Source organism: Sarcophilus harrisii, chromosome 3 (genome assembly GCF_902635505.1).
Source record: "Sarcophilus harrisii chromosome 3, mSarHar1.11, whole genome shotgun sequence".
Lineage (NCBI taxonomy): Eukaryota > Metazoa > Chordata > Mammalia > Dasyuromorphia > Dasyuridae > Sarcophilus > Sarcophilus harrisii.
Genome location: NC_045428.1, coordinates 595,055,144 through 595,122,214, shown reverse-complemented (window position 1 = coordinate 595,122,214; position 67,071 = coordinate 595,055,144). Strand labels below are relative to the sequence as shown.

The window sequence follows — 67,071 nt, the reverse complement described above, 5'->3', positions numbered from 1 at the left end:
ATAATTTAATCTAGGTTTTATGATATCTTTATTTATTTTGCTAAATATTTCTTAATTATATTTTAATCTGGTTTGGGGAGAACCAGGAGTGCTGCTTCTGCGCTGGGGGGTGGGGAGAAAGCGGGTAAGAGTGGAGAGCAGCCCCCAGATGTTAGGAGATGTTAGATCCAATGAATGGGCCCAAAGAGTAATCATTGATAAGTCAGTATAGAAGGGGATTTCCAGGAGAGCTTCCCAATGAAAGCTATGAAGGCTTTCATTCAATCCAATTCAATCCAAACAAGCAACATGTGTTTCGCACTCTACTAAGTACCAAAGAACTGGAGACAAAAAGGGAAAAGTACTTGTCCTGAGGAGTTTACTTGCTATTGTTCTGGAAAAGTTGTAGAACCTCCTTTATTAGGTGGTTTTGAAATAAATGTTTTGTAAATCATGATAGAGAATATCAGTCAGCCCCTCCCTCTTTCTGAACTATACAATTTTGTGCAGGAAAACAGTTTAAGTCCAGCTCTTTCTCAGTTTTTGTCCTGCCAAATTCACAGATGACAAAAAGTTGGGCGGGTTAGCTAACCCAAGGGACCACAGAGTCCAGAGTCATAAATATCCTAGAAGTTAAAACCTTGGGCTAAATCAAAGAGAATTCAATGAAAAGTTCTGCTTTGGGGTTCTAAAAATCAATGTCCTTCCGGCAAAGTGGGGAGAGAGGCAGACAGGCTGAAGTTCCACTGAAACAGACCTGGGGGGTTTGGTGAACCTCCAAGCTCGCTCGTGGGCAGCGGAGTCCCCAGGGCTCCATCGATGGAGGCAAAGGCACCCTGCTCTCTCTCTCAGGCACCTGGGGTGGTGAGATCACCGTGTTTAAAAAGAGCGTCATCCCTGAAGACCCATGATGTGATGGATCGTTTGTAAAGGGCAAGGCAATGCTGCACAAGGTCCTCAGCCACACTCCCTCTTCCGCCACTGCGGTACTGCGGCAGGACAAAAGCCAAGGCCACCCGCAGTGGCCGGGACGCCGTGGGCGCCCTTAAATGTCCAACCGCGTGCTCCATGGTGCCGCTTCACTTGCCTTTGTGACGGCAGGAACCCCTGTCCTCACCCATTGCCATGGGAAGTCTTCACTTGCTTCCCCTACCTCTGAGGGCCCTTGGTTGGCCCCCCCTGCCAGGAGGCTCTTTGTGCCCGCTCCCCGGCCTATGGCTTCTTGGAGCTCGGGGAGAGTTGGTGAATCCACCAAAGGGAGAAGAGCGTTCCTGAACTGGGGGGTGTGCAGGATGGTGAAGGTCACAGAGGATTGGGGGAAAGACTGGGGAGTTTTTCATCCCAAGAGTGGAGGGAGGGAGGGGGTGTAGGGATGTCGGTGGGAGATTAGAACTGACTGAGTAAGGGAGGTGCTGCTTCATGTGGGGACATGACATCTGTGGGCCTCGACTCCAAAGGGCAGAAACCTAGGGGGTAGACTCTCAGTTCGATGCAAGGGGGAAATCCCTTCTCGTGAGCTGTCCGAAAGCGGACTGGATTGTCCCAGGAGGTAGCAAGCTCCCTCCTCCCGGGGGCCCGCAGGCGCAGGGGGGCCATCATTGGTCAGGTAGGCTGGAGGGGTCTCCCAGTCAGGTGGGAGTTTGGTACCCTGAGGTCCTGCAGGCCTCCAGCCAGATCCCGGCCCCCCTTCCGTTCTTGGGCACCCAGGAAATGCTGGGAAGCACTGCCGGCCACTGTTCTGTCCCCTTGCGGGTGGGGGTGGGGTGGGGCGAACAATATGAAAGGGGAAACAGGAAGGGATGTCGGACTGAGGGAGCTAGGGAGTGATGAGAGAGATGGAGAGGGAGGGAAAGATGGAGGGTTAGGGGAAAAGGGAGAAGAATAAAGTGAGAGACAGAGAGACAGAGACAGAGAGACAGAAAAAGAGAAAAACAGAGACATAGAGAGACAGAGAGAGAGACAGAGACACAGAGAGAGATTAAAAAGGAGCTGGAGAACTGAGAGGAGTGGAACCGGGTTTAAGATGAAAAGAGATGGGCAAATTCAATCAACCCACTGATCTCTCAATCCTCCATCTGTTCCTTTCTTTTATTTGTCTCCCTTATTACTTCACCCTTCCTCCCTCAATGGTCCATCTTGTTCCCTCCCCCCCCCCCCCCCAGTTCTGTCCACTCACAGAAGCACCATCTGAATTTAAACCCGGCTCACCTCTCCCCTGGACTTGTGCACAAGACCTTTAATGCGCTTCTTTGTTTCTAGTCTCTGTCTGTCTGTCTCGGTCTCTTTCCCTTGCTCTCCACCCCCCCCCCAGAGGCCAGGCCCTGCCTTCTGCCTCTTTTTGGGTCCCCAGCCCTCAGCCCTGTTATGTATTTATTGTGTTAATTGACCGACTGACTGACCTGCCGGTTTCCCATTGCCTCAGTCTCCTGCTCACAAACTTTCCGGAGTCCCTTGCCTTGAGGAGAAAATACAGCCTCCCCAGCTGGTATTCTGAGCCATCCTCACCTGGCTCCCACCTGCCTTTCCAAAGGGACCCCTCCCCCCTTCTCTGGATGTTCTGTGTTCCAGGCAAACCTAGCGCCCAGCCCCCGTTCCCTATTCCCTTCCCCCTCTGGCATTCGTGCCAGCTTTTCCCCACTGCCGGGGTGCTCTCACTCCCCTAGCCAGCGCAGGCCGACAGGCCCTGCCCCAGGCCCTGCCCCAGGAAGTTGCCCTTGGTGGGGAGCCCCAATCTAGAGCGATATTTGCATAGCCAACCATGCAAAGTGCTGTCAAGAGGGGCAGTGTTGAAGGGGGAGGGGGGTGCAAAAAGGCCTCCCAGGGAAGCTGGGCTTGGGGGGAACTCAGGCTTCTAGGGGCTGGGGGAGGAGGGAGGGCATTCCAGGCAGGGGATCCCACCTGTGCAAAGGCCGAGGGGTGAGAGATGTCGGGTTCCGGGTGCGGCTAGCCGCTCAGCGGGACTGGATCCCGAGGTGAACCCTGAAGTCAGATGGGGAAGGAGGAGGAACCATAATGTGGAAGGCTCGGAGTGCCTGCCCAAGGGCTTCCACTTTACCCCAGAGGCCTGAGACAGGGGCTACTACTTCTGAGAGGGTGGGGAGCAGGCTGTCTTCCTCTTTGCAATGTGACTTTGGGGAGGAAGGAAGGAAGGAAGGAAGGAAGGAAGGAAGGAAGGAAGGAAGGAAGGAAGGAAGGAAGGAAGGAAGGAAGGAAGAAAGGAAGGAAGGAAGGGATGGAGGAAGGAAGGAAGGAAGGAAGGAGGGAGGGAGTTAGGAAAGGAAGAAGGGAGAGAGACAGAGAGATAGAGATGGGGAGGGGAGAAAGAAGGAAGGCAGGAGGAAGGAAAGAAAAAACCCTCTATATGTTAGGCTTGGTTTATTATTTTGTTGAGTTTCTAGACTTGAGAAAGTAATGGAAGAAAATGTTAATAATGCATATTAGACTTAAAAGGGTGTCTTATGGAGAGCCCCAGAGCTGGTGGTTAAATATTCACCAGCCCGCTTCTGTGGCCGTTGGAGGGGAGAGAAGGGTTGGGTAGAAGACTTGTGGTGGGGCAGCAGCTCCAAGGCCTGGCGGCCGAAAAGAGAGGGACTAGGCTGGAAACTGCGGCGCTGCTGACTCCCAACTGGGCGCCCCCATCTGGTTTCTTCCATAGCAAGAGGCGGGCTTGGGGCTGTGAGTTTGAGGCCCTGCAAAGGCTCGGGCTGAGACCATGGGAGACGCTGGGCCCCGCAGGACTGGAGCTCGGGAGAGGCTCGGGTAACGGCTGAATGTCCAAAGCCGAAACCACATGCAGAGAAGCTGCTCTCCGTGTGACTGAGGAGATCCTTGGACAAGGACAGAAGAGAAGAGAGCCCCGCAGGGAGCCCAGGAGGACGCTCGCATTTAGTGAATGAGCCACTGAAGAAGGGGACGCCGGGCCAGGGGGAGGAGAACCAGGGGAGAGCCCAGAATGGTGAGAGGACCCAGGAGAGCAGCAGCAAGTCTCAGGAGGCAAGCCCAAGCAGGGCTAACCAAAGGCAATAAAGAGCATTGGTGAGCGGGAGGCAACTTTTCCCACTGAATGGGGGGAGAGAAATTGCTTTGCTTGGGACTGAGAAGTGGGAAGTGAGGGAGTGGAGGAAGTGAGTGGAGACGAGCCTTTCTAGAGCTGAGGTGGAATGAGAAAAGATAGAGGATGATAACTTGAAGGGCAAAGCTGGCTTAAAGAAAGGGGGGTTATTTATTTTTATTTTGAATTTAAAGGGTGAATAAAAACCTAATTAACAAATTTTCTAGTCAATACATTTATTAACATTTATTAAGTACCTACTAGATGCCACACACTCCTTCCTGGTAAGTCCTGGGGATACAATAAAAGGCAGTCTGCCCTCAAAGAATCATAATCTAGTGGGGAGAGACAACATTTTTGCTAAGTTAGCTGCTTGTTCTCTCTCTCTCTGTCTCTCTATCTCTTTCTCTCTTCTCTCTCTCTCTGCCTCTCTCTCTCCCCCCCCTCTTTCTGTATATATATAAATAATATGTATATAATATATAAATGCTAACAAACTACAGAATAAATAGCAAAGAATTAATAGAGAGAAGGCACAAGAATGAAAAGTTTGAGGAAATCTTCCTATGGAATACAGGATTTTTTAAAATTTAAGCTTTTTGTTTTCAAAACACGTGCACAGATAATTTTCAACATTCACCCTTGCAAAAACTGTTCCAAATTTTCTCCCTCCCTTCCCCCAACTCCCTTTTCTAGATGGCAAATAATCTAATAGACGTTAAACATGTGCAATTCTTCTATCCATATTTCCACAACTATGTTGCTGCACAGGAAAAATGAGATCAAAAAGGGAATAAAAATGAGAAAGAAAACAAAAGTGCAAGAAAACAACCACCAAAAAAGTGAAAATGCTATACTGTGATCCACATTTAGGCCCCACAGCCCTCTGTCTGGGTGCAGACGGCTCTCTCCATGCCACACTGAAATTAGCTGATATCATCTCATTGTTGAGAAGAGCCACGTCCATCGGAATTGATCATCATATAATTTTGTTGTGTACAGTGATCTGGCCCTGCTCACTTCCCTCAGCATCAGTTCCTGTCAGTCCCTCCAGGACTCTCTGAAATCATCCTGCTGATCGTTTCTTACAGAACAATAATATTCCATAACATTTATATACCACAATTTACCCAACCATCCCCCAGCTGATGGGCATCCCTCAGTTTCCAGTTCCTCACCACTGCATAAAGGGCTTCCACTGGCACTTGTGCACACCTGGATCCTTTCCCCTTTTTATGGTCTCTTTGGGCTCCGGGCCCAGCAGAGCCACTGCGGGGTCAGAGGGTGTGCACAGTGTCACCGCCAGCCCAGTGGAAGGCAGGCTTTTAGCCGGAACTTAAAGGAAGCCAGGGAGGTCAGCGGTCAGAGCAGAGGAGGGAGGGCATTCCCAGCACGGGAGAATGCAGAGAGAATGAGTGTGGAAGGGTTGCCGTGCAGTGGGGAGGACCCAGCTGATGTAAGAGAAGCACATAACCATGTGAGAGGTAACAATGTATCCTAGGGGACTGGAAGTGCAATCTTGTCGCAAGCTATGTAACCTCAAGCGAGTCTCTGAGTCTCAGTTTCCTCATCTTTAAAATGGGAATGATCACAGCCCTTACCTCCCAGGGTTGTTTCCAGGCTCAAAAAAGGTCATTTCATAAAACATTTTGCAAAGCTTAACGTGATAAAGGAACATAGGCCATTACTCTTCAATGACTCTAAGTCAGGGTGGAGAGAGAAATCAAGCAAATAAGGGCCCTGGGAGCTCCAAAGACGAAAGTAAGACAGCTCCTTCCCTCAAGGAAGCGGTTTGCCTCAATTTCCTCATCTGTCCAATGAGCTGGGCCATTCCAGTATCTCTATCAAGAAAACTCAAGTGATGTCACAGGGAGTCATATAACTAAACATTATAGTGCCTACTATGTGACACTGTGCTAAGCACTTTAGAATCGCATCAGCTTGTTATTATTATTATTATCACAATACACAAGGCACTTTTGGTGGGATGGAAACGCTAGCACCCGGGGAGGAGGGAAACCAGAAAAAGCTTCCTTTGGAGGTGGTATTTGGTCTGTTTTAAAGGTAAATGGATGCTCATGGGAAGGGGCCTTTCAGCCCGGGCGGGGCATTGCCCATGGGAAGGGGCAATGGATCCGTGAAGAACCAATAAGGGATTAATGAAACGGTGAAGATGGGGAAGGGAAGGAAGATGCCTGGTGAGAAACAGACAGACACAGAGACAGGGAAGATGTGCTCTGAGAAACTTGGATTCTAGATCACAGAGACTTGTTCAGCTTGGCCATAAAGAGCAAGACTAACAGCAATGAGTAAAAGTGGCAGGGAAGAGTTCTTTATAACTTACACACTCCTAAATCCCTATTGATCAGAGAAATGCAAATTAAGACAACTCTGAGACACCATTACACACCTGTCCGATTGGCTAAGACGACAGGAAAAAATAATGATGAATGTTGGAGGGGATGTGGGAAAACTGGGACATTGATGCATTGTTGGTGGAGTTGTGAAATCATTCTAGAGAGCAATTTGGAATTATGTCCCCAAAGTTATCAAACTGTGCATACCCTTTGACCCTGCAGTGCTACTACAGGGCTTATACACCAAAGAGATACTAAAGAAGGGAAAGGGACCTGTATGTGCAAGAATGTTTGTGGCAGCCCTGTTTGTAGTGGCCAGAAACTGGAAACTGAGTGGATGTCCATCAGTTGGAGAATGGCTGAATAAATTATGGTATATGAATATTATGGAATATTATTGTTCTGTAAGAAATGACCAGCATCATCATATACTTCAACAACGATACTGTATGATGATCAATTCTGATGGAAGGGGCCCTTTTGAACAGTGAGGTGATTGAGGCCAGTTCCAATGACCTTGTGGTGGAGAGAGCCATCTGCACCCAGGGAGAGGATGGTGGGAACTGAGGGTGGATCACAGCACAGCACTCTCACGCTCTCTGTTGTTTGCTTGCATTTTGTTTTCTTTCTCATTTTTTCCCTTTTCACCCGATTTTTCTTGTCAACGCGATAACTACAAGTCTGTACAAATATATTGTATTTAACATGTACTTTAACACATTTAACATGGATGGGACTACCTGCCATCCGGGGGAGGGGGTGGGGGAAGGAGGGGAAAAGTTGGAACACAAGGTTATACAAGGGTGAACGTTGAAGAATTCTCCACGCACGTGCTTTGAAAATAAAAAGCTTAAAAAAATAAGCAACTAAAGCACTCCCCTCACCTGGCTGCCCACTTGGAGTCAGGCCTGGTCAACAAAGTCTTCATGAAGCACAAAGAGGGCGAGACCCCCCAGCTAGTCCAGTCTCCCGGTCTTGTAGCAAAGGGGGTGAACATGCAGGGAGGGGACTGATGCCCCGGGCCCGCAGTGGGTGACCTGGGAGAGATTCTGGGACAACGGACAGGGCCTTCTACGTGAACCCGGCACAGAGGGCCCGAAACTGGCTCTTCTCAAACCTGAGCCCAGAGAAGGGGAGCGTGTGCCCCTGCCTTCCCAGAGTCCTTTTCCTTTGGTAGTCAATTCCTGTGGGAAGGGGAAAGTCCTTTTTGCCGGGCAGCTGTGGGCCTGGAATGGTAATGCCCCCCTGCCGCTCCCATCTGAACTTCCTTCAAGGCCTGAGAGCCTCTGGAACCTCTCTCCTCCCCATCCTGTTCCCCCTTTGGGGAGCCCTGCCCGACGGCCTCCACTTTGGGGGCGGGCCTCTTAGCTCCATTTCTTTTCTTTTTTTTTTTTTTTATTTAATAGCCTTTTATACAGGATATATACATGGGTAACTTTACAGCATTAACAATTGCCAAACCTCTTGTTCCAATTTTTCACCTCTTACCCCCCCCACCCCCTCCCCTAAATGGCAGGATGACCAGTAGATGTTAAATATATTAAAATATAAATTAGATACACAATAAGTATACATGACCAAAACATTATTTTGCTGTACAAAAAGAATCAGACTCTGAATTATTGTACAATTATCTTAGCTCCATTTCTAATCCTTCATCTGCTGCTCCTTTCGGACCCTTTTCCAGTTGTGTTTCCCCTCAGTGTCACCCCCTGCAGGCCAGGGCAGTTTTCTGGCTAGTTGGGGCTCCCTGGGCCACAGGCCCCTCAGAGCTCCCTCTGCCCCCACGGCCCTGCCCGGGGCCCTTTGGAGCTCCCTCAGGCCCTGCCCGGGGCCCCTCAAAGCTCCCACAGGCCCTGCCCCAGGCCTCTGAGCTCCCTCTGCTCCCACAGGCCCTGCCCCGGGCCTCTGAGGTCCCTTTGCCCTCACAGGCCCTGCCCGGGGCCCCTCAGAGCTCCCACAGGTCCTGCCTGGGGCCCTTCACAGCCCCCTCTGTCCCCCAGGGCCTGCCCACCTGCGCTCTAGGCCGGGGTCTGAGGGCTGGCACTAGGGAGCAGCGAAGCTCATCTCCTGTGAAGGTGCGGCAGGAAGCAACGCCCCGGTGGGCAAGGGCAGAGCTCCCCTCCGGCAGCGCTGTCTCAGCCCGCCCGGGTCCTTCGGGGATGATGTCCGGCCTGACGCCGCCCTCCGCCCTTCTCCTCATCTCTGCCCTGAGCCTCGGTAGGTCTGAGTCGGGAGTGGGGGTCGGGGATCAGGGAGGGCCTGAAATCCAGGCAGGGCTCGGGGGTGAGGCTGGTACAGGGAAGGAGCCGGGGCAATGCACAGGTGAGGACCGCAAGCTCGGGTCTGGGCCGTGGGGGCTCTCCGAGGCTGGGCTCACCAAGACGGCTCCGTCCAGGGCGAAGGGCCCAGGCCAGATGCCGAGCCACGAAGCCGCAGATCCTCGGACCCCTGGAGGCTCAAGGATGTGGGGGCAGAGGCAGGAAGGGCCTGATTGCCGCCTGCCGCCCTCCAGCCCACAGCCCGTCCCTCCTTCCCGGGCAGCCATTAAACCACCCGCTCTCGGCTACGCTCTTCAGAGGCACAGAGGGAGCGGGCTAAGCTCTGGGGCCGGCAAGAAACTGGGGAAGAACTGCTCCAAAGGAGTCTGGGAAGGGGCCCGGGAGCAGGGACAAAGAGCCCTTTGATACCCAGGCCCCTCTGCCCCCATCCCTATTTACTTAGGTTCAAATGAAGAAATGAAAGTACCCCTGGTCCCCCCTCCAGATCCCTAGTGGGTTTGGGCGAGGAGAACTAAGTGGGGGCCCAGCTTTTAAAATTCCTTCTTTCACTGAGATAGAGAAGGAAGTACCATGCTAGGTGACTGGGGGCCGGGGAACCAGGTGACTCGGGGGCCAGGGGGCTAAGTGACCTGGGGGCCGGGGGACCAAGTGACCCGGGGGCCAGGGGGCTGGGTGACCAGGGGGCCAGGTAACAAGGGGACTGGGTGGTCTGGGGGCCGGGTCCCCCTGCATTGTGCACAGGAGCCACTTAATGCTCACCGAGATCTCCCTCTGTGCCCTGCCTCCTCCTTGTGGTGCTGGGTAAATCCTGGGCCTTCTGGGGCCTTGGTCTCCCCTCCCGTAAGTCAGAGCACCCCAGAGGGGGTTGGCTCTCCCTGCTCTGACATTGGCTGGGGCAGCAATGGGAAGTCTGGCAGCCCCTTCCCTGCCTGGCGCTGGTTCTCATCCCAAAGCTCGGATCCTGGCCCAAGGACCAAGAAAGTCAGAGCTGGGAGGGGGGCCCTAGGACAGGGGGTGTCAGGGCAGGGGGCCCTAGGACAGGGGGTGTCAGGGCAGGGGGCTCTAGGACAGGGGGTGTCAGGGTGGGGGGCCCTAGGACAGATAATAGATGAATTTGCGGAGCCAGAGTTCAGAAATCCGACTGCGACCCCCAAGGAGGAGGGTTTGGGGCCCAGAAGGACGGAGCCACGTCCGGGCCCGTCTCTCGTGGCCCCGGGTCTGGCAGTGCTGGGGCCCTGACCCACTCCCTCCTCCCCGTGCCAGGCTCCCAGACGCGGGGCCTGCAGCTGAGCCCCGTGCCGCCCTCCGTGACGGTGCCCGTGGGGGGCACGGCCAGGCTGCCCTGCCAGCACAACGGGGGCCGCAACGCCACCGTGACCTGGTGGCGCATCGGCCTGAGCAAGCTGTTCCGGGAGCCGGTGGAGAGGCAGCCCCTGCCCAACGGGACGCTGGTGGTTGGGGGAGTGAGCAAGAGCGACGGGGGCATGTACCAGTGCCGGGTCTCCATTGGGAACAGGCTGCAGCAGGAGTCCTGTGGCACCTACCTCCGGGTGCGAGGTGAGGGCCCCGGAGAGCGATGGGTCTGGGGGCTTCCCTGCCACGGCCCTGGCGCCACTCTCGATACTTGTGCTCAGCGTCTCCCCCGTGACCGGGTGTGTGTGTGTGTGTGTGTGTGTGTGTATGTGTGTGTGTGTGTGCAAGGCAGGGTCCCTGAAGCTCTCGGCGGCGCCCTGGGCGTGAGGCTTCCTGGGGGAGCCCTTTGGCCTCAGGTTCTCATCTGTAAAATGAGAGCAGGCAGAGCCAGGACGGAGGGCGGACGCCTCCGCCAGACCCCCCTCCTCCCCCGCCTGCCAAAGGGGGAGCCGACCCTAAAGGGGTGGGGGGCGGCCAGGCCTGGGCTGGCTGGGTAGGCGGGGGCCCTACTTGCCCCTCTCCCCCCCCCCCAGATCCCATCCCCAGGCCCTTCTTGGACATGGGCGAAGCCACAAAGAACAGAATCATCACCGCCGAGGGGATCATCCTGCTGTTCTGCGCCGTTGTCCCGGGGACGTTCCTGCTCTTCAGGGTGAGGCTCCCGGGGGCCCCAGCCCCCCTCTCCCGGGGCCCAGCCCGCCGGCCCCCCAGGTTTCCTCCTCCCCCCCTCCCCCCGGGGGGCCTCACTCCACTGCTTCTTCCTCCACAGAGAGAAAGCCCTGCCCACGGCTGCCCTCCCCCCTCCCCCATTCCCCTTCTGCTCCCAGGGGGAAGGCGGAGAGGGATGGGACCAGAGGAAGGGGCAGGCCTGGGGTGGGGGGGAGGGTCGGACTCCCCACGGGCAGGGCCCCGGGAGGCAGCCACGGAGTCCCAGGTGGAGGCACCAGGTTTGAATCCCGCTTGATCTTTGCCTTTGACCTCAGCTTTTCCTTGTGTAAAAGGAGCTGGGTGAGCGGGACCCGTGGCCTCTCCCAGCTTTTAAATCCCACGGCCCTGGGACCATGGGCCTGGCCCCGCCCCCTCCCCCTGCCAGGCTGACCCCCCACTTCTCACCCCTTCAGAAGCTGGCAGAGCCTTAGTTGGAGCACCTGGACTTTTGACATGAGGAACCTGTATGAGGTGAGCCCCCGGGGGTGTGGGGGAGGGGCGGGGGGCGGACCCCCTTTGGCCTCCCCGGCCCTGCCCCCTGCAGGCTGACCTCCAGCTTCCCCCTCCCCCTCCAGGGCCTTAACCTAGACGACTGTGCCATGTATGAGGACATCTCCCGGGGCCTGCAGGGGACCCACCCTCAGGGTGGGGGACGTGCAGCTGGAGAAGCCGTGAGGGCCCCAAGCGCCCCGGGGCTCCCCAGCTTTGCCAGGCTCTCAGTGCGCTCAGCAATGGGTTGGACTGGGAGGTATCCAAGGTCCTTCCCAGCTCTGACATCCCTCGTTCCAAGGTCCCCCTGGCTGTTGTGATCTCCTGCTGGCCTCCGGCCCCCCAGCCCTGACCCCCCCCGTTCTAAGCCCCCCAGCCCTGACCTCCCATTTTCCCGGCCCCCAGCCCCTGATCCCCGTTCTTCCCCAGCCCTGACCTCCCCGTTCCCCGGCCCCCCTGTTCTAAGCCCCCCATTTCTGACACTCCGGGCCCCGTTTCCCAGTCTTTGGCCCCTCTCCCTTCTCCCACTTTAGGCCCTTCTTTGTCTTCATGATGCCTTGACTCCAGACCCCTTCTAACTCACTCCCCTAATTCAGGAGGTGTCTGAAGCAGGATCCCCCCCTTCCCCCCAGCTGTGTAACCGCCACTAAAGACAATAAATCTGGCCCCTGAGGTGGGGCTCCCCTCCCGGCAGCAGAGCCTGGTGGTTTCTTGGGTGGGCCCTGCCGGGGGCATTGGAAACCCCTTTCGAGGAGGCAGGGGTGGGGCTCAATTGGTTGGATGGCCCCCCCTCACCCAGGACCCGCTTCTGGGCTTGGGGCCTCTCAGGGCCGAGTTCTTTGGAAACTCCCCCCGCAAGAGGCCTCGGGTGCTCCACTGGCTCTCCCTAAGTGTCCCCAGCGCAGGAGTAAACAAGCCCCTCAGCACCTGCTGCTCCAGCTCTCCCTTGGGGGTGGGGGTGGGCAAGAAACAGGAAGTACCTGATGCGGGAGCCAAGGAGAGATGCTCAGAGATTGAGGTCCTGGCAGGGGTCTCTGTTCTAGGCTGAGAGTCTCTGCTGAGGTCTCTGCTCTAGGCTTGCCATCCTGATTTGCTTTGGGCAAACTCAAGCACCTCCTGTCTCCCCTTCCTTATTTCCCTCTAAGACCAAGGTGCCAATGGCCCTGGTGCCATCCCCCAGTGCCACCCCTAGTGCCATTACCCCAGTGCCATCTCCCAGTGCCATCTGTTCAATGCCACCACCAGTGCCATCCCTTAGTGTCATTATCCCAGTGCCATGCCTTAGTGCTATCACCCAGTGCCACTCCCAGTGCCATCTCTAGCTTCCAGTTTCCACCTCCTGTAAGAGGAAGCCTTTGGACCAGGCGGCTTCAGCTGGGATGACATCAGCTCCGGGGGGTCCCAGACAGAGCCCAGGTAGAAGCTGAGGGGGATGAGAGGCAAGGAGAAGGAACTGAGAGCCATCCAGGTTCCAGGAGCCGGGGGGCCCCAGGGGCCACCAACAAGCCCCTACCTCACCCAGCCCAGAAGAAATGGGCTCTGCGACCAGCGCCCTGGGCAAGAGGTCCCTGGGCCCCCCTGCCAGGGGTGATTGGCAGGGGACCGGGCCTGATGTGGGGGGACTTTGTCCAAGGTCACACAGGAGGGGACCTTCCCATCCGCACGGGTGAGAAGAGGCTGAGCCCCAAGATGGAGGGAAGAAGGACGGGAGGAGAGGGGACACCCGTGGTGGGGAATCACAGAGACCAGATGGAGGAGGGCCCCGAGACCAAGAGCAGTAAGAGACCGGCAGCGGTGGGGGTCCCACGTCTCAGGGTCGCTTTGGGCTCTTCGGTCTCCTTCCCCTCGGCTGGCAAGTCAGGAAAGGTCCGGGCCGGCTGCCATGCTCAACAACTGGGGGTCCCCGTCGCCTCAACAAGCCGGCGGGGGCTGGAGGCCCTTCCCGGGCCGGCTGTGCCCCCCCCTTCAGACGCCTCCTTCCACATATTCTGCTTGCAGAACAGCAGGCCCTGCTTGGTCCTCTCAGGTCCCACCTTGGGACCTTCACCCAGGAGGGCCCCTGGAAGCCTCGGCTTGGGCGCCGCCTCCCCAAAGCCGTCCCGTCCCTCACCCCCTCGGGACATGCTGTGTCCTTGTCTTTGGGCCTGGTGGTCTCTGGGTCAGAGAGGAGGGTCTGGCCCTGCTTTTTTCCTTTCTTTGCCCAGGAGCCCAGGACAGGGCCTTACACACAACCAGGGCCTAATGAGCGTTTGCCAAATGAAAGTGGATTAGAGAGAAGGACAAAGAGAGAGACAGAGGCCGGCAGGGAGAGGGAAGAAAAAAGACCAGGCCGAGGGTGAGAGACTCGGGAGAGAGAGAGAGAGAGAGAGAGAGAGAGACAGAGAGAGAGACAGAGACAGAGAGACAGAGAGAGGGACAGAGAGACAGAGAGAAACAGAGAGAGAGAGAGACAGAGACAGAGGAAAGAGAGGGACAGAGAAGAAGAGAAAAGAAGAGAAGAGAGGCAGACAGAGAGGAAGAGGACAGAGAAGAGACAGAGAGACAGAGGCGAGGGAAGGGGAAAAAAGCCAGGGGGAGGGGGAGAGAGGAGAGAGAAGAGAAGAGAAAGAGGGACAAAGAGACAAGAGAGGGACAAGAGACAGAGAGGGAAAAGAGAAAGAAGAACAAGAAAGGGGACAGGGAAAACAGAAAGAGGAACAGAGAGAAGAGAAAGGGAGAAGACAGAGAGAAGAGACAGAGAGAGGGACAGAGACAGAAAGAAAAGGAAGAAAAGAAGAAAGAGGAAGGGACAAAGACAGAGAGAAAAGGGAGAAGAAAGGAAGAAGAGAAGAAGAAGGGAAAGAGAAGAGGCACAAAGGGAAAGGAAGAAAAGGGACACCGAGGGAAAAGGAGGAAAAGGAGAGGAAAAGAGAGGGAAGAGAAAGGAAAACAAGGGGGAAGGGAAAAGGGCGGCGCCAGGGGGGGAACGGACAGAGGAGCAAGAAGAAAAGAAAGAGCAGGGCAAACGAAAGGGCAGAGGAAAAGGCAGAGGAGAACAAAGGGCCCGGGGTGGGCGGACGGGGAAGGCGGCCGGGCAGAGACCCCAGGGGCAGAAGACAAAGACAGGGAGGAAAAGAGCGAAAGGGGAAGGGGGGAGGGGAAAATGGGGAGGCGGCGGACGGCCCCGGGGGACGAGGGCGGGCCGGGGGGAAGCAAAGGAGCGACGGAAGGGGGACGCCGGCGGCCCCGCCCCCCTGGGGGGCCCGGGAACCCCGGGGGAAGAGGGGCCCCGCCCCGGGGGAAAAACAGGGAGGAGGGGGGGGTGGGGGACCCCGGGCCCCAAAGCGGGAGGGGCGGAGGGCCGGGGGCCGGGCCCCCGGGCCCCGGGCCCCGGGCCGGGGGCAGGGCCCGCCGGGGCCGGGCCCGGGAGACCTGGGGGGTGAGTCCCTGGGGGGGGGAAGGGGAAGGGGGGGGGGGGGGCGCGGGGCCCCCCGCCCGGGCAGGGGGGGGAGGGCAAAGGGGGGGGGGCCTGGGAAGGGGGGGAGCCCGCGGGGGGGAAAACCCCGGGGGGAAGGGGGAGGGGATTTGGAAAGACAGAGAGAGAGACAAAGAGACAGACAGAGAAGTGGGAATTGTTTTTCAGTGTCTGGCTCTTCCGCCCCATTTGGGGCTTTCTTGGCGGAGACGCTGACATGATTTGCCGTTTCCTTCCCCAGCTCATTTCACAGATGAGAAAACCGAGGCACGCAGGGCGAAGTGACCTGCTCAGGGTCCCCCAGCTAGGAAGTGTCAGAGCTGATTTGAACTCAGGGCTTCGCGTCTCTGGCTCTGCGCTCTGCGCACTGCGGCGCCACCTGGCGGCGGGCGGGCAGAGACGCCGGTCAGAGGGCTCAGACAGACAGGAAGACCATCGGGGAGGGAGAAGAGCCCCGGGGAGGGGGAGGGGGAGGGGGAAGGAGTGGGGGGAGGGGGGGCGCGGACGGCCGCCGGTCCGGGCACGGGCGGGGGGGGGAGGGCGGCCGGGCGGGAGCTCGGGAGAGGGGCGGGAAGCGCGAGGCGGGAGCCGGGCCGGAGGCGGGAGCGGCCGAGGCGGGAGCGGGGCCCGCAGGCACCTAGGACGGGGCTGAGCCTCCCTGGGAGGAGGAGGAGCTCCGCGGCGCGGGCAGGGAAGGGGAAGGAAGCGGAGGGGAGGAGGGGGTGTGGGGTGTGGGGGGACCCTCCCAGCCAGGGCAGGAAGCGGGGAGGGGCAGGAGGGCCGGGGCCTCCGGAAAGCCGGCCCAGCTCCGCTTCCTGCCCCGCCGGAGCCAGGAAACCCGAGCCGGGACCCGGGGCCCGAGATCCCCCTTCCCCCGTGGCCCCGAGACCTTCGGGGCTCTCCCCGGCCCGACCCCAGGTACTTCTCCCGCCTTCTTCCTTCCCCCCGCTCCCGTCGGGCCCTATTCGCTCCGTGCCCCGGCTCCCTCCGCTCGCGAAGCCGCTCACCTGGGAAAGGGGAGGGCCGGAGAAGGGAGGAGGGAGGCCAGGTGGGGAGGGTGAAGGGATGACCGGGCAGGAGGGGGGGGGAAGGGACAGAGAACTAGGGAGGAGGAGGGGGAGGAGGGATGGCTAAGGGAAACTAGGAGGGAAGGAATGATGGGAGAACTAAGCAGGAGGAGGAAGAGGTGCCTGAAGTGAGGGAGGAGAGGAAGGGAAGGAGGAGGAGCAGACCGGGAGAGGAGGAGGGATGGCTAAGGGAAGCGGGGAGAGGAAGGGATGAAGAGAGAATCAGGTGGGAGGAGGGAAAAGCGTCCGTGAGGAGAGGGATCACCAGGCACGGGGGGAGCAGGGGTGGCTAAGGGAAGGCCAGGGGGGAGGGGGTAAAGGGAGGACCGCACTGGAGGAGGAAGAGGAAGGATGGCCGAGGAGAGGAAGGGATGAAGGAGGGGCAGCGGGGAGGGGGAGAAGGACCACTAGGGAGTGGCTAAGGGGAGGATCACCAGGCGGGGGAGATGAGGGGAGAACCAGAGAGAAGCAGGATGGGGGGCGAGCTAATGGGAGGCCAATAGAAAGGGATGAAGGACCAGACCAGAGGAGGAGGAGGAGACGCAGGGGAGAATCCCCGGACAAGGCAGCAGGAAGAAGGGGCGCGGGCGCTAAGGGAGGGCAGGCAGGAGGAAGAGGAGAAGGAAAAGCGGGAGAGGCTGCGGTGAGGGAGGACAGGGAGCGACGAGGGGAGAGGCGCCCGACTGGAGGAGGGGCCTAACTAAAGGGAGGACCCCCAAGCAGGGCGAGCATCAGGGGGACGGGCCGGAGGGGGAGGGGAGAGCTCCCGGGGGGAGGCCAGACTGGCGGGCCGAGGGCACGGTCAGGCCCTGAAGGACAAGGGGCCGGGCGGGCCAGGTGAGGCGCGGAGGACCGGAGGTGCCTGCTCGGGAGGGGCTCCCCGGCCCGGAGCTGGCGGGGATGCAGCCCCGGGGGCAGGGCAGGGCAGGACCACGCGAGCTCCTGGCGCTGGGGGAGGGGCTTCCGCTAATGCGAGCGGAGCAGTCGAGAGCGCGGAAGCGGCGGGTCCTCCGGCTGGCTCGAGAGGCCTCGTGCGTGCCCCGAGCAGTCGCGTGGCGCCGGGCTAGAGCGGCCCCAGGTGGCGGCGCGGGGAGCAGTGGAGTCGGGGTGGCGGCGCCGGCCGCGGGCGGGCTAGAGAGGGCTAGGCCGGGCCTCCGGGAGCAGTGGAGCTGCGGGGGAAAGGCTCCGGGGGGCGGCTAGAGCGGCTCCACCGAGGGAGCGGGAGGGGAGGGGCGGAGAGGGGGCGGGGGCGCCGGGAGCGGGACGGACGGGACGCAGCTACGGAGCAGGTGAGGGTCCCCCCAGCCCCGCCCTTTAGGGACCGGGATCCCCCTCCACCGCCGCCCCGATTCAGCCACTGCCCCGCACGGGCCCGGACCCCTCGGGAGCCCCTAACCCCGGAGGCGCTGCGGACCCTGCAGCCCCCGCCCCGCCCCCTCCCCCTCCCCCTCCCCCTCCGTGCCGGCAGATCCCCGGGTCCTGAAGACGTGTCACATCCTGTCCAGGGGGCAGACCTTGGGGATTCCTTTCTCCCCCGTGAGGCCTGCGGAGCCCGGGACCTTGTAGACACCCCGGGACCCGCAGACCCGCCCACCCCGCACAGTCACAAACCCTGTGAATCTGAGCTCACTGATCATCGCCCCCGCCCCCACCCCTCGCCCTGTGGCCCCCTCCCTGTGTGGAAGCCATCCTTGCCCCAGAGACAACCCCCTCTGAACTCTGACCTCTCCTGACCCTGGAGGTCCCGCTCCCAGATGCCCCCCCAACATCGCGATACCTCACCCTGGGAACTTGTACAGGAACCCAGCAATACAGACGCCCCCAATCCCACACACCCCCACTCGCCCTGCGGCGGCCCTGGGCCTAGAGACCCTCGCCCGCCCCGCCCCCTGCTGTGGATGCCCCACCCCCCTCCTTGTAGACCCCCGTCCTACAGAACCCAGGCAGCCTCCGGCCTCCCCTTCCCCCAGCGGCCGGCCTCCGCCCCGCGGGCTGCAGACTTCGGGGAGCCCCTCTCCGGCCCGACCCGATAGTGCCCCGCCGGCCCCTCAGCCTGTGCTGGCAGCCTGGGCCCGGCAGGAGCCCAATGGTCAGCGAGAGCCGGCCAGGCGCGGGGCTCCCGCAGCTGTGGGGGTGGGCACTTGTCCCCCCCCTCCACGTGAGAGGGGTCGTAGCAAAGGGCAGCGCTGGTGATGGGCACGGGTTAGTCACGGGCTGTTACTCTTACTGCTGCCGGGGCTCCTACCGGGTACTGCTCTATAACTGCTGCTACTGCCTCTAGTACCGCTACTACTGCCGTTCCTACTGCTGCTCCAACAACTAGTACTGCTGTCTTAATGCCACTACTATAGTATAACTACCACTTTTTAACATGGTACTATAACTGCCGCTGGTGCCAGCTGCCACCACCACCACTGCTACTGCTAATTGCCATAAACTTATCACTTTATTGCTGCCACTGGTGCTGGCTACCACTGGTGCTGTAACTGCCACCACCACTGCTGCTGCTACTGGTGCCATGTGCCGCCACTACTGCTACTGGTGCCATGGCTATCACTGTTGCTGCCACTGGTTAACAACCAAAGCTGCCACTGGTGCTATGGCTACTGCCACTGCTACTGCAATGCTATGGCTATCGCTGTGCTGCCACTGGTTGCTGTCAGCTGCCACCACCACTTTCTTGCACTACTGGTGCACGCTACCACCACTGCTGCTACTGATTGCCTGTAACTATCTCACATTTGCTAGTTGGCTGTAACCACTGGTGCTATGGCTATACCGCCGCTACTTAACTACTGCTAATTTGCCATAACTGCCACCACTGCTGCTGGTGCCATGTGGCTATCCGCTGTTGCTGGCATGGACTGTAACTGCCACTGATTGCTATGTGCCACCACTGCTACTGCTAATGCCACTGTAATATCCTGTTGCTGCCGCTAGTTGCTGTGACTGCTGCTGGTGCTATGGCTGCCGCTATGCTGCTGATTTGTATGGCTGTCGCTTCAATTATGAGCTGCCACTGGTGCTATGGCTGCCACTGCTGCTGCTGGTGCTATGACTGTCATAATTTGCTTGTACTCGTTGCTGTATTTCTGCCACTGCTGCTACTGGTTGCTATGGCTGCCGCCACTGCTACAGTTGTATGAGCTGTCATGTTTAGCATGCATGGTTGCTGTGGCTGCCACCACCGCTGCTGCTGCTGCTGGTGCTATATTTGTCCTTTAACATATGGGTTGCTGGCTGCCACCACTGCACTGCTAGTTGCCATGTTGCCGCCACTGCCTGCTGGTGCTGTAATCATGGCCATGATTTCTTGTTTGCCACTGCTGCTCAGGAACATGGGTTGGCTGTTGCCGTACTTGGTGCTATGACTGCCACTGGTGCTATGACTGCCACTGCTGCTGCTGGTGCTATGGCTATACTCAGTGGCACTGGTTGCCATTGCCACTGGTGCTGTGACTGCCTGCACTTGAAATAAGCCTTGCACGTTCCACACAAGCTGCACTCACCGTCCCCACCTCCCAAAGCCTCCCTTCTGATCTTCATCACTTTCCCTCTTGGCGCAGACGTTTGAGGAGGAAGGGACCTGGCGGCTTTCTTGAGGGGTTCTGGGGGTCGGAGCGGGGGCGGGGAGCACAGGGAAGGCGGCCCCGAGGTGAGGGAGGGACTCGGTCCAGGTTAAGTTGAGGAGCAGAGGCTGGAATGTCAAGGGCCCAGAAGGGCCGAGGACCAGTTCGTCTGGAATGTGGAGAGCGTGAGGGGGCCGGGCTCCCCGAGAGCGGGACTTGCAGCCCAACGGTGGGGGGGCCGGATGCCGAGCACTGGGGAGCTACTGCAGGGCCCCGAGCAGGCCAGCGAGGCAAGCCCGGGAGGGTGGCCGGGGCCTTTTGGGCCGAGCTGTGGGTGACGCGGGATTGTCGCTCGCGAGGGGGACCGGGCTGGGTGTGGGGGGAGGGTTGAGCTGTGGGGGCAGAGGTCATGGAGGGAACGCCCGCCATGGACCGGGAGCGGGCAGGGACCAACAAGGGGTGGCCTGGGGGGTGGCTGGATCCCGGGAGGGGTGGTCCACACTGGCCAGAGCTCTGCAGGCGATGGAGCCAGCAAGACTCTCGCTAAGTCTCTTTTGTAATCTTAGACATGTGAAAGCCGGCGGGGAGAAGGGCCTGGGCTGCCCAGCTGGCACCTGGAAGGGTTCAGGGCCCTGCCTCAGGGCTCGTTTCTAACCGAACAAGCCATACCCTTTGTCCATGCTGCCCCCCCCCAAGGCGCCCCCATGGCCCTGCTGCCGTTCCCAAGACCCCCGTCTCTGCAATGTGTCCCTCTGGCTCCCCCTATGGCCCCCCCAACGTGGCTTTCTCCTCCAAGTGCCCCAGGCCCCACCGAGCCCCCTCCCCAGCTGGGAAGGGCTATAGATTCAGAGGCGTGAGGGACCTTCCCAGTGCTTTGGCCTGGGCCCCCCCCCCCCCCAGACAGGCCACAGAGTCCGGCGGCTTCCGGTACCCCCACGGCTGAGGGTCCCCCCAGATCTGCTCCTCTGGCCCCAAAGCCTGCCCCCCAACTCCCGGCCCGGCTCCTAGACCCGTCCTACTCCCACCCTGGTTCCCCAGGACCCCCCTTTGCTTTGGGCCTACGAGGCCCAGGCCGGGGCCCAAGAAAGGCTGCGGCAGGAAAGCCCGGGCGCAGGGGAGAAGGTCTTGGGGGTCTGGCGAGGGGGCGGAGGCCCGGCTAACGAGGAAGAGTTGGGGTCACGGTGGGAGAGAAGGCCCAGCTGGGGGAGGTTGGGTGGAACCGGGGCAGGCCCCGGGCGGTGCCAGCTGTTACAAAGAGCTGCTGGGTCAGCAGTCCAGGGCCCCTCCCCCTCTGTTCCCTGGGGATGGGGAGCCTGTCCCGCCCTCCGCCCCCCGGGCTCTGCCCCCTGACACATTGGCCCAGGGCCCACTTGTGTGTGATTAATGTTCCCATTAGACAGACTAATTAACACCAAGAGGAGGAGGCTTGGGAGTGTGCTGAGGCCGGCGGGCAGAGGGGTCCCGGCTGGATGGAGAGTCGAGCCGGGCAGGGGGCTCCTGAGACCCCACCCCTTCCCCAGAGCCAGCCACGGGGCCCTGGGGGGGGCGATGGGAGGGGGGCTGGGGCCCGGACGCCTGGGTTCCCTGTGGGGGGGGCTCGTGGCTTTGGGGGCCCACGTGACTTCCTGTTTCAGGAAGCGGGGCTGGTAGGTGAGGGCGACATCCGGCCCCCAGCCCCGCTCTGATCGGGGTCCCCTCACCCCCCAGACGCCCCCAGCTCCTCCCAGGGCCCCAGGTATCGGGGCTGCCCATCCCACCATCCCCTGGGGGCCCAGGCACCCGGTGCACCCTGCCCCCAGCTTGGCCGAGGCCCCGGGCCTCTGAAGGGCTCTTTGTGGGCTGGGACAGAGGCTCCATTGAGTGACGGGGGATGAGGGGAGGCTCTGTTTACTCACCTCCCCACCTGGGCCAGGAATGTGTGAGTAACCCAGGCGTCCGGGCCTCCCAGCCCGGGCCGGGGCCTCACTGTGGCCGCCTCCTTCCCACAGACTCAGCTCAGCATGGAGATGGAAGATGCAGCTCGAGGGGTGAGTTCTGGCTGCTGGGGGGAAGCCTGGGAGGGGGCTTGGGAGGGTGAGAGGTCAGAGAGTGGGGGGCCGGGGCCTGGGAAGGTGAAGGGTCAGAGTGCGGGGGGGCTGGGGCCTGGGCACTTGGGGGGTGGAAAGGGGGGCAGGGGCCAGGGCCCTTCTGGATGGTACAACTGATGCCCCCCGCCCTGCTTCCCTGCCGGCTCATTCCAGGCCCCTGGCCCGACCCGGCCGGCCCCCGTCAGCATTATCGGTGCCGAGGACGAGGACTTTGAGAATGAGCTGGAGACGGTGAGGCCCCCCCCCCCATCACAGCCCAGGGCCTGTCCCTTCCCCCTCTGCCCCATGTGTCCCAGGGTCCCCTCACTGACCGTCAGGGCTGGGGGGCTTGGGGCCGGCCCGGGAGGGGAAGCGGGGGCGAGGAGCCCCCCCCGGCCTGGGTGCGGCGGCCGCAGGAGCTCTGGGCAGGAGCTGGGAGGCAAGCGAGCCCCACGTTCCCTTGGCAGTTGGGAAGTCCCGGAGGGGCAGGGATGGGCTTGGGCCCCCCAGGTCCGGCTGACGGCCCCCTCCCATTCCTGCCGCCCCCAGCACCCGGAGGAGCGGAGCAGTGAGTTCCAGAGCCTGGAGCAGGTGAAGCGCCGTCCGGCCCACCTCATGGCCCTGCTTCACCACGTGGCTCTGCAGTTTGAGCCGGGACCCCTGGTGAGACCCGGGGGGGCTTAGATGGGGCACAGAGCCTGGGGGGGGTCTAGAGCTGCCCCGGGCCAGGAGGATCCTGGAGTCGCCCCCTGCTGGGGAGACCCAAGCCTGCAGCCGCCGGGGATGGGGGTGTCTGGGCCTGTGACGTCGAGAACCTGGGCCTCAGTCCAGCACCGAGCAGGGAGCCTCAGCCTGGAGCCCCGGAACCCAGGGAGCTGGTCCCCGTCTCCCTCCCCCCTCCCCCCTCCCCCGGGCTCTCCGCAGTTTTGTGTCCACATAAACTGTGGGGTCCCCAAGGCCAGAATTGGGAGAGCTGAGGGGAGGGACCCCCTGGGGGGGGGGGAGCCCTGCAGGTAGAAATCCTGTGGGGGGGCTGGGGGCAGGAGATGATGGGACCTCTGCTCCCTCCCCTGCCCCCCAGCTGTGCTGTCTCCATGCTGACATGCTGGCCACACTGGGCCCCAAGGAGGCCAAGAAGGGCTTTCTGGATTTCTACCACAACTTCCTGGAGAAGACGGCGGTAAGGAAGCCCCCCCTTCCCCCTTGCTAATCCCGGCTCCCCTCCCCCCACCAGTGAGGAAGCCCCCCCCCCCAATTCCAGCTCCCCTTCCCCACTTCCTCCTGCCCCCTCCTGCCCTTCACGAGGCTTCTCCTTTGGCAGGTCCTGCGCGTGCCTGTGCCCCCGTCAGTGTCCTTCCAGGCTTGGTAAGATTGGGGCAGAGCCCAGACAGAACTTCAACTGGGCCAGGGCTAGGATAGAGGCCCCACCCCATGTTATACATCCTTAATCCCCTGAACACATACCCTTGATTCTCGAGGAAACATAACCCTTCCCTGCAGAAAGTAGTCCGGGCCCAGCAAAGCGCCGTCTCCCGGCAGCTGGAGGACTTCCGGTCCAAGCGGCTCATGGGGATGACCCCCGGGGAGCCGGATCTGTCCCAGCTGGAGGCTTGGGCGGTCCGTGATCGCGTCAGCTTCGAGGGCCGGGAGCGCCTCGTGGCGGAGAGGCTGCTGAACCAACTGGAGGACATGCAGTGAGTGACCCTGAGCCTCAGCCCCCTTCCCCTCCTCCCTCCTCCTTTTCTCCCCTCCCTCCTCCCTTCCCTCCTCCCTCTTCCCTTCCCTCCTCCCTCCTCCTTTTCTCTCCTCCCTCCTCCCCTCCCTCTCCCTGTGGGGGTTGCATGGGGTGGAAGGGCCAGGCAGGACTGACCGGCCTTTCCCAACCCTCTCCCCACAGCCCGACCATCTCCACGGATGAGGAAAAGAGGTGATGCTGGAGGCCAGGGGCCGGGCCCTTAAGGAGTGGTGGAGGGACTCGGGATTTCTGGGTCCCCAGGGCCTGTGGGGAGGGGCTCACTGTGTGCTCCCCACAGCGTGGCGATCGTGAGCGCCATCAGCGCCTACATGCGCTACCTTGGCGTCCGGACCAAGAGCAGCGACAAAAAGGCCCGCGGGAACTTCTTCCGGAAAAAGGTGCCTCCTTTCTCTCCCCCTCCCCCCCGGGCCGGTTTGGGGCTCGGAGGGCTGCTGACCACCCTGACGGCCCCTCCCCCACAGATGTCTGGGAACCGCCGGGCAGACGATCCCCCCAAGACCAAGAAGGGGCTCAGCATCATCCTGGACGCGGCTCGACGGAACTGGGGAGAGACGCAGGGTGAGCACAGGCCCCGGGCCCTGCCTATGCCCCCCGATCCTCCCGCAGTCACCCCCAGTCCTGCCTCTGCCCCCCCCAGATCCTTCCACAGTCACCCCGGGCCCTGGCCCCCGTTATATTGGGGTGGGAATGGCCTGCACCCCCCACCTCACGGCTCCTCTCATTCGTTGCAGCTCCTGACTGCCGACACCCTAAAGCTGAGAGCGATGGTAACAGCGCTGAGAGGGTCCCCCCCCCGCTGGGTGTCAGGGTCCCAGGGAGGGGCTGTGGGTTCCCAAGGGGGGGCTCAGGGGGCCCTGATGCCTGCCCCTCCCCCCCAGGAGAGAAGCCAGGGCTTCCTGAGCGGAAGGTCAGCCATGTGACCCCCCCACGGGGGGTCGTCGGGCCCCCTGGGCCGGAAGCTCCTGGTGTTACTGTGCATCCCCCTCCAGGGGAGAGCCCAGACAAGGAGCCAGGTGAGAAAAGGGCCTGGGGGGGGGAAGAGGGGCAGAGTTGGGGGTTCCCTGGAGTGGGGGAGGGGCCGTCTTCCATTGTAAGTCTGGGGTCCTGGCAGGCTCCAGGTCTCGGGTTCTTGGCACCCCGGCCCCCTCAGGGCCCTGCCCTGCCCCGGGGTAAGACTTCCCTGCCTGGGGGGGTCTCTGAACCCCAGCCCGCTCCAGACTAGGAGGGGGAGGGACCCCTGCTCGGGCTTCAGGCTCGCCCTTTGCCCCTGGGCCTGAGCTGGGGCTCCCTCTCTCTGAGCGAGGTCCTCAGGGGCCCCCCCAGACCTCCTCTGCCCAGGCCAGGCTGCAGCCTCTGGGAGCCTCAGGCTCCTCCGTGCTCGGCCCAGCTCCTTCCTGGGCTTGGGCTGCCCGTGGTCCGTCGGGGCTCTTGAGGCCGTGAGCCCTCGTCTTCTCTCTCCCCAGGTACTGACCCACCCTCAGAAGTGGGGGACCCACCCCCCCAAGGCCCGTCCAGCTCAGAGCCCCCCGTCCTCCCGGAGAGCAGCACGGAGGACGGGGCCGACACGGAGAGGTAGGGAGGGGGCCGGGCCCAGTGGGGAGGGGGTGTCCGCCTGGGGCTGGGGGAGCCGCTCTGCCCGCCCGCCCGCCTGCTCCGCGCCTGCCTGCTGCCTATCCCCCTCAAGTCCCGTCGCTCCGTGGTGGACAAGGCCAGGATTGTGCCCCCTCATCCACTCCTGATCTCAGGAGGGTCGAGGCCCCGGGGCCTTCAGTTACGGCTGCTGTCGCACGAGGGTCTGGGGGCCCCGGCCCTAACTCCCGAGCCCCTCAGTGCCCTCAGCGGAGGCCAGAGCGGCCCAGGGCTCAGAGCCGCAGGGAGGGGGCTGGGGGGGCAGATGGGGGCAGAATCCCCCTGAACCCCAACCCCACCACAGCCAGGCAGCGGGCCCCGCCTCGCAGGACTGGGCAGCGCTGCCCTCCCGGCCCTTCCAGCCTTCCCGGATGTGCTCGGGCTGTGTGACCTTGGGCCCGACTCTTCCCCTCCTCACTGGGCCTCAGCTGTGCCCTGTGCCAGCAGAGAGGATCGGACCAGATGACCTCTAAGCACTCCCCCTTTCCTCTTTCTCTTTCCTCCTTCCTTTCTTCCCTCTTTTTCTCCCTCCTCCCTCCTCTTCTCTCTCTCTTCTTTTCTCTGTTCCCTCATCTTCTCTCTTCTTTCCTCTGTTCCCTCCTCTTCTCCCTCCTCCCTCCTCTTTTCCCTCCTCCCTCTTCTCCCTCCTCCTTTCTCTTCTCCCTCCTCTCTTCTCTTCTCCCTCCTCATTTCTCTGTTCCCTCCTCCCTCTTCTCCCTCCTCTCTCTTTTCTCTGTTCCCTCCTCTTCTCCCTCCTCCCTCTTTTTCTCCCTCCTCCCTCTTCTCCCTCCTCCTTTCTCTTCTCCCTCCTCTTCTCCCTCTTCCCTCTTCTCCCTCCTCCTTTCTCTTCTCCCTCCTCTCTTCTCCCTCCTCATTTCTCTGTTCCCTCCTCCCTCTTCTCCCTCCTCCTTTCTCTTCTCCCTCCTCTCTTCTCTTCTCCCTCCTCATTTCTCTGTTCCCTCTTCCCTCTTCTCCCTCCTCCCTCTTTTCTCTGTTCCCTCCTCCCTTCTCCCTCCTCCCTCCTCTTCTCCCTCCTCTTTCTTCTCCCTCCTCCTTTCTCTTCTACCTCCTCTCTTCTCTTCTCCTTCTCTTTTCTCTGTTCCCTCTTCTCCCTCTTCCCTTCTCTTTTCCCTCCTCTTTTTTCTGTTCCCTCTTCTCCCTCCTCCCTCCTCTTCTCCTTCCTTCCTCCTCTTCTCCCTCCTCCCTTCTCTTCTCCCCCCTCCTTTTTTTCTTCCTCTTTTCTCTGTTCCTTCCTCTTCTCCCTCTTTTCTGTTCCCTCTTCTCCCTCCTCCCTTCTCTTCTCCCCCTTCCTTTTTTCTTCCTCTTTTCTCTGTTCCTTCCTCTTCTCCCTCTTTTCTGTTCCCTCTTCTCCCTCCTCTCTTCTCCCTCCTCTTTTCTGTTCCCTCTTCTCCCTCCTCCCTCCTCTTCTCCCTCCTCCCTTCTCTTCTCCCCCCTCCTTTTTTTCTTCCTCTTTTCTCTGTTCCTTCCTCTTCTCCCTCTTTTCTGTTCCCTCTTCTCCCTCCTCTCTTCTCCCTCCTCTTTTCTGTTCCCTCTTCTCCCTCCTCCCTCCTCCCTCCTCTTCTCCCTCCTCCTTCTCTTCTCCCCCTCCTTTTTTTCTCCTTTTCTCTGTTCCTTCCTCTTCTCCCTCTTTTCTGTTCCCTCTTCTCCCTCCTCTCTTCTCCCTCCTCTTTTCTGTTCCCTCTTCTCCCTCCTCCCTCCTCCCTCCTCTTCTCCCTCTTCCCTTCTCTTCTCCCCCCTTCTTTTTTTCTTCCTCTTTTCTCTGTTCCTTCCTCTTCTCCCTCTTTTCTGTTCCCTCTTCTCCCCTCTCTTCTCCCTCTTCTTCTCCTCCTTCTTCCTCTTCTCCTCCTCCCTTCTCTTCTCCCCCTTTTTCTTCCTCTTTTCTCTGTTTCCTTCCTCTTCTCCCTCTTTTCTGGTTCCCTCTTCTCCCTCCTCTCTTCTCCCTCCTCTTTTCTGTTCCCTCTTCTCCCTCCTCCCTCCTCTTCTCCCTCCTCCTTCTCTTCTCCCCCCCTTTTTCTTCCTCTTTTCTCTGTTCCTTCCTCTTCTCCCTCTTTTCTGTTCCCTCTTCTCCCTCCTCTCTTCTCCCTCCTCTTTTCTGTTCCCTCTTCTCCCTCCTCCCTCCTCCTTCCTCTTCTCACTCCTCCCTTCTCTTCTCCCCCCTCCTTTTTTTCTTCCTCTTTTCTCTGTTCCTTCCTCTTCTCCCTCTTTTCTGTTCCCTCTTCTCCCACTTCTTCTCCCTCCTTCCTCCTCTTCTCCCTCCTCCCTTCTCTTCTCCCCCTTCCTTTTTTTCTTCCTCTTTTCTCTGTTCCTTCCTCTTCTCCCTCTTTTCTGTTCCCTCTTCTCCCTCCTCTCTTCTCCCTCTTCTTCTCCCTCCTTCCTCCTCTTCTCCCTCCTCCCTTCCCTTCTCCCCCCTCCTTTTTTTCTTCCTCTTTTCTCTGTTCCTTCCTCTTCTCCCTCCTCCCTTCTCTTCTCCCTCCACCTCTCTCTCCCCCTTTCACTGCACTCAGCTCCTGCCTCCCTGCAGTGTTACCCCCACCCTGCTACCTGCCACCCGAGCCCCCCCCCCCCCTTAGTTGAGGCGGGCACTCTCCGTCCTCGTGCTGCTGCTTTGGGAAACCTGGGGGGTGGGCCCGTCTGGGGCACCTCTGACCCTAAACCTGCTCTCTCCCCAGAAAGTGGAAGAGGTGGGTGACTGGGCCCTGGGCTGGGGGAAGGGGTCTATCCCTCTCCCCATTTCCGGCCTCCTTCCCCTCCCCAGCGCCCCCACCTTCCCTACCTTTGCAGGTCAGCCCCAGACAGCTAAGTATCTGGCGCCCCCTCTCAGGCTCTCTGAAGCCTGCCCCCTGCCCCGCTCCCCTTTCCCCTCCTAGGGCAGGGTGGGCACCCTAGAACCGTTGTGGTCAGAACCCGGCTCCTCTTCTCCTCCCGGGCCCCCCAGTCTCCCCCAGCTGAGGAGCATGGCCTGAGTGCTGACTCTGTCTTTTCTCCATTGCATGTTCTCTCCCCTCTTCTCCGGCCCCCTTGTCACTCTCCCCTGCCTCTTCTCTCTCCTGGCTTCTTCCCCTTGCCTCATGTCCATTCCCATTCTTCCATCTCTGTCCTGATTGGTCCTGGTCTCCATCTCCCTCGGTCTCTGTCCTGGTCTCTGTCCTGCTCTGTCCTGGTCTCTGTCTCCCTCTGTTTCTGTCCTGGTCTCCGTCCTGCTCTGTCCTGGTCTCCGTCCTGCTCTGTCCTGGTCTCTGTCCTGCTCTGTCCTGGTCTCCGTCCTGCTCTGTCCTGGTCTCCGTCCTGCTCTGTCCTGGTCTCTGTCTCCCTCGGTCTCTGTCTCCCTCCGTTTCTGTCCTGGTCTCTGTCCTGCTCTGTCCTGGTCTCCGTCCTGCTCTGTCCTGGTCTCTGTCCTGCTCTGTCCTGGTCTCCGTCCTGCTCTGTCCTGGTCTCCGTCCTGCTCTGTCCTGGTCTCCGTCCTGCTCTGTCCTGGTCTCTGTCTCCCTCGGTCTCTGTCTCCCTCCGTTTCTGTTCTGGTCTCTGTCCTGCTCTGTCCTGGTCTCCGTCTCCCTCGGTCTCTGTCCTGCTCTGTCCTGGTCTCTGTCCTGCTCTGTCCTGGTCTCCGTCCTGCTCTGTCCTGGTCTCTGATCCTGCTCTGTCTAGTCTCCGTCCTACTCTGTCTAGGTCTCCGTCCTGCTCTGTCCTGGTCTCTGTTCTGCTCTGTCCTGGTCTCTGTCTCCCTCGGTCTCTGTCTCCCTCCGTTTCTGTTCTGGTCTCTGTCCTGCTCTGTCCTGGTCTCCGTCTCCCTCGGTCTCTGTCCTGCTCTGTCCTCGTCTCTGTCCTGCTCTGTCCTGGTCTCCGTCCTGCTCTGTCCTGGTCTCCGTCCTGCTCTGTCCTGGTCTCTGTCCTGCTCTGTCCTGGTCTCTGTCCTGCTCTGTCCTGGTCTCCGTCCTGCTCTGTCCTGGTCTCCGTCCTGCTCTGTCCTGGTCTCTGTTCTGCTCTGTCCTGGTCTCTGTCTCCCTCGGTCTCTGTCTCCCTCCGTTTCTGTCCTGCTCTCCGTCTCCCTCGGTCTCTGTCCTGCTCTGTCCTCGTCTCTGTCCTGCTCTGTCCTGGTCTCCATCCTGCTCTGTCCTGCTCTGTCCTGGTCTCTGTCTCCCTCGGTCTCTGTCCTGGTCTCCGTCTCCCTCGGTCTCTGTCCTGGTCTCCGTCTCCCTCGGTCTCTGTCCTGGTCTCCGTCTCCCTCGGTCTCTGTCCTGGTCTCTGTCTCCCTCGGTCTCTGTCCTGCTCTGTCCTCGTCTCTGTCCTGCTCTGTCCTGGTCTCCGTCCTGCTCTGTCCTGGTCTCTGTCCTGGTCTCTGTCCTGCTCTGTCCTGGTCTCCATCTCCCTCGGTCTCTGTCCTGGTCTCTGTCTTGGTCTCTGTCTCCCTCGGTCTCTGTCCTGCTCTGTCCTGGTCTCCGTCTCCCTTGGTCTCCGTTTCCCTTGGTTTCTGTCCTGGTCTCCGTCTCCCTCGGTCTCTGTCCTGGTCTCTGTCTTGGTCTCTGTCTCCCTTGGTCTCTGTCCTGGTCTCTGTCCTGGTCTCCGTCTCCCTCGGTCTCTGTCCTGGTCTCCGTCTCCCTCGGTCTCTGTCCTGGTCTCCGTCTCCCTTGGTCTCTGTCCTGGTTTCTGTCCTGGTCTCTCGGTCTCCCCCCCTGCCCCCCACTGTGATATCTCACTCCCCCGGGGCCCAGACTGTCTGGGAGACTGGGGCGTTCCGAGAGCCTTCGGGTGACTGACCGGCGCCGGCCTTCCCGGGGCAGCCTCGGGGGCAAGGGCCGAGCAGGGGGCCGCTCCCGAAGCGACGTGGACACAGACCCTGGCTCTGCCGCGGCGGCCCTTGGCTCCGCCCGACGTGCTACGTATGTCACCCTTTTCTCCCCCTCCCCCGGACAAGCAGGAGAACAGAGCGGGCCCTGGTCACAGAGCTCGAGGGGGTGGGTGATCTTGCTGGGGCGGGGCGGGGGGGGACAGGCCTTGAAGTGAGGGGTAGTTGTGTTGACTGCCAGCTAAAGGGTTCGCAGGGGACTGACCAGCAGCCTCCCTCACAGCCCCGAGCCAGGTGATGAGGGGGAGCCGGGGCGTGCTGGGCCCGAGCTCGAGCCCGAGGAGCCGCCGGGCTGGCGGGAGCTGGTCCCCCCTGACACCTTGAATGGGATGCACAAGAACCAAGTGAAGAGGCAAGAAGTGATCAGCGGTGAGTGCCCTTCTGCCCCTCTCTCGGGACCCCCAAGGGTGTCGATGGTTTTCACAGGTTTTTCCTCTTGGAAACAACCATTTCCAGACACAATTAGCTGTCTACCTTGGAGCCCCCAGTCCCCATGGCCCTGGGTGTCCTTTCCTCTGTCTTTTAGGATTTTTGCCCCGAATCCTCCATCTTCAGACTGTCCTGTCTGCATCCCTGCATCCCTCTGGAAACTTTCCATTCCCTACTTATTGTCCACAAGCCCGTCTGCATCCCTACCTCCCTCCGGAAACCTTCCGCCCCCCAGCTGCCTCCTCCCTCCCGGCCCCCTGACTTCCCCCATGAGCCGCCCTCCAGCAGCGGCCCCTCCGCGGTCTGCGCCGCCCGACGTACGGGTGCTTTCTCCCCCTGCGGCCTTTGAGGAGCCACTCTCTCCTCTCAGACTTTGCCTTTTTGGGGCTCCCTTCCCACCCCTCTGCCGGATCTTCCCCGTCACGGCCCCAGCTGCGCCTCCAGCTGGGCCTTCCCTGCTCCTACATTTGAGCAGCTCATGGGCCCCGTGGCTCCATCTTTGCCCGTGGTTCCCAGGGCGAGAGATCGGCCCCAGTCCCTCTCCTGAGCTTAGTCCCCTGCCGCCCCCGGCTGCCCCAGTGACCGTCCCGTGGCCCCACGTTTGGCGTGTCCAGGTGGGAGTCCTCTAGCTCTCCGGGCTCTCGGCCTCCGAGTTGTCCTCCCTTCCTCCCTCCTCCACGATTCAGCCTCCCCCGGCCTGGCGCAGCAGCCTCCGACTATGTCCCTCCGCCCTCCCCCACACGGTGGTTTTCCCACGTCGGGCCTAACCGGGTCCCTGCCCTACAAGGGGGGTGCAGTGGGTTCGGTCCTCGGAACCTGCGCCCGGGAAGCTCGCTTTATTTCCACTTTTCTCATCTGTAAAATGGAAACAGTAATGACAGCGCCGCCTTCGGGGGCCGCGAGGAGATAAAAGGGAGCCGGGCTTGGGAAGCCGCGCCATGGCAACGCCAGAGCCTTGCCCGGCCGCGCCAGCACAGCCCCCCCATGTGCCAGTGTGAGGCGTGCCCACGACGGCGCAGATTTATGTTCTCGTGTGGTTTGAATTTCCTGGCGGGTCGTAAGGCTCTTGAGGGCAGGAACTGTCCATTTTTATTTTTTTCGGCACCTCCCCCAAGGCCTAGGAAGGACTCAGGGATGGCTTGACTGACCATTGGTGACTGTATCGCCAGCGGCCCCTAGGTGGCGCAGTAGGCACAGCACCGCTCCTGGGATGGGGAAGACTCCTCTTCCTGAATTCAAATATGACCTCAGTAACTGACTAGTTTTGTGACCCTAAGCAAGTCACGTGACCCCGTCTGTCTCACTTTCCTGATCTGGGAAATGAGCTGGAGAAAGAAATGGCCGATCATTCCAATAGCTTTGCCAGGAAAACCCAGATGGTAGCACGGAGAGCAGGACATGAACATCTGTACCAAAAAACACAGTCCTACTATGTGTCAGGCAGTGTGCTGAGCACTTTGGTAGCAGGGAAAGCAGGACATGAACATCTGTACCAAAAAACACGGTCCTACTGTGTGTCAGGCAGTGTGCTGAGTGTGCTGAGCACTTTGGTAGCAGGGAGAGCAGGACATGAACATCTGTACCAAAAAACACAGTCCTACTATGTGTCAGGCAGTGTGCTGAGCACTTTGGTAGCAGGGAGAGCAGGACATGAACATCTGTACCAAAAAACACGGTCCTACTGTGTGTCAGGCAGTGTGCTGAGCACTTTGGTAGCATGGAGAGCAGGACATGATTGAATTAACTGTACAAAAAACACTGTCCTACTATGTGTCAGGCATTCTGGTAAGGACTTTGGTAACACAGAGAGCAGGACATGTTGAACATCTGTACCAAAAAACAGTCCTACTGTGTGTGGGGCACTGTGCTAAGCACTTTAAAACTATTTGAGTATTGTGATTATTAATACTACAATAAATGCAAGGCCAAGGAAACCCCCCAAGGGGTCATGAAGAGCTGCGCCCAGCCGACCTTTTGGCCCTGGTGACCAGCGGCGCCCCTTGCCCACTGCCCCCTGCCCCCGCCTATTCCCTGTGACGTGTGGCGCGGGAAGGCTTCCCGTGCTCTCCACACGCAGGCAGGACGGGGCTGGGGCCCTGACTGCCCTCTGCCCTGCAGAGTTGCTGGTGACCGAGGCGGCCCACGTACGGATGCTCCGGGTCCTCCACGACTTCTTCTACCAGCCCATGGCTGACGGGGGCTTCTTTGCGATGGACGAGCTGCAGAACATCTTCCCCAGCCTGGACGAGCTGATCGATGTGCACTGTGAGCGGGCTTTGCCCCTGGGGGCCTCCCCCCTTCCCTCCTCCCTTCCCGCCCCTCCTGCTGCGTTTCCTTTACACTCAGTGCCCACCCCGGGTCCCTGAGTGTCCCCCCCAGCCCATCCGCCCAGTTACCTGCCCAGCCCCTGGGGTTTCGGGGCCTTGTGACCACGCCTTCCCTGCGCCCCCCAGCTCTGTTCCTGGAGAGCCTGATGAAGCTGCGGCAGGAGAGCGGCTACGTCATCGAGGGGCCGGGGCGTGCTGCTGAGGAGTGAGTGCTCCAGCCCCCTTCCCTGGCCCCGGGCACCACCTGCTGAGCCCTGCCCCCCCCCCCCTTGCCCAGGGAGGTGTCCTGATTCCCAGCCCTGCCCCCCCCCCCCCGGGCCCTGCTCCAGTCCTGGTCCCCTCCCCAGGTGCTCCTAGTCCCCCATCTCTGGTGAGGGTCAGTGGGGCTTCAGGGCACCCCCAATTACCCCCCCGCAGTTCGACGGCCCCGAGGGCTCCTGGTTCCAGAAGATCTCCTCCCGGTTCTGCAGTCGGCAGTCGTTTGCTCTGGAACAGCTCAAGGCCAAACAGAGGAAGGAGCCCCGCTTTTGTGCTTTTGTGCAGGTGGGGCCGGGCCTGGGCCCCGGGGGGCAGGGCTGGAGGGGCCAGGGTTGGCGGCTGGGCCCCGTGGCGGCCATCAGGACTCGGGCTTGTGCCTTTCCCCAGGAAGCCGAGAGCCGGCCCCACTGCCGCAGGCTGCAGCTCAAGGACATGATCCCCACGGAGATGCAGCGGCTCACCAAGTACCCCCTGCTCCTGCAGAGCATCTGGCAGAACACGGGGGGGGGGGGAGGGAGGGAGCAGGGCTTCTCTCTGGCCGTTACTTTGTTCAGAAGGGGAAACTGAGGCTGGGAAGGGGCAGGGCCTTGAAGGAGTCCTGGGTGGAGTCAGATTCCAGGCCTTGACTTTGCTGCCCCCACGTGCTGCCTCCATCTCCCCTCCCCCCACAGAGGGGGGACCTCTGGGACATGGGGGGAAGGGGCGCCTGCTGACGGGCCCCTCCTGAGGCATCCCTGCCCCCGTTGCAGAGGAGCCCAAGGAGAAGGCCAAGGTGGAGCAGGCTGCTGAGTGCTGTAAGGAGATTCTGCATCATGTGAACCAGTCTGTGAGAGACATGGAGGACCTGCTGGTGAGGAGGGGAGGGGGCTGGGGGAGGGGGCTGGGGTGGGGGGAGGGGCGGAGGCCAGACACGCCCTCTGTCTGCAGCGGCTCAAGGACTACCAGCGGCGCCTGGACCTGTCCCATCTGAGGCAGAGTAATGACCCCATGCTGAGTGAGTTCAAGGTGGGTCTCCTCCTCATCCCTGCCCCCGCCTCTCCCTGAGAATCCCTGCCAGATCAGTGGGAGCAGCAGGGCCCCCCCTCCTGGGAGCCGCCCCTCCCCTCTGACCTCCGCCCCCTGCCCTGCCCCAGAACCTGGACATCACCAAGAAGAAGCTGGTGCACGAGGGACCCCTGACCTGGAGGGTGACCAAGGACAAGGCCGTGGGTGAGTTGGGGGAGGGGGTGGGGGGGCCCGGGGCGCCCGCCGGTCCTGACCGCCCACCCCCCCCCAGAGGTGCACGTGCTGCTGCTGGACGACCTCCTGCTGCTGCTGCAGCGCCAGGACGAGCGGCTGCTGCTCAAGTCCCACAGCCGGACGCTGACCCCGACGCCCGACGGCAAGACCATGCTGCGGCCCGTGCTGCGCCTGACCTCCGCCATGACCCGGGAGGTGGCCACGGGTGAGCAGGGGCGGGGCAGGGCGCTGAGGGAGTGGGGGGCCAGGATGGCCCCAGGGGCCCGGGGCTGACCTCCACCCCCTGACAGACCACAGGGCTTTCTACGTCATCTTCACCTGGGACCAGGAGGCCCACATCTATGAACTGGTGGCCCAGACGGTGTCGGAGAGAAAGCAGTGAGCAGTGGGCCGGGGGGCTGGGGGAGGGCCAGAGCCCGCCTCCCCTCCTCGGCCCCCCCAACGCCCCGTCTTGCTCTGTTCTAGCTGGTGCACCCTCATCACGGACACCGCGGGCTCCCTGAAGATCCCGGCCCCCGTCGGGCGGCCCAAGTCCCGGCCCAGCCCCATCAGGTGAGAGGCCCCCTCCCCGCCCGCCTGCCCCCTCCCCTCCCCTTCTGCCTCTGAATTCTTCCTCTCTCCCCTTGCTGGGCCTCCTTCCCCAGTGCCAGGGAGCCTCTGACCAGCAGCTCCGAGAACGGGAACAGCAGCCGGGAGCCCCCCCAGGGGGAAGGTAAGGGAGATCCGGGAGGGGGGGGTGTGGGCCGGGGCCAAAGGCAGCGCTCTGAGGCCCTTCCCTGTCCGCAGCCGGCCGTTGTGAGCGCATCCTGAGTGACCTGCTGCCCTTCTCCTGCCCGGGCCCCGAGGGCCAGCTCGCGGCCTCTGCCCTCCGGGAAGGTGAGCCGGGGCCCTGCTCCCCTTCCCCCCCAAACCACCTTTCCTCAGCGGTGCCCTCCCCCAGGGGCCCCAGGTCCTGCCCCCTTTCCCCCTGCTCCTGGGCCCCAGCTGCTGCCCCCCCCATCCTGAATGTCCTGTGCCCCCCCCCCATCCTGCTGCTCCTGACCCACCCTCTCTCTGCCTCAGTTCTTTCCCTTAAGCAAATCCTGCTCCCGCCAGAGGAGGAAAACGGGCCGGCCCCGGGCCCCGAGAGTGAGGGGGCGCCGGGGGCCGCCCAGGCCCAGGAGCTGCGAGAGAGGCTTCTCAACTTGGAAGACACCATCAAGAGGCTGGAGGTGAGTGACGGCTGGGCGGGGGGTGGGGTGGGAGGGTGAGAGGAAGGGCCCCCCTCACGGCGCTCCCTCCCCCATCCTCAGGAAGTCGAGGAAGAGTTCTGTCGCCTGCGACTCATCATATCCCAGCTCAATGGGGCCAGCCCGAGCCAGGCCAGCTGCTCCTGAGGGCCCGCAGGTGAGCCCCCGCGGGGGGAGACTGCCTCAGAAGGGGGGCGGGGGGCGCGGGGCATGGGAGAGCAGGAACAGGGCCCGTCCCTGCCTCCCTCCGCTCACTGAGGCTTCCTGCCCCCCCAGGCCCTCTCCAAGGGAGGACCCAGGAAGGGAAATGGGGCGATGTCGGGGAGCTCCCCCAGCCGGATCAGCCACTGCCTACGTCTGCAGAGAGGGGGCCGGGCCCGCGGAGTGCCCCGGGCCGCCCCCACCACTGTCCACTGCCCCGTGGAGACCTCAGGGCTCGATTCCAGCTCCCCTCGGCCCACCGGCCGTCAGTATTGTGCCCGGGCGGCTTCTCCAGTGCCTTACCTGTTATGCGCGTTTTATATTCTGAGGTTTATTTTTAATATATATATGTGTATATGGATGCACGCCCGTGTGATGGAGCGTCACTTTCCCCGGGACCCCTCACACTGCGAGCCGGGGGGCGGGGCACCCGCTCTGTCCTTGCGGCCCTCCATGTCTCCGCCCCGCCCTGCCTGAGCCCCCGACAGAAGGGGTCACCGAGTGGGGAGCAGGACGGCAGGGGCCTGCCGGGGCTCACTCTGCTGAAGAAGGCTCTCTCCACACCCCTCTTTCCTCCCTTGGGGGAGCTGAGGCCAGAGCCAGGCCCTCGATCTCCGCCCCGCGGCCCCTCCCTCTGTCTGCCCCCAGAACCCCCAGGTTTTTGGTCACTGCCCCGCCCCCTCAGGTTCTCCGGGCGGTGCCCCCCCCAGCACCATGTGACTTGTGAGTCCTAGTACCGAGATAGGTTTTTTCTCCCTTTTTATTTTTGTAATAAACTCTTCCCGTGGGGGGGGAGGGGGGGAACGGATTTATTGCTCTGAGCCCCCTGGCCCCGGGGCCGGGGGCGGGGTGGGCGGGAAGGAAGCTTCTCCTTCAGAACACAAGCACGTCACGCACTAGGTTGGGGAGGGGGCTCACAAACACGGGGGATGGGCGGGGGCGGGCACACTATATTGCACTTTGGAAGGGGGCACAGCTGGGAACTCCTGGGGCCTGGAGGGGGCGCAAGACTGTCAGAGGGGAGTTTGTGGACTGGAGAACCAGAAGGGGCCGTGGAGAAGGGACCCCCCCGCCCCCACCGCTGTACACCCGGAGACCGAGGCCCTCCCTGGGAGCCAGGTGTGCCCCTCCCTTCGGAGGAGGGCGGGGCCCCGGGCTCGGGAGGAGGCTGCGAGCTCCGGGTTGGTCCCTTTTTGTGGGGGGAGACTACGGGCCCTCCCCTTGGGGGGAGGGGGAGGGAGGGAGGGAAGAGACCGTGTTCTCTGACTTAGGCCTGGGTGGGGAGGAGACCCTGACCCCGGGAGGGGCAGGAGGGGCTCAGCGCCGGATGAGGAACTGACGGGAGGAGGGGCAGGTCCCAAGCCTGCGGCCCCTTCCTTCCCCCCCGGAGGCCGAGGAGGAGCGGCCCGTCTGGGCGAGACCCCCGCCCCTCTCCGATGGGGGGGAGGGCGGGGGGGGGGCAGCTCCCCGGGGCTCGGGAAGGGCGGGGCCGTTCCTGGGCCCCGGGAGGGGGAGTGAACTTTGAGGGAGACCCTGGGGGCGCCGTGTCCCCGTTAGTGGGGGAGGGGGAGGCAGGGCTCCCGATGCCGCCAATCCCCTGGGCCCTCAGCTCCCGGCCCCGCCCCGGCCTCCCTGGCTCTCGGGGGGCCCGGGAACGCCGTCGTCGCCCTCGCTGTCCGAGCTGCAGCCGCTGACGTCGGTCACCTCCAGCTCGGAGTCGCTTTCCTCCTTGGGCCCCAGAGAGGGGACCTCGGGGACCCCCGGCCCGGGCAGGGTCAGGCGGGCGCCCGCCGCCAGGCTCGTGCGCTGGGACCCCGTCCCGTCAGCTGCGGGGCCGGCCAGGAGGGGCGTTGTGGCGGGGCCCCCTGCCCCGGGCCCCGTGGGCAGCTGGCCCAAGGATCCCGCCAGGGGGTTGGGGTAGAAGTGCGGGGGGTACAGGGAGGCAGGCAGCTTAGGGAAGGGGCTCGCCAGGTAGGGGTTAAAGTTCCAGGGATATTCGGGGAAGGTGCGGCCGTAGGGGCTCAGGAGGGCCGGGGGCTTCGAGTAGCCGGCAGTACCTGGTGCGGAAGGAGAAGGGAGAGTGGCGGCTAGGCACCCCCCCCCCACCTCCCCCAGCCCTCGGAGCGTCCCAAAGCTCGGGGGCAGCGCCCGCCCTCCCTCCCCCCGGAGTCTCACCAGAGCCCAGGAAGGGGAACGGGCCGTCCAGGCGCAGCTTGTCCGTGTCGGGGGCGGAGAGGTGCTGGGCGAACAGGGGGGTCCTGCTGCCCGGGTCCAGGCGGGGCGTGGAGAACAGGGTCTGCAACGTCTGAGGGCGGCGCAGCGGCAGTGAGGACTCCGGCGCCCCCCCTCAGAGCCTCACCCCCGCCCCGGGAGCCCGAGCCCTCAGCACCCCAGGCGCGGGCAGCTTGTTCCCAGGTCCCCGATATCCTCCTGGGCCCCCCAACCAGGGACCCCAGCGTCCCGTTCTCGCCCTCACCCCCGAAGTCCGCCTCCCTTTGGCTCAGGAGTCCCCCGCGGGGGGAGCCGGGGGTGGGTCCTACTTCCCCGGGGGTTCCGTGTCCCGACGCCCCCCACCCTTGCGGGCGGCTCACCTCGGGGGTGAGGGGGGGGCCGTCCGGGCCCGCAGCCCCTCCAAAGGGCCCCGGGGCGAGCAGCAGAGGCGCCGCCGCCATGTCCAGCAGGGGGTAGTTGACCAGCACGACTTTGCTGAAGTTGAACTTGTAGGTGAACCTTTTGCCTTTGGTCTTGTGGAGGATGCGCTTGTTGTAGTAATACCTGCGAAGGGAAGCACGGGTCGCCGGCGCCCCCGACAAACGGGGGGAGGGGGGGCTTCCCCCGGACTCCCCCTCCCCCGCTCCCCACAGATGGAGGACCCGCCCCGACGCTCAGCCCGGGCTCGGGATCGCGGGGCCGCTGCCGGGCAAGAGCCCTGCGGGCGGGATAGATTGGGACCAAGCACTCGCCCCCTCCTCAGGGAGGGGACCTGGACACCTCCTCCCCAGGGACCCCCGTCTTCCCATTTCCATCCTCTCTGAGAACTTGCATCCTCTCAGGGACGCGGGAATCCTGGATCCTCCCCCTCCTATCCCCCGCCCCCCAAGTATTCTTGACAGCCCCTCAAGTCCGTCCTCTCAGGGACCCAGGTATCCTGGATCCTCCCCCAACCCCCTCCCCAGATACTTCCCCCCTTAGAGTCCCAAACCCCCTAAATCCCCCATGCCCTTTTGGGGACCTAGACATCTTAGACTGAAGGCCCCGCCTGGGAGGACTCGGGCACCCCGACGTCCCAGCCCCATGCCTCTGAGCCCCGAGTTCCCGACCTCCACAGCCCCCCGCTCACCGCAGGGCCCGGCTCAGCTTGTCGTAGTTCATCTGGGGCTTGCACTTGCGGACCCCCCACAGGCGCGCCACCTCGTCGGGGTCCTTGATGACGAACTCGCCGTAGTCGCCCTGCCAGGCGATGACCCCCTGGTACTCCTCCTTTTGTAGCAGCTCCAGGATGAAGTGCCAGAGCTGGATCTGCCGCGAGCCTGGGGAGGACTCGGGCTTGTAGGCCCAGTCCGGGAAGGCGAAGCCTGGGGGAGGAGGAGGGCAGGCTCAGAGCCCCGGTCCCCCACCATCCCCCACTCAGGGACCCCGTGTCCCGATCCCCAACTCCTTTCCACTTGGAGACTGAGGTGTCCTGACCCCCCCCCTCCTCTACTGGAGGACCCAGGTGTCCCAATCCCCATGAAGCCCCAGCCCTAAGCAGAGACAAAGGCACGGGAAAGCCCGGGCATCTCGGTGCCTTGGGTTGGGACGACTTTCTGGGTGTGGGCCTGGACTTCAGGGAAGGGACCCAAAGTCAAGCCCCCCTTGGGTCCCAGCAGCTCCCAGGAGGGCTTTTGCTGCCCCTGGCACAAGATGCCTGAGGTTTCTCAGGCCCTTGGGTTCCTGCCAGATCTCGGGGTCGGCCCTTGTCAGTCTGCCCAGAGTGGGGGCCTCCGGGTGAGAAAGGAAGGGGTGGCTGCAGAATGTGCGGGCAAACCTCTGCCCTCCCGGACCGTCTGCCCAAGGGCCTGGACCCAACAGACCCACAGACATCCAGCTGGGTATGAGGGTACAGACATATGTAGTGACCCTCTCACATTGGGGTGGCCTTCAGAGACCCCTCTGCCAGCTCAAGGACCCTCCTTCCTCCCTCTGCCAGCTCAAGGACCCTCCTTCCTCCCCAGACCCCGAGGCTACCACAGTGGGACAGATGCTCTCCTAAACAGGCCCAGTCCCTGTGACCAAGGCTCTCACCCCAGTGTCTCCAGCTTCTCCCCTTCCCAGTGATTTGGGCCGGAAAGGGGCATCTCGGGAAAATGCACTGGAAACCTTTCTTAATTGCCAGCTCAGAGACCCTGAGCTTCGCCCTGCCCCCACTTATTGATTTCCTTATCTCCCATCTCCTAATCTCCCCTCTCTCAGTCCCCCAGTGCCCCTCTAATCCCCCAATTCCCCATTCTCCAAGCAGGCTATTTCCCAGGCCTTCCTCCGCCCCTCCTCCCCTGCCTTGCACCCCCCCTTTCCTCCCACTTAGCTCACCCCATCTCTTCCCATCACCTGCCTCCCTGCTCCTAGATTACACCCCCACCCCCACCTCAAGCTTTGGGGGGTTTGGGTCAAGTTTTTCCTTCGAGTTTTTCATCCGAGAAACGCGGATGGTCTTTTTTTGCGAGAGGACGATGACGGGGAAAGGAGACTGAGGGGGAGGAAACAGAGACAGGAGCTGAACAGGGCAGGGCCAGAACCAGAGAGACTGGGAGAGCGAAATTGCTCGGCCGGGGAGGGCCGGGAGAGCACCGAACAGCCGCGGCGGGCACGGGAGCCGGGGCACCGGGGAGCCGGGGCGGGGCCGGGAGAGTTACCCGGAGTCCAGAGCGCCGGCACCGGCGGGGTGAAGAGCAGATCCGAGACGCAGTTACAATCCATGGCGAGAGCGCTGCAGAGGCCGGGAAGCCAGAGATGCAGAGCCAGAGACGGAGACAGAGACAGGTAGGGGTGAGGCAGGGGCTGTCAGTTGGCCCTCCCCCTGCCGGGCCCCCATGCCCAGACCCCCCCCCCCCGCCCCTTCCCCGTCCCTGCCTCCGGCTCCTGCGCCCTCCAACGCCTCCCCCCCCACCCCAGGAGGCTAGGCTGGCTCTGGGGTGAAACTCGCCCCTCACCCCCCCTTCCCTTCCCCCTCCTCCCCCAGTCTCTCCCCAAGCCAGCAGCCCTCATCCTCTGCCGCCCTGGCTAGCTCTGACTCGGGCTCTGCGGCTGGCTCTGGATGTGACTGTCTCTCCGTCTCTGCGTTCTGTCTCTTATCTCTGCACGGAGCTGTCTCTGAGGCCACGAAGCTCCTCTAGAATTTTGTGCCTGTTCCACTTCCCATGAGCCTCGCTGCTCGCTGTCTCATCCCCCCTCCCCGCCAACCCCAGACCCCCGACATCCAGCCCCAGCTTTGGGCGCCCCCGCGGCCAGGCCAGCACGCGCTGCCCCCTCCCCGTTACCTCCCCCCTAGTCCGCCCCACTTGCCCCGACCTCTCCCCCAGCCCCCTGTCTCCATCTCGGGATTTCCCCGCATCTCCACCTCCCCCCTCAGCCAGCTCTGCCCGCCTCGGCTTCCCTCTCTGGAGCTCTTCGTGTCTCTGCAACCCCCCTCACTCCCAGCCTGGTCGGACCTTTCCCCTTCTTCACCTTCCTCCACTCCCCAGCTCCCCGTCCCCCTCTTCCTCCGTCTTCTCTTCTCCCCAGCTCCCCCGTGCCATCCTCTGCACCTCCCGCATCCCTCCCTGCCCTTCCCGTCTTCCTGCATCTGTTCCCAGTCTTCCTTCCATCTCTCCTCTCCCTCCCTCTTATCTCCAGGTTTGTCGCCATCAGCTCCCCCTCGTCTCCCCTTTATCTCTTACCTCATCTCCCCATCTCCCCCAACTCTCTTCCTCATCTTTCCCTAATCTCTCACCTCCCCATCTATCCTCTTTCCCTCTCCTCCCCTAGCTCTCTTCCATCTCTCCCCATCTCTTTCCCTAATCACTCATCTCTCCTCTCCCCCATCTCTCCCAATCTCTCTCCTCTCTCCCAATCTCCTTATTTCTCCCACATCTCTCATCTCTATTTCTCCCTCATCTTTCTTCTTCCTCCTCTACCTCTCTATCTCTCATCTCTCAATCTCTCTGCATCTCTCATCTCATCTTTCTCCTCTCTCCCCATCTTTTCTTCTCTCCCGATATCTCCCACCTCTCTCATTTCTCCCAGTCTGTCTCATCTCTCCCTCATCTTCCCCATCTTTCACCTCTCCCCATCTCTCCCCTTCTTATCTCTCCCTCTTCTCCCCCATCTCTCCCCATCTCTCCTCATTTCTCCTAATCTCTCCCCATCTCTCTCATCTCTTCATCTCTCATCTCTCCTAATCTCATCTCTCCCCATCTTTCCCCCATCTCTCCCCCTTTCATTTATCCTGCTTCTCTTGTCTATTTCTCCCTCATCTTTCCTTCATCTCTCCCCATTTCTCATCTCATCTCTCTCCATCTCTCTCCTAATATTTCCCCATCCCTCCACTGTCTCTCCCCATCCCTCCCTGTCTCTCTCATCTCCCCCATTTCTTCCCACCTCCCCTATCTCTCATCTCTCCCCATCTTTTCCCCATCTCTCCTCCATCTCTCCCCCTTTCATGTCTCCCGCTCTCTTGTCCACTTCTCCCTCATCTTTCCTTCATCTCTCCCCATCTCTAGCTTTCCCCCATCTCTCTCCTTGTCCCCCCCCTCTAACCCCCCGGCTCCCCCTCCCTGGGCCAGCTCATTTCCGTGTTGGTTTTGATTTCTCTTCCCGACGCTTTCAACTCCCCGCCGCCTCCTCCGGACACGTTATAACGAGGAGCCGGGGGACCTCCCGCCCGCTCCCTTCCAAGCCCTCCCCCCGCTGCTGCCAACCCTCAGTTTCCCCCTCCCTTGTCTCTCTGCCTCAGTCTCTGTCTCTGGCCCTCTTTGTTTCTTCTTCTCTGCCTTTCTCCCCCTCTCCCGTCCGCCTCTGTCTCCGTTTCTGTCTCTCTCTTTCTTGCACTGTTCTTTCCCAGGCCAGGCTCTGTGTGCTCGTGCCTCCATTTCTATTTCTTGTCTCTCTCCAGCTCCGTTTCTGCTGGTGTTCTCCTGCCTCTGTCGATTATTTTTCCTTCAGGCCTGGCTAGGGGTGTGTGTGTGTGTGTGTGTGTGTGTGTGTGTCCGTCCGTCTGTCTGTCTTTGTCTCTGCGGGGTTTTCTTTCAGTCTTTTTCTGCTTCCCCATCTCCCCATTTTCTTTTCTGTTATTTTCCCAGGCCCAGGTGCGTGTGTGTTGTGTCTCTCCTCTCTCAGTGTCTGTCTCGTGCCTGTTGTCCTTTGCCCGTCTCTGTGGAGTTAGTGTCTCTTCATCTTCCTGCCGGGCTCTGCCCACATCCTCTCTCTCTTTCTTCACATTTCGGCCCCTCTCTTCTGTCTCTCCACTCGTCTCTCTTTTTCTTCCTTTCTGGGTGTGTGTCTCTCTCTCCATCTATTTTTCTTGTGTATATCTCTCTCCTGTGTCTGTCTCTTTACGTGAGGGTCCAATCCTTCTCTCTGTCTCTCCCTGTCTCCCTTTGTGTGTGTGTGTGTGTGTCTCTCTGTATCTCTCTCTCTCTCTCTCTTGATGTATCTATCTGTCTTTCTCTGTCTTGTCTCTGTGTGTCTCTCCTCTCTCTCTCTCTGTCTCTCTCTCCCTTTCCCTGCCTCAATCTCTCTGTCTCTGTGTTCTCTCTGTGCTCTCTCTCTCTCTCCTCTCTCTCTTTCTCTCCCTGCCTCAATCTCTCTGTGTATCTCTGTCTCTCTGTCTCTCTCTCTCCTCTCTCTCTCTGTCTCTCTTTCTCTCCCTGCCTCAATCTCTCTGTGTATCTCTGTCTCTTTGTCTTCTGTCTCTCCCTCCCTCCCCTCCCCATCTCCCTCTGCTTCTCTTTCTGCCTCTCTCGGTTTACCCCTCTGTGTCTCTCTCTATCTCTCCGCTCCCTGGCTCCATCTCTGTCTCTGCAGCCATTCCCACCCCCAACCTCTGGCTTTGATCTCCCTCCCGCCCCCGGCTCCCTTCCAGCCCCATTGATTCCCGATCGACCCAGAGGAGCAGGGAGGAGCCTGGGGCAGCCCAGCGTAGCCAAGACGGAGGGTCCGGCCAGGACTGGGGCAGAGGCTGGAGAGAGCTGAGCTGGGAGAGCAGACGAGCCCGTGTCTGGGCCTGCTGCCTCCGCATCCTCCTCCTCCTCCTCCTCTTTGTCTGGTTTGGCCCCATGTCTCTCCTGTCTCCCTGACCTCTCCGTCTCTGCTGCGGAGATACTTGGTTCCCACCCACCCCCACCCCGCCTTCCGCCTCTGGGTCTCCCTTCCCTCCCTTCCCAAATGTCCACGTCTCTGCTTCGCAGTTCTCTGTCTGGGTCTCTCTCAGTCTCTGTCTCTATCTCTCTCTCTGTCTCTGTCTGGGTCTCTCTCTGTCTCTGTCTGGTCTCTCTCTGTCTCTGTCTGGTCTCTCTCGTTCTCTCTCTGGGTCTCTCTCGTTCTCTGTCTGGGTCTCTCTGTCTCTGTCTGGGTCTCTCTCGTTCTCTGTCTGGGTCTCTCTCGTTCTCTCTCTGGGTCTCTCTCGTTCTCTGCCTGGGTCTCTCTCGATCTCTGGGTCTCTGCTCCCCCCACCTCCTCCAGCCCGGCTCTCAGACTCTCTTTTTTCCCCTCTGTCTCTCTCTCTCTCTCTCTCTCACACAGGGATGGGGGCTTCGGGCAAGTTTTAATTTTTAATTTTATTTTGCTTCCTCTGCGCCCCCCCCAGCCCCCAGCCCCCAGCCCAGGTCCGTGTGTGCAGAGATTGGACACACACAGAGAAACACCCGCCCCGCGGTCACAGGAGCGCACACTCCCTCCCGGCGGCCCGGGTTGCGAGACCCGCACGGACCCCGCGGCAGCGCAGCCCCCGCCCCGCCCCCAGCCCGGACCGGCCCCGGGGGCGTCCGGCCGCCCCTCTCCGGCCCAGGCGCCGTCCCCAGGGGCAGGCGCTGGGGACCGCCCTTCCAGTTGTGGCGGCGGCCAGGTTCCTGGCGGGGCCGCTGCCCCCCCCACCTCCTCCTCTCAGCCTCCGCCTCGGCTGGTGCCGGGTCCCCTGCTTCCCCCTTCCCCTGGAGCTGGGATTTAAGCAGCTGTTTTGATTCCTTAAAGCTCCCGCAGCCGCCTCTGGAGCTGCCTCGGGCCTGGCTCCCTCCTCCCCACCCTTCGCCCTCGGACCCCTCCTCCTCCTCCTCCCTCCTCCCTCCCCCTCCTCCCCGGGACACTGTCTGCACAAGTGGAATGAAAATTGATTTTTTTTTTTAAATTTCATATCGTCTCCAGGCTCAGTCTAAGAAGGAGGCACCGAGACATGGCCCAGGCCCCCAAGCCACACACAGCCACACATCCGCACACTCGGCCGCACTCACACACACTCACCGCGGAGCCGGCCAGCTCTCACGGCCCCGAGCCCCCCGCCGCCCGCCCGGACGCCCCCGTCTGAGCCAAGCACCCGCCTGCACACTCCCTTACACACGCACACACACTCACACACTCCCTTACACACTCACACTCACACACTCCTGCAGAATAAACTTCCCCCACCCCCCAGCCCACTTCTTCCACTCAGTCCCTCAGAAGGAAGATCCTCTCTCATCTGGCCTCGGACCCTTCCCCTTTCGTCACCGGCCCCCCAGTCTCCCTGCTCCCGGCCCGACACCGGTGTGTTCACACACACTTGCTTACCCCACCCCCACTTAAAAAATCAGCCTTGACCTGACCATGGCTTACATCACCCCCCCCCATTTAATTATTCATCCAACAAAGGAAACCGGAGATAAATCTGTGCACACCCTCGCCACCCTCACAGACATTCAGACCCTGCACACACAGGTTCAGTTATTCACTCAACAAACGCAAAACCCAGCGACACTACCCGAAGCACCATCATTCCCGGAGACTGACTCCGACCGTGAGAAAGGGCAGTGGGACGCCCTGGCCCTCACCCCCGCCTCCCAGGCTTCCGCCCTACCTTGCATCTCCCAAGTTTCGCCAACCACTGCCCGACCCCCCCTTCCTTGTCTCAGTCTGAATCTCTGTCCCTTCCCTGCGTGTCTGTCTGTCCTCCCTCCCTCCCTTCTCTTTCTCTTCCTCCCTCTGACTCCCCTTCCTTGTCTCAGTCCGAATCTCTGTCCCTTCCCTGCGTGTCTGTCTGTCCTCCCTCCCTCCCTGTCTCCCCTTCCTTGTCTCAGTCCGAATCTCTGTCCCTTCCCTGCGTGTCTGTCTGTCCTCCCTCCCTCCCTGTCTCTTTCTCTCTCCCTCCCCCCATCCCTCTCCCTCTTCCTCCCCCCCCCCCCACACACACTGCAGAGAGACAAATTCACTCCTCAGGACCAAAGCCCTGTGGGAAGGGGGTGACTTTGGTGCACCCAGGATTCTGGGGATGTGGGTTTGTGTTTGAGAAAGATCCAGTGAAAAGCTGGGAGCGAGGCAGAAGGGTTCCCCCTGCCAGCCCTCCTTCTCTCTTCTTTCTGGCTCTCGGTCTCTCTGCTCTGCTCTGTCCATCTATCTGGCTGGCTGCCTCTCTGCTTCTCTGTCCGTCTGTCTGTCTCTCCTCGCTATCCCCGGGCCGAGCGGGCCGTCGAGGGGAGGGGAGAAGGACAGACGTGAGCAGGGAGCCCTTGTCGGTGGGGGGGAGGGGGAGGATGGGAAGGAGGGGGGTGTCCCCCGGGAGGTGGGAGCCGCAGTGCCACGCGCCCCGCCTACCAAGCAGAGCTGGAGAGAGTAACTGGAAATCTGGGAGCTCCGACCCATGTGGTCTCCCTGCGCCTCAGCCAGGGCCCCAGGCAGAGGCCAGGAGCCCCAGAGCTGGAAGAGGAGACAGCATGGAACTAGAGCTGGGTGAGCGAGAGGAGGAGAGCAGAGACAGAGACTGAGAGAAGAAAGCTAAACGAGAGCACGTGAGACAAGGAAGAGAGAGAGATGGAGAGACAGTGAGGTAGATAAAAGTAGCTAGGAAACCAAGGACTCAGAGACCCCCACCTGGGAAGAGACAAATGGTGAGATGAAGGAGAGACGGTGGTGAGGGAGACTTGGATACCCAGAGCTGCAGAGAGAGGCTGAGTCAGGGCCCACAATACAGGGAGACCAAGGAGAGGAATGAAACATACCAAAGGGAGCTGGTGATGGAGAGAAAAGGTCTGGGAATGGAGGGAACAGGTCGGGGGAGAGAACTCAGAGGGGAGAATCAGAAGGAGACAGGGCGGAGAGAGCAAGGACAGACAGCTGGACACGCCGATCTGTCAGAGGAGGCCACAAATGAGAAAGGAAGAGAGAGGGTGGCAGAGAGGTGGAAAATTGAGGGATTAAGGGTCGGGGAAGACAGAGTGACTGGAAGAAAATAAGGGAGGGAGAGATGGACTCAGAGCAGGGGAGGAGAGGAGAGCTTTTGGTTGGAAGGTCAGTGCTGGGTGACAGCAAAGAGATAATTTGTTAATTCATCACCATGATATCCTATCTTAGCTTCTTAATTAGTCGAGTAAGGTCAGTCCCCCTGAGGGGGGAAAGGAGAGAACCTCCCATTGCTAGGGCCCAAGCCCTCAGACTAAAGAACCAAAAGTCTGAAGGCCTAGTGCTCGTGAGGTCAGCTGAGAGCCATCGCCATCTCTAGCCCCCTCTCTGACCCATCGTCATCTTCCTGACTCTCATAATCCACATCTTCATCACCCAATGCCCAGCACTGCCTTTGTGTCCAGCTCTGGCCCTCACACCATCTCCATCCCCATCCCTATAGCCGTCATCATAATCTCCATCCCCATCTCTATAGCCGTCATCATCATAATCTCCATCCCCATCCCCAACTTTATCTCCAGCTCTATCACCTTAATCATAGCTCCAACCTAAACTCCAATGGCTCCCCCAACCCCATCAGCATCCCAACTCCATCCTTCAAAAGTCCATATTAATTCTTATTCGTACTCCGATAAAACAGGGTCCAAGAGGAGGAGGGGCAAAGACATTGTAAGATTTTAGATCTACAAAGGACTAGAGAGAACCCCTAGAGAAGGGACAGACCAAGGGATGGCAAAGGACAGAAGGAACGGTAGATATATTCTGGGGAACAATGGTGATGGAATGGAAGGATCTGGGATAGAAAGAGGGGGGGAAAGGGATGGGAGGAAGAAGAGAGAGGATTGGGAAAAAAATGACAGAAATAGGGCATGAGGATAGAAATGAAGGCAGAGGCAGAAGGGGAAAGGGATGAAGGGATGGAGAAACAAAATGGCCATGCAGAGAGATCACAAGACCTGGGATTTTAAAGTTGGAAGGAACTTTAGAGGTCACCTAGAGGAATCCCTTGAAGTGAAAGAATGAAAGACAAGAAGGATGGCTAAGAGACAGGAATGGAGGAAAGAAGAGAGAAATAAAAGCAAAGAAAGATGGAGAGACAGAGGACTGGTGGGGAGAAAAGGTGGAAGAGAGGGAAAAAAAGGCCCAGATAAAATGGGGGAAGAGGAAAATGGAGGGGGGGAAGGAAGGAAAGGGGATGGAAATGATGGGGGACAAAAGGACAGACAATGGAAAGGGGGGGGGGGAGGAGGGAAAAAAAGGAGAGATATGGTGGATGGATGAGAGGAAAGGAAAAGGGGAGGGGGGAATGGAATGGGGAAGGAAAGGGGGGAAGGAAGGGAAGGGGGGGGAAGGACGGGGGAAAGAGGGGAAAGGAAAGGAGGAGGGGAAGGGTGGATTTAGGGAGGGAATGGAAGGAAAGGGGTGGAAAGGGAAGGGACGGAATGAAAAGGAGGAAGAGGGGAGGGGGGAAGAGAAGGAAGGAAAGGAAGGGAGGCGGGACGGTAAGGGGAAGGGTGGGGATGAAGGCGTGGGAATGGGGAGGGGGATGGGGAAGAGGAGGGCGGAAAAAAATGGGGTCCCGGACCGAGGGGGCCCGGGTGGGGCGGGGGGCCGGGGGCGGGGGGGGACCAGGCGCCCCTGGGGCCGGGGGGGAGGCCAAAAAATGACAGGGGATGGGGCCCAAAGGGCGATGAACCCCGCCCGGCCCTGGGCCCGCCGCCACTCCCCCCGGGCCCCTGCCCCCGCCCCGGGGCCCCCCCCAGGTGGGGCCCTGCCAGGCCCCCCCCCAGCTCCCCTCCCCCCCCGGGCCCCGCTCCCAGCCCCCGCCCAAAACCCTTCCCTCAGAGACCCTCCCCTCCCCAGACCACCCTTCCCAGACCCCTTTTCCTGGTCAAAACCTCCCTCCCCTTCGAGACCCTTCCCCTTGGACTCCTTCCCCGAGACCTCTTCAATCAAGACCTTCCTCCCTTTGGGACCCCTGCCTACCTCAGAGATCTCTTGAAAGGATTTCCTTCTCCTCAGACCCTCCTCAAGACCTTCCTTTTTCCCTTTTTGGGTTTTCCTTTGCCCACCTTTCTCCTTCCTGACACCTAATTCTTTCGTGATTTCCTGCCCGGATTTCTTCCCCTTTCTGATTTCCCCTTTCACAGACCCCTATTCATTTCGGACCCTTCAGTCCATTCCCTCCCCAAAGATGTCTCCCTCCTCTTTGGAGTCCCCTTCATGCTCCTTCACGGTAGGCTCCCCCTCTTTACCACTTATTTCTGTATCCCCCTTACTCCTAAATCTCTGCAACATCCGGGTGTGTTTGTGTGTGCTCCCCCCTGCACCATCACCCAAGTACTCAGCTCTGGAGAGAAAGGGGGGATGGATGAAGCTCGAGAAAGTGGAGAGAAAAGGTGGAAAGAACGGCTGCAGAGACCAAACGTGACCCTCCCTCCAGCTGGCGAGGGACAAGAGGGCCCTGACAAGAGGAGGGAGACAGGCCAGGAGAGGGAACTGGCACCCAAGGGGGCAGAGGGAGAAAGGCGGTGGCGAGTGAGTTCTTTTGATGCCTTGGGTGCTCTCGGGCCCAAAAGGCCTTTCTAGGCCAGCCAATCAAGAAGGGAAGCTGGGAAGAGTTACAGCTGGGCCCAGAGCTTGCGCCCCGGTCCCCAGATGTTTCGGGATAGCCTAAGATTGAAAAAATGAGGGGTGGGGGTGTGTGTGGGTGGGGTGGTGAGGGGAATTGGTGGTGGGGGTGGAGGGGGTTTGGGGGAAAAATAAAGGGAAACTGGAGGGGGGTGGGAAAAAGGGGTGGGGCAGGTGGAGGGTCCCCGTGGGGGGGCTCCCAGGGGGGGGGTGGTTTTTTGGGGGAGGGAATGGAATGGAGGGAGGGGAGGGGGAAAAGGGGAGGGTAAGGAAGTTCCCAGAATTGATTGGGGGGTGATTGGCAAGTCCTTAAAATGTAGGAAAAAAAAAAAGGGACAAGACGGAGGAGGGTATAAAAGGAGGATATTAGGGAAAAAGAAGGGAGGGAGGATTAAATAAGGTCAGGTAAAAGAGGGGGAAAAGGGAAGGGGCCGGCGGGCCCGTTGGGAGGGGCAAGAGGCTTTGGGGAAAGGGCGGTTGCACCCAACGGGGCTTGTTTGGGATTCCCGGGGGCCCGGAAGGGGCTGGGCAAAAGGGGTCACCCGGGGCCACCGGGGAATCCTGTGGGGAGGGGAAGGGAGTGGTTGGGGGGGTGGGCGCCCAACCAGGGAAACGGTGGGGGGAAGGTCGTGGGTGGGAGGGGAAATGGGGGGGAAAATGGGGGGGGGGGGGAAAAAAAGGGGGAAGGGGAAGGGGGGCGGGGGTGGTTTGGAGGGGGGGGGGGGGGGTGGGGGCAAGGGACGCGGGGGGGGGCGGGCGGGGACCCGCGGGGGGGGGGGGGGGGGGGGGGGTGAGGGGGGCCCCGGTCCCCGGGGGGATTGGGGGCCGGGGAAACTGGGCCCCGGGGGCTTAACGGGGGGGCGGCCCAGGGGAGGGCCCCGGGGGGGCCCGGGCCGGGGGGGGGGGGCGGGGGGAGCGGAGGACCGGGCCGGCCAAACCCCGGAGGACCGAGACCACCCGGCCAGAAAACGACCGGCCCGGAAAGGGGCCCCGGTTAAGGGCGGGACCGGCGGAGGAGCAGGAAAGCCGGGGCCCGGGGAACGCAGGGAAGAAAAGGGGGGGGGAGAGGGGGAATACGGAGGAGAAAAGAAGGGGGGGAGGGAGGCAGAAACCAGAGAGCCAGAAAGACCCAGGGGAAGGGGGAGGGGACAGGGGGGAGAGGAGGAAGGGGCAGGGAGAACGGGGGAAGGGAAGGGCAAATTGGGGTAACGGGGGGGGAGAGAAGGAGAATCAAAGGTAGCCCAGGAGGAAAGGGGAAACCCGGGTTAAAGGGGAATCCGGAAAGGGGGGAAAAGGGAGGAAAAGGAAAGGGAGGGCAAGTTGGGGGGAAAAGGGGAGAAGGGGAGGGAGACCCAAGGGAAAGGGTAAAAAACAAAGAGAAAAGAGAGGGAGGGGGAGAGGGAGGAGGGGTCTGCGGGGTTTTAGGAGGAGTCCCGGGGTTTGGGGGGAAAGGGAAAAAGGGGGAAGGGGAGGGGGAAAATTTTGGGTTTTTTTTTGGGTTTTTGGTTTTTAAAAAAAAAAACAAAGGGAAAAGGGGGGGGGGCCCCAAAGGGGAAAGAGGGATTTGGGGGGGGTTTTTGGTTGGGCAGGGGTTTGGGTTTTTGGAAATTTGGGAAAAGGGGAAACCTTTTTTCTTTAATTTGGTGGGGGGGGGGAAATTGGGGGTTTTGGGGATTTGGTTTTTCGGGGAAGGGAAGGGGAAAAGGGACGTTGGGATTTGGGGATTTTTAAAGGTTTTAGTTTGTTTTTGGGGTTTTTTATTTTTTTTTTTTTTAAAAAAATTTTTTGGACGGGGGGGGGAACTTTTTTTTGGGATTTCGGGGTTTTGGGTTTTTGGGGGTTTTTTTTAAATTTTTGTTTGAGGGGGAAATTTATTTTTTTCGGGGTTTTTTTTTTTTTGTTTTTTTTTTTTTTTTTTAATTTTTATTTTTTTTTTTTTGGGGTTTTTTGAGAGGGATTGGGTTTTTTGGTTTTTTTTTTGTTTTTTGTTTATTTTTTTGTGTTTTTTATTTTTTTTTTTTGTTTTTGTTTTGGGTTTTTGGGGTTTTTTTTTTTTGTTTGGGTTTTTTTTTTGGGTTTTTTTTAGGGGGGGTTTTGCGGGATTTTTTTTTTTTTTTTTTTTTTTTTTGTTTTGGGGGTTGGGGAGGGGGGGGGGTTTTTTGGGGTTTTGGGGTTTTGGTTTTTTTGGGGGGGGGAAAGGGGGAAAGGGGGGGGAAAGGGGGGGGGGGGGGGGGAAAGGGGGAAAAGGAGGGGGGGGGAAAAAGGGGGAAAGGGGGGGGGGGGTTTTTGAAAAGGAAGGGGGGGGGGGGGGTAAAATTTTTAGGGGACGAAGGGGGGGGAGGGGGGGGGAAAAATGGGTTTTGGGAACGGGGGGGAAATGGGTTTGGGGTTGGGGGGGGGGGGGGGGGGTTTTTGGGGTTTTGGGGTGTTTTTTGGGGGGGGGGGGGGGGGGGGCGTTTGGGGGGGGGGGGGTTTGGGGGGTTTGGGGGGGTTTTGGGGTTTGGGGGGAGTGGGGGAGGGGGGGGAAAGGAGGGGGAGGGGGGAGGGGAGGGGGGGGGGGGGGGGGGGGGGGGGGGAGGGGGGGGGGGGGGGTGGGGGGGGGGGGGGTGGGGGGGGTTGGGGGGGGATGGGATGGATTTTGGGTTAAAAAAAAAGGGGAAATGGAAAAAGAGGAAGCGAAAAAGGGAGGGGGGGGGGAAGGGGAGGGGGGGGGGGGGGAGGTGGGGGGGACAAAAATTTTGGGCCCCATTTGGGGAACCCGGGGGCGACCGGGCCCCGGTGGGGGGGCCCCCGGGGGCCTCCCCCCCCCGCCCCTGGGCCGGACAGCCCCCGGTTTGGAGAATTTGGGAGCGGAACGGGCGGGTGGCCCCCCGGGCCTGGGTCACCCGGCCAAGGTCCAGGGGAAAGAAATGGCCCACCTGAGACACAGGGGCCCATCCCCGCTTTCCTTCCCGGGCCCTTCCCCCCGGAAATAGTTTGAGTATAGGCCCCCCCCTTTCCCCCCGCCCCGCGGTGAAAAGGGCGGCCCCCCACCCCGGGGGGGCCCACACCAGCACCAACTCCCACCTAAATACGGGGCCGGGCCCCAGGGAGCCCTCCCCCCACGAAAGAACTTTAGGGCCCTCCTGGGTTTTCCGGGGCCCTGTTTCCCCCCCCCGCCCGGCCGGGGGGGGGGGCCCCTTTTTCCCTTTCCTTTTTTTTCCCCCCTTTTCTCCTTTTTCCTCCTTTTCTTCTTTTTCCCCCCTTTCCCTTCCCTCCCCTTACTTTAACCCGGGGACTGCCCCGTTGTCCCACTTCCCGATCCCGGGGTGGGGAAGGGGAACCCAACCATGGTTAAACTAGCACTTGGGAGGCCCTCAGAGGCTGACTGTGGCAGGGTCAGGCTAATCCCCCCCCCAGAAAGGACTTCTGCACCCCAGGCTGTAGGTATCCCCCCCTCAGCGCCGACACCGGCCATAGATTGTAGACAACACCACCCGAAGGTGGGGAACATGTGTTCGGGGCTGTGCAACAGCTTCGGGATGTATAGCACACCCTGACCACTGGGCCCCTCGGGACAGATATAACACCCAGCTGTATATACAGCTCACTAAACTGGCTATAACACCCTCAGGATCAATATAAGCTACTGGACTGTAGCTAACACCCCTCAGGATGGATCTAACACCCACTGGACTGTTTATAACACAGAGAATAAATATAACCCATTAGCCTGTAGATAACACCCTCAGGGTAGGGATAACACCCACCGGGCTGTAGCTAACACCCCTCAGGCTGGACACGACCCCCACCGGACTATTTAAAGTGTTCATAGAATAAATATAACTTATTAGACTGCGGGGAACGACCGGCAACGTCCAGGCTGGCAATTTACATAGGCTGGGCTGTAGACGTCACCTCTCCGGCCACAGGGTGTGGGGGGGAAACAGCTGCAACAACAACAGCCGTTAGATGGAACTTACGCTCTAAGGGGACATGCCCTCTAGGCTGCGGATAGCTGGGAGGAAAGACACTCACACTCGGGGAGGCATGGACACATCCCTAGAGATAACCCAGAGGGAGTGCAACCCTCATTTCCAGTTGTTTCCCTGGGAAAGGATTCTTCCCCCTTCTCCCTGTCAGTCTTTCTTCGACCACCTCCAGGTGGAGACGCCGGCCGCCCACCCCCGGTCTCCTCTCCTTTCCTCCCACAATCCCCCTTTGCTTGAATTTCTGCCCCCCCCCCCAGACAACCTGGACCCAGCCCCCATCCACCCACCAAGGGGTCTGCATGGAGCAGGGAGAAGTGACCGGGAGTGGAGAGAGCTCTTATTGGGGGGCAGGCGAATACACCGCCAACTCCCCCAGGGAAGCGACTGAAAAAGTCAGACAGACGTGCACACTCAACATCACCCCACTCCCCTGGGGGGGAAGAACTGGGGAAAGAGGTGGGGGAGGAGGAAAGGATGAGTCTAAAACTAGAAAAGAGAAGGTCAAAGGGGTGGGGGGAGAAGAAAGAGAACATGGAGGGAAAGAGAAGAAAAAGGGAGAGGAGGAAGGAAGAGGGATGGAAGGAGGAAGAGAAACAGGAGGAAGAGAGAAAGAGAACATGGAGGAAGAGAAGGAAGAGGAGGAGGAGGGAGAGAAAAAAGAGGAGAGATGGAAAGGGGGGGGGAGAGAGACAGAGACACAACAAAAGAGGGGGGTGGAGAAAGAAAGAGAAAGGAGGGGGAGAGAAGAAGGGGAGGAGGAGGAAGAGAAGGAGGGAAAAGAGAAAAAGAAGAGAGATGGGAAAGGGGAGGAGAGACACAGAACACACACAAAATGGGGGGGAGGAAAAGAGAAAAGGAGGGAGAGAAGGAAGGAGAGGGGAGAGGAAAAAGGGAGGAAAAAAAGAAAAAGAGAGAGAGATGGGAAAGGAGGGAGAAAAAAACAAAAGAGATGGGGGGGGGGGAGAGAAAGAAAGAGAACATGGAGGGAGAGAGAAGAAGGGAGAGGAGGAGGGAGAGAGGGGGGGAAGGAAGAGGGATGGAAGGAGGAAGAGAAACAGGGAAGAAGAAAAGAAACAGGAGGAAAAAAGGAAGAGGAGGAGGAGGAGAGAGAAAAGAGAGAAAATGGAAAAAGGGGGGGGAGAAAACACAGGACACACCAAAGAAAATGGGGGGGGAGAAAGAAAGAGAACAGGAGGGGAAAAAAGAGGGAGAGGAGGAGGGAGAGGGGGGGAAGGAAGAGGGATGGAAGGAGGAAGAGAAACAGGGGGAAGAGAGAAAGAGAACATGAAGGGAGAGAGAAGAAGGGAGAGGAGGAGGGAGAGAGGGGGGGAAGGAAGAGGGATGGAAGGAGGAAGAGAAACAGGGGGAAGAGAGAAAGAGAACATGGAGGAAGAGAAGGAAGAGGAGGAGGAGGGAGAGAGAGAAAAAGAGAGAGATGGGAAAGGGAGGGGGAGAGAGAGACACAGAGACACACACAGAGAGAGAGGGGGGGGGGAGAGAAAGAAAGAGAACATGGGGGAGGAAGAAGGGGAGGGAGGGGAGGGGGAAGGAAAGGGATGGAAAGGAAGGAAACAGGGGAAAGGAAAGGAAAGGAGGGGAAGGAAGAGGAGGAGGGGGAGAGGAAAAAGAGAGATGGGGGAGGGGGAGAGAACAAGGACACAACACAGAGAGATGGGGGGAGGAAAGAAAGAAAACATGGGGAAGAAGAAGGAGAGGAGGAGGGGAAAAAAAAAAAGGAAAAAAAAGAGATGGAAAAAGGGGGAGAAGGGACAAAAACAAAAGAGGGAGAATTGGGGGGGGTGAGAGAAAAAAAGGAGGGAGAGAGGAGAAGGAAGAGAAGGAGGAGGGAGAGAGGGGGGAAGGGAGAAGCATGGAGAGAGGGAGAGAGACAGAGACAGAAGGGGAAGAGAGAAACAGAACATGAAGGGAGAGAGAAGGAAGAGGAGGAGGAGGAAGAGACAAGGGGGAAGGAAAAGAAATGGAGGGAGGGAGAGAGAGAGACAGAAAGAGCCAGAAACAGAAAGAGATACACGGAGAGAGTTAGAGATATGGGGGGAGAGAAAGAGAACATGGAGGAAGAGAGAAGGAAGAGGAGGAGGAGGAAGAGAGAGGGAGGGAAGAGACAGAGACAAAGAAAGAGAGAAGGGGGGGAGAGAAAAGACAAAAGAAACACAGAAAAGAAGACAATGGAGACAGAGATGGAGACAGAAGAATGGGGGGGGAGAAAAGAGGGAAGAAAGAAGAGGAGAGAAGAAGGGGAGGAGGAAGGAGGGGGGAAAAGAGGGAGAGGGGGGGGAAGGGAAAAAGAGAAGGAAAGAAAAGGGTGGGGAAAAAGACATAAGGGGGGCATGGGCCGACCTCCCTTGGGGAAATCAGACTTGGGGGAGAAAAGAAGAGGGGAGGGGGGAAGGGAAGAAAAGGGGATGAGGGAGCAAAGAATAAGGGTCTGGGAGGACAGAAAGAGCAGGGGGGTCCTTAAAAGAGAGGCCCAAGGGAAAATGCAAAAAGGAGGCCCCGAGAACCGAAGACGGGGGTCCCCAAGGCAAACCAGAATTATTCCCTTGAATGAGGGGGGGCAACAGAAATTGTCTTTGGGGAAATGTCGAAGCAAATGGAGCAAGGGATCCTATGGGAAGAAGAGGAAAACCAAGGAGAAGAATGCCAAGGGGGAGTGAGGCATCGGGTTAAGGGTCCAAGGATTTTGGGATCTTTTGGAAACCCGGCCTGAACCCTGTTACCCACTTTGATAATTTTGACCTTCTTCATTTCTCCCCTGTAAAAAGGGAGGTTGGGTTTGCCAAACCCAGTTAAATCTGCCACCTTTGGCATTTTGATTTTGCCATTTTTCGGGCCAGAGCCCCCCCTTTCCCAGGAGAAGGGATAAACTAACAAGGAATTTCTGGAGGAGAATAGACAAATGGACAGTGGGAGATTGTATGAACATAGATCTAGAGCTACAAGGAATCTTTGAGATCCTCATTTTATAGATAGGGAAACTGAGGCAGCAGGCTACTGAAGGACCCTAAGTTACACATGGAGTAAGTGCCTGAGCTGGGACTCAGCATTTCCTCACTGTAAGACAGGGAAGTGACCTTGGGTTTGAGGGTACAGGCAGGTCAACATTGAGAAGCAATAGTAGGTTGGGACGAGTGTGTGGCCGGGCTATTGGGGCATAGTGGTTAATGAAGCTGAGAAGACCTGGGATTGTTGGGGGTCAGGGGTCATGGGCAGCCAGGGCCCGGGTCCCAGAGAGGTGTGAAGGGGGCAGACAATGTGCTATGAGATTAAGGGGTCTGGGAGTGGGGGCCAAAAAGACTTGAGGAGGGGAACTGAGCTGAGTTAGATGTCAAGGTCCAGTGGATAATCAGAGCAGGCAGAAATCGGGACTGCAATCATTGGTGCAAAAAAATGTTTTAAATAAGAGGGTCTAGAGGCTCTTGGGGATGAAGGTCATCTAAGGAAGGAACGGAGACCTAAAGATGCTGTGGCTTGCCCAGAGCCACATAATTCTGGTTTAGAGTCCTGGTCTTTAGAGATAAAACTATCATGGAGCAGAAGGTGGGGGTGGGAGTGGTAGGGGTGGGGGCCACTGGAAGTGGGTCTGGGAGAGAGATTGAGGCGGGCGGGGGTCAGTCCCAAATGGAGGCCGGTGGGAACAGCAGAGGCCATGGACAATGGGTGCCTGAGAGGGCCGTGAAATATGAGGCAGGGGAAGGTACAGATATGGAGGAGGAGCATTATGGGCAACGGAGCCAGGTTGAGCTGTGGGCACAAGAGGACGGGAAGGACGGGGACAATGGGCAAGAGAGGCTGGTGGGTGGAGTCTGAGACAGAGGTGTGGGAGCCTAGAGAGGATGGGGCCAGATGTGGAGGTCACTAGCAGAATGCAGGGGAGAGCATGGGCACTGGGGGCAGAAGCTGGGCGGGGAGCTGGACGAACATCTAGGCTGCATCCGGGAGGATGCTGGGGAGGACACTGGGTGCCGATCCTGGGATGGGACTGATGTCCCAGGGACAGGAGCAGCGGCACGTTGGAGCTGCTGGGGGCCCATGTAACCCTCTGAACTCTCCCTCCGGAGGAATCCCTATTTCAGAGGTCAAGAGCTCTGAACAATAGGGTTCGGGTCAGGAGCTGAGTCATGTGTCCAGGAGGGAGTGCGATGGGGGCAGGGGGACTAGAGTGAGGACTGACTGGGGGCAGAGAAGTGGGGCTGAGTCCCGGAGGTTCTTCTTACTGAGGGAACAGGATGACCTGAGGTTGGAGTGAGGAGGGGCAAGTCTAAGCTCTAGCAAGAGCACCCGAGTCATTTGATCCCGACTGGGAGGAAAGATCCAGGGGCTGGGGGTGGGAAGGGGCTGAAGTCTGACCAAGGGGTAGAAGGAGGGACAGGACTGAGGGGGCCTTGGACTTGAGGCAGTGGAAAGCCGAGCTGAGAGCACAGCCAGAAGCCCTGTGGGAGGATTGGGGCAGCTGGGGATGCTGGAAGGAGTAGGAAAAGGGCCATAGGGGGTGAAACCAGCCAGGCTGGGTGTTGGAGGGATGGCTGTGGTCGGAGGAGGAGAGTGAGTGGTGACAATGGGGGGACTTGCTGGTGAGGCTGGGGGAGTGGGTAAGGAAGCTGGGGGGGAGCGGGTTAGTTTGGGGGGGGTGGGCCTGCAAGGCTGATGGGGGCTGTGAGTGAGGGGGGACTGAGAGTGAGTGACTGGGGGAGGGTTCATGGGGGTGACTGGGGGAGATGAGGGGGAGAGCCAGGCCTAGATGAGTTGAGCCACCTATCCAGAGAGAATATGTCAGAAAGGAAGTTGGAAGGGGCAGAGGGAGGGGCTGTTGGATGAAGGGGCAATAACAGAGGTGGGGGGGGCTGTGGGTAACAGGGCCAGGCTCTGGCACTTAAATATGTCTAAGAAGGATGGGAGATAGTAGGAAGGGGATGAGGGAGAACTGACAGACGCAGGGGCAGGGACAGGGACAGATTCTTGGGTGGGGAAGGCTGGGTCAGCTGGACTTTTGTTGGGCAAGATGAGGGGGCAATGTAGGGAGGGGGCAAGGACTGTAGGCAGTAGGTCTGGGAGTGATAGCTGGGCTATATGGCTGGGAAGAGTGGATATGTATGGGGGGGGGCAGTAGGTGCCATGTCTGGGGGAAGGGTTGATGAGGGAGGGACAAAAGGGGGAGGTGAGAGACGAGTTGCGGGACCAAGCTAGGCCCACTGGCTTCCCTGTTGTGATTGGGAAGTTGGGGAGGGAGAGAGGTGGGCTAGGCTTGGAGAGCCCCAGGCAGTGTAGACAGCCAGGGAAGCTGGCCCTGGGGCCCAGGACTGGGACAGTATTTGTCCGGGGGGAGGGGGAGGGAGAACCGAGAAGCCCGGAGACGGACTGGGAGGGAGGGAGTCTGACGGCTCCGAACCTGCAGTGAAGTTGCTGTGGGGCAGAGACTGCGAGCAACAGGCCCAGGGCCCAGAGGTGGTGGAGGAGCCGGCCCCAGGAAGGGGCTGCCCTAGCGCCGGTTGTGTGTATGTGTTTGTGGGGCAGGGGCAGCAGCCAGGAAAGTCAGCCTGGACCTGAGGGGGAGGTGGGAGCCCCGGGCCAGGGTGGAGGAAGGCTGCCCTGGCGGGACCAGAGAGGGGAGGGTTCTGGGACATGGAGGGGCCTAAGGAGGCCGGGACTGAGCTGGTGCCATGGGCCACGGGGTCGGGGGCTGGAAGGGGCCCCTGGGAGGGACCCCAAGGGAAGGGGGGGCCCAGGGGTTTGGGACGGGGGTCCTGAGGGACTTGAGGGGCGGGGGCGGGCGGGCGGGGGGTGGGGGGGAGCACGGCCTGGGGGGCGGGGGCGGTCGGGGCCGGAGGGGGGGCAGGGGCCTGGGGAAAGGGGGCAAGGGGGGCCAGGTTAAAAGGGCGGGCCGGGGGAGGCGGGGAGGGCGGGGGCAAGGGGGGTGTTTGCGGAGCTGTCGGCTCTGGTGGAATTATGAAAAATAGCAGGCATCGGAGCCGGCCTTCAGCTTCGATTAAGGGAGATGGGACATGACAGGTGCGATCAATACGCAGCCGTTCTATAAAGTGTCAAGTAATGAATCAATTTCGACTAAATTTTCCATTTTTCAGAGGCCGTTCTCCGAGAGAAGAATATCCTCTTTTGTAAAGATATTATTATCGATTTCGGCGGCAATTTGACATCAGGGGTAGTTAATTCCACTCAGAATAAAATTGAAAACACTTGAGAGAGAAAAGAGAGAGGCGAAGAGTGAGACAGAGGGAGAGAGAGAGGGAGGGAAGGAGGGGCAGGGGAGGGAGAGGGGGAGAGGGAAGGAGAGATGGAAGAGCAAGACCGAGGAGGAAGAGAGGGAAAGAGGGAGACAGAGAAAATAAGAGGGGGGAAGAAAAGAGAAAGGGAATAGACAGGAAGAAGGAGAGGAAAAGAGAGGCAAGAGCCACAGAGAAATGGAGGGGAAAGGAAGAGAGGAAAACAGAAGGAAAGGGGGGAAAGAGAGGGAAGGAGGGATGGAGTCTTGGAGGAGAAATACAGAGCTCAAAGACCTCATCAGAGGAGGAAGAGGCAGAGTGAGACATGTAGAGGAAAGAGCAAAGGAGAGAAGTGAGAAGAGGGAAGGGGAAAAAAAGAGAAAAAAGTAAGGAAACAGAAAGGGAAGAGAAAAAGCAAGAGAAGGAAGTAGAGAGAGGGAGAGGGAAGAACAGAAGAAGAAAGGAAAAAGAAAAGTGAAGAGTAGAATAGGGAGTAAGCTGGAGAAAGGAAAATGAGAGAGACAGAAGGAAGTTGCAAGAAAGAGGGAGAGAGAGAAGGAAGAGAGAAAGACAGAGAGAAGGGAAGAGAAGGAGAAGGAAGGAGAGGGGGAGTGAGGAAAAGAGGGAGAAAGACAAAGACAAAGATAGAAGGAGAATGATGGAAGATGAGAGAGGGGAAAAAAGGAGAGAAGGTGGGGAAGAGGATAAAAATGGAAAGAGAAAGAAGAAAGGAAACAGAGGGATGGCAGAAGAGGAGACATAAAAGAAAGAAAGGTGAAAGGGAAAGGTGGAAAGAAAAAGAATGAGATACAGAGAAAAGGAGAGAGGAGAATAAAGGAATAGGGATGGTAAAGAAGAAAAAAACATAAGGAGATAGAGAAAAGAGGAAAGAATGGGAAAGAGAGAAGAGAAATACAAATAAAAAAGAATGAAAGTTAGAGATAAGTGGAAAGACAAGGGAAGAGGGGATGAGGAAAAGAGAAGGAGAGATTAAAGAGAAGCAGAAAAAATGAGAAAGAGATAAAGAGGGGAGGAGGAGAGGGAAAGAGAGCAAATAGTGTAGAGAGCTGACAACAGAAACAAGACTTAAATCAATCCGTGAGAGGAAAGAGAGAGAAAAGAGAGCTAGAAAGGGAGGGAGAAGGAAGGAAAGGAGAAAATAGTCTGTAGAGAAGGAAAAGGGGACAAGAAAGGAGCAAATAGTGAAGGGAAGGAGAAAAGAGGGCAAGAAAGGAGAGGATGAACAAGAAAAATACAGAGTGAGAGGTGAAAAGGTAGAGGAAGGGAGGGAAGGAGGGAGGGGAAGAGGGAGGGAGAGAAAGAAGAAGAAAGAAGGAAAGGAAAGAGGGAAGAGAGGGAGGAAGGGAGAAAAGGAAGAAGAAGGAGACCAGAATGAGGAAGGAGAAGGATTCTCTGTAACTGTCTTCATGTCTCTATGAAGACAGTTACAGAGGATCCCAGCAGGACTGAGAGATGGAGAGAAGAGAGCAGGAGGACCAGAGAGGGAGTGATTGAATATTTTCTGCTCTTGGCGAGAGAGACAGAGACAGAACAGGAGCTGGGGGCGGGGAGGGAGAAAGGTGGAGACAGAGACACACAGAGACATGGAGAAAAGAGGAAACAGCAATAGCTGAGATGGCGCTAGTGAGAAAAGATGCCAGAGACAGATGGAAAAGAGCCAGAGGTATCAGAGGCAAAAGAGGAATACAGAGAAAGAACAAGAGATAGAGATGAAACAACAGACCGGGGGGGGGGCAGTGCCAGCTGCTCCCTTAAGTCACAAATCCCCTCTCCCCGCCCCAGAGCCCCTGACTGTGGACTGGAAACCAAGGGTCTGTGTCAGTGGACCTGGTCTGTGTGTGAGCTTGTGCTTGTGGCTTCCTCAGTGTGCTCGCAGGGATCCATTTCTCTGGGTTTTTCAGTGTGAAGGGCCGTGTGTGTGTGTGTGTGTGTGTGTGTGTGTGTGTGTTGCTTTGGGGATGGGTAGCTGTAGGGCTGTTGTGTCCATGTTTGTGGAGGAGAGAGAGGGAGTTTGAATTTGGGGATTGTTGAAGTTGTGAGTCCTGGTATGTGAACATGCCAGAATTCAAATGTCCTAGTGTATGTCTGTGGGTGTGTATGCGTGTGTGTGTGTGAGTGAGTGTGTGAGTGAGTGTGTGTATCTGAGTGTGTGTGAGTATGAGTGTGTGTGAGTGTGCCCCATCAGTAGTTCACGGCAGGAAGGGAGGACTTTCTCAGCGCCTGTCGGTGCCTCCGTGTGCATGTGAGGCTTGCTGGGTCTCGGTGTGAATGGCCGACCGTGTCTCAGGCCAGGGCACCAGTGCCCGTTTGGGCCTGTCCTTGGGCCGTCTGTGCCTCTGGAGGCACCAAGCTGCCCGTGTGCCCGCCTGTGTGCGTGTGAGTGTGTCCGGGCGTGCGTGTGCCCTGGGGATCCTCCGTTAGCACTTGGTCTGGGTTTGTGTGTGTGTGCACAGGGCCCCGAGGCCCAGCCCACCCTGGGAGGGGGCTGCTTAGCGCCTGTCAGGTCCTCGAGCTGAAATCTCCATTTATCCCAGAGCAGGTCACAGCCCAGGCCCTTGGGAGCCAGGAGAGTGAAAGGGAGGGAGGGGGAAGGAATCGGTGGCAGAGACAGCCTGGGAAGGAGGGGAGCGTGGAGGCCTCGGTGCCGGGAGATCCGCCCGCAGGATGGGGGCCGAGTGGCCGGGTCCCCAGGGGACCAGGGCCGGGGGAGCAAGGGGCTTGGGTTCCTATGGGAAAGGGGGAGCAGGAAGCCTGAGTCCTTGAGAGGGCATGAGCTGCAGAATTAGGACGCCTCGGTCCCTGAGGGACGGGGATGGAGGGACACGGGAGCCCTGTGGGAACTGGCTTTGGAGGAGGAGGATCCCGAGTCAAGAGGGAGCAGGGCTGGGAGCGGGGACTCCTGGGTCCCCAAGACGTCTGGGGCAAAGACGGGGAGGTTAGGGTCCCTGAATTCCTCAGACCGCGAGGGCTGGGGGGGACACTGGGGACTGGGGCAAAGGGGACTCCGCCCAGAGCCGGAACTGGGAGCCGGGACTCCTGGGTCCCTGGGAGCAGAGGCGGGCAGGGGGGGGGGGCACCGGGCCCCGAGGGGAGGAGCCCCAGGCCCCAAAACTGGCGGGAAAGGGGCTGGGGGGAAAACCCCAAGGGGCCGGAAAGGGTCGGGGGGGGGGACGGGGGAGGGGAAGGCAGGGAGGACCCACGGGGGCGCCCGGCGGGGGAGGAGGGAGGGGGGGTTGTGGGGGGGGCAGCTCCGGAGGGGGTGGGGGTCGGTGAGTGATGGAGAAGGGAGACACTGACGGGGGGGCGGGGGGGGGGGCAGAGACAGACGGGAGAGGCGGGAGGCGCGCAGGGCCTCGGGCAGAAGAGGCCGGAGCTGTCCGGAGGCCGAGCGGGGCCCGAGTCTCGGCCCTCGGCCGCCGGGGCTTCTGGGGGTCCGGCCCTGCCCCTCCCCCGGCTCCTGCCCAGCCCCAGCCCGAGCCCCGCCCGGCCCCGCCGGTGGTTGCGGAGGCGACAGGGTGAGTGATGAGCCGCATTACGCAGTTAATCCGCCTGATTGAATGTTTTGCTTTCGCCCAAATTGAAACATTAAACAACAGAGGACGAGAAGGGGCGGCCGCAAATCACTCATGAAAGATTCATCTTCTCCTGCCGGCCCGGGGGGGCGGAGCGGCCCCCAGCACTCCCTCTCCCCCGGAAAGGGGGTCCTCTCCCCTCTCGGCCAGCCCCGCGCGGCCCTCCTCCCGCGAGCCCCCGGCCCAGACTGACCTCGCACCCCTTAGTCTGCCCCACCCTCAGCATCCCCCTCCCCCTCCTTTCTCCCCCAGTTTTCCCCTTCTGTCCCCTTAAAACGGGGCCCCCTTTTCCCTGGGGCCAACTTTAGAGCCCACCCTTATTGTTTCCTCCCTTCCGGGGTCCCTCACCCCTCCACCTGGGCCCCAGTCCCCAATCCCTCGGCCAAATCAAGCCCCCCTCCCCATCCCCTCACCCCCCCACCTCCCCCCCTTTTGCTCATTCCCTTCCTCCCCACCGGGATTTCCCCATCCCCCTTCTTACCCTCTCCCCCTGCTTTCCTGCTCCCTCCTCGGCCCTGCAACAGCCCTAAGCAGGTCCGGGGCCTTCTCCTCCGGAATCTGCAGCTTTCCTGCTCCAGCTGGGACAGTTCCTTCCCCAGTCTAACCTAATCCCTGCGGTCATTTGGGCCAGAGCTTCCGCCTTTCTGTCTCTCAGCGGGAACAAAGAAGGGAAATCATCCGGTCCCGGACCTTCGGCCCGGAGGCTTTGCTCGGGATGATCCTGAGCCACACGGAGACTCTCCCAGTCCCTTCTTCACCCCGACCTGCGGCCCTCCCAATGCTTTGTGACCTTGGGCAAGGTTCCCTTCCTTCTGGGAACAGTTTGAAGGCCAAAGTTTCTTGTCTTGAGCCTGTGATCCAAGAGCAGAGACCCCTTTTAATCTTCCTCTGGGGAGCCAGACCTGGCTCCCTCCCTCCCCGCGGCAGCCGGATCTAGCTCTGAGGCGATGGGGTGCAGCACAAGGAGCCCCAAGTTTGGAATCAGAGAGGGAGGGTTCAAGTCTCACTGTGATGTTTCCCTCCCGGGTGACCCGAGGCAAGTCATTGGGAGCCTCAGTTTCCTCATCTGCAAATTGAAGGGAGTGGGTTGGCCGGCATTGAAGGGAACTTCTAGCTCTGGGTCCTGTAATCCCTGGGGGATCCCTGGAGATCAGGCCAGGTGACAGGAGTGCTCGAGCAAGGGAGAAATCAGGGCAGAGACACAAGGGGATGGAGTCCTGGGAGAGTCCCCAAGGAGGGGGTAAGGAGGAGGAGAGGTTTTAAGGGTTTGGATCCAATTTGTTGACCGTGTTTGTTTTTGGCCGTTTCTTGTGGGGGAAAATTTTTTTTTTTCCGTTTAAAATTTTGGTTGGGTGTGTGTGGTGTGTGTTGGGTTTGGGGGCGGGGAAGGGGGGGGGGGGGCAGGAGGAGGTGGGGGGGGGTAAAGGTGGGGGAGGAAAAGCGGGTGGGTGGGGGGCGGGGCTGGGGGGAAGGAGGGGGAAGGGATTTTGGGGGCTGTCGGTGGATTTGAGGGGCCCGTAAAAGGGGACAGGCCTGCCCTCCGTTTTTTCCCCGGTTGCCCTCCCCCTTCCCATGCTAAACCCCCTGGCCCCCCAAAGTTTAAAAGGTGGGGCCGTTTTTGACGGTTCCCCCCAACAGCCCAGGGGGTGTTTTGCCCCACCCGGGGTTACGGAAAGCAAACCCCCTTGTTTTGTTTTGAATTTTAAAATGGGGCGGGATCCCATTGGGGGCGAAATTTGGAGGTTTTCCCTTTTTGGGGGGGATTAAAGGTTTGAGGCCATGGGCCCCACTTCCCAACCCTACATGGCGACTTTTGGGCGGGGGCCCGGGTTAAACGGACCCGGAAAGTTGCCCCGAAAAAATTTTTCGTGGGGAAATTGCAGGGCGAAATTTTTGTTTTTTCCCCTTTTTCAACCTTGGGGGCGGGAGTGGGAAAGGTAGAGGCGGAAAATATTTTGTTGGGTTTTTTGCTTTAAAATTTTCCCTTTGGGGTGAACCCCCAAATGGAAAACCCTAAAGAACCCTTTTTGGAGGCGGGCCAGAGAATTTGGTTTGTTTGTTGTTGTTTTTTTCTTTCTGGGGCGGGCGGCCCAAACCCCCAAAGGGAAACATTTGGAATTTTTACGGAAAATGGGTTTTGGGGGGTTGGTTTTTTGGGCCCTTTTTGCTTTTTCCCGTTTTTTGGGGTTTTTGCCCGGGCTTTACCATTTTGTTTCAGGACATTTGGGAATTTTCCTGAAGGGGGACCAAACGGGGATTTAAAGTTGGTAAGAAAATTTCTGGGCCTGGTATTGGGGGGATTTGTTAAGCTTTTTAAATTTGGTGGCGGGAAATTTTTGGGAAAGTTAAATGAAGTTTAAAGAAAAGTGGGATTTTTCTGGGTTGTAATTGAATTTAAGGGTGATGGGGAAGGTTTTTAAGGGTTTTGGGATTTTAAATTTGGAAAGGGAGAGGGGGAAGGGGGAGGAAGAAAAGGGAGGGACGGACAGGGGGAACAGAGAGAAACAGAAAGTGAGAAAAGAAGAGGGAGAGAGAGAGAGAGAGAGAGAGAGAGAGAGAGAGAGAAGAAGGAAGAAGAGACAGAGAAAAAGAAAGATAGAGAAAAAAGAAAGAAGAGAAAAGAAGAGGGAGAGAGAGAGAGAGAGAGAGGAAGAGAAAGAGAGAAGAGAGAAAGAGAAAGAAGAGAAAGAAAAGAGAGAAGAGAGAAAAGAAAAAAAAGAAGAGAGAGAGAGAGAGAGAGAGAGAGAGAGAGAGAGAGAGTAGAAGGATGCTCTCACATGTTTGGAGAACCAGGACAGGAGAGAGAGACAGAGACAGAGGGGAGGGGGGAGAGAGAAAGAGACAGAGACACAGAGAGAGACAGAGGGGGAGGAGAAAGCAAGAGAAAGAGAGGAGAGAAAAGAGAGAGAGATTACAGATGCTCTCCCCTGCTTAGAGAATTAGGGTAGAAGGAGGTGGTGAGAGCCCCCCCTTACACACAGTGTCCATCACTGTCTCTCCCTGCCGGGTCCCTCTCCCAGCCTCTCTCTGCCCCGGGGGGCTCATCTCTCCCAGTCTCTGTGTCTCTGTCTGCCTGATTCCCGGCCTTCCTCTCCATCTCCATCTCCGTCTCTGGGGGAAGATGGATCCCCAGCCCCTCGGATGACAATGCCGTCTGCGCAAACTTTAATTAACACTTTGAGTTAATTAGTTCGAGATCATTTAGGAATAAAATGTTTTTATTAGGGAGGCGGCGGGGCCTTGATGGATGGCGCCGATGCGCTCTTCCGCCCGCGGGGACAGGCGGTAAACAGGAATCAATCAGGAAGGCCTCCTCACTCTACCCCCCCCCCCCCGCCCCCCCCCCCCCCCCCCCCCCCCCCCCCCGCCCCGCACCCACCACGCAGTCCCTCCCCCTCCCTTCCAGGTCCCCCGGCTCTCGCCCTAACGTCCGAGGGGGTCCCTGCCAAAGCGCCCGGGGGGAAACGGCGAGTCCCGCGTTTGCAGCCCGAGGCCTGGGGTTTGAATCCTGCTTTGCCATTTACTGTGTGAGCCTGGGCAAGTTTCCTCCTCTGTAAAATGGGGCCGTCCTTTATGACCCTGAGTCCCACCGATCCCTGGAAATGGGCTCCCCCTCAGGGACAGGAGCTTCCCTCCCTCGCTTCCCTCCCGATTTCCCGGGGTATTTTGTGGCTGTCCAGCCTCAGGATCCTTCCTCACTCCCTCCTCAGCCCCTCCTCCAGGATCCCTCCTCCAGGATCCCTCCTCCAGGATCCCTCCTCCAGGATCCCTCCTCCAGGATCTCTCCTCAGTCCCTCCTCCAGGATCCCTCCTCCAGGATCCCTCCTCAGCCCCTCCTCCAAGACCCGGATTCTCCTCAGGGAGGGCCCAGCTTCTCCCTGCGGGCTC

At 59.8% G+C, this 67,071-nt stretch overlaps 4 protein-coding genes across 4 annotated transcripts in view; 3 read left to right on the top strand and 1 right to left on the bottom strand.

Moving 5' to 3' along the window:
• Positions 1-8,295: 8,295 nt before the first annotated feature.
• CD79A (CD79a molecule) lies at positions 8,296-11,664 on the top strand. Its single transcript, XM_031961680.1, is given in 7 exon segments — positions 8,296-8,607; positions 9,933-10,226; positions 10,616-11,029; positions 11,084-11,090; positions 11,204-11,261; positions 11,366-11,424; positions 11,426-11,664. Coding segments are annotated over 7 exon segments (930 nt in total). The 5' UTR covers positions 8,296-8,549; the 3' UTR covers positions 11,466-11,664.
• A 3,813-nt stretch (positions 11,665-15,477) lies between these two features.
• Positions 15,478-35,732, top strand: ARHGEF1 (Rho guanine nucleotide exchange factor 1). The gene is given in 29 exon segments (XM_031963256.1): positions 15,478-15,651; positions 21,358-21,396; positions 21,610-21,687; positions 21,985-22,098; positions 22,517-22,615; positions 22,757-22,800; positions 22,914-23,129; positions 23,333-23,362; positions 23,469-23,568; positions 23,653-23,749; positions 23,923-23,958; positions 24,070-24,204; positions 24,655-24,763; positions 29,908-30,053; positions 32,232-32,378; positions 32,567-32,649; positions 32,858-32,983; positions 33,086-33,197; positions 33,445-33,548; positions 33,626-33,703; positions 33,832-33,907; positions 33,975-34,142; positions 34,228-34,315; positions 34,403-34,489; positions 34,582-34,649; positions 34,724-34,813; positions 35,000-35,148; positions 35,230-35,323; positions 35,443-35,732. Coding segments are annotated over 27 exon segments (2,691 nt in total). The 5' UTR covers positions 15,478-15,651; positions 21,358-21,369; the 3' UTR covers positions 35,314-35,323; positions 35,443-35,732.
• Positions 35,733-36,657: 925 nt separating this feature from the next.
• ERFL (ETS repressor factor like) lies at positions 36,658-40,323 on the bottom strand. The gene is made up of 5 exons (XM_031963257.1): positions 40,260-40,323; positions 38,708-38,942; positions 37,959-38,142; positions 37,543-37,672; positions 36,658-37,424 (listed from the first exon to the last, which is right to left on the bottom strand). Exons 1-5 carry the CDS (start codon positions 40,321-40,323, stop codon positions 36,973-36,975), a joined length of 1,065 nt encoding a protein of 354 aa, XP_031819117.1. The 3' UTR covers positions 36,658-36,972.
• A 21,556-nt stretch (positions 40,324-61,879) lies between these two features.
• Positions 61,880-67,071, top strand: part of LOC116422671 — a 9,543-nt gene continuing 4,351 nt past the window's right edge. The window contains exons 1-2 of the mRNA XM_031961679.1: positions 61,880-61,987; positions 67,044-67,071. The exon at positions 67,044-67,071 is cut by the window's right edge and continues 389 nt beyond it. Coding sequence (XP_031817539.1) covers positions 61,880-61,987; positions 67,044-67,071 — 136 coding nt within the window. The remainder of the gene's footprint in view (positions 61,988-67,043) is intronic.

Bases quoted from the DNA above. Each gene is read 5' to 3' on its own strand.
- ERFL (XM_031963257.1), bottom strand. From the start codon at position 40,323: ATGGATTGTAACTGCGTCTCGGATCTGCTCTTCACCCCGCCGGTGCCG. The intron at 38,943-40,259 runs GTAACTCTCCCG...CTCCTCCCCCAG, and splicing joins GCCGGCGCTCTGGACTCCGG to GCTTCGCCTTCCCGGACTGG. The intron at 38,143-38,707 runs GTGAGCGGGGGG...TTCCCTTCGCAG, and splicing joins AAGCTGAGCCGGGCCCTGCG to GTATTACTACAACAAGCGCA.